Below are 55,859 nucleotides of genomic sequence, written 5' to 3'. Positions count from 1 at the left end.
TTTTCTCCCTTCAAGATTAGATGCTTTTCCGAAAGAGAGAGGGGCGAGGGGACCTCGAATTTGAAAGAGAGAATCTATCTATCTCTTACGCGTAGTGGTAAATGAATATGGAAACTTTTCCATGCTGCTTACTGAAATTTATAGGCATTTGTGGTCGCCAAATTTACACCAATCTCTGTAGCCACCCATTGATTCTTCAAAACTATCACGCACAAAAAAAAAATTCAAAGAGAAAAAAAATAGAACCTCCTACTTAATAGCATCTTGCTCTCGACTTTTTTAGATCAAGCTATTCTCGTGACCCTTTTATTTTTTTCGCCCCTTTTGTCTCCTCCTCTCAACAATCTTTGCTGTCTTTGCTCTCGTCTCTTAGAAAAGTAAAAACAGAGCAAAGGCCATGGCTTCCGGCACGAGCCTGCATCGCATATTTGAAAACCCGTTGCCTGAAAACCCAACGCTTATGCAATCCCTTTCGTTGAACCAAATTAGAACCATCAGACCCACTGACGATTCCTCCTTTACGGAGTTATTTGGTGAACTCCATTTCAAGGAGAGTCCTCAACCCTCCTCTTCATCTCCCTTTCTTCCAACTTCACCATCATTAGACCTTGGCTCTGACATAAACCAAACCTCTGTTGCAAGCACCCCAGAGGATCTTGATTTCGAGAATCCATTGCCACAAAGCCCAACTCTGCTTGAATCCCTCTCGTTCAATAAAATTAGATCCGCCAGACCCGTTGACGGATCTTCGATTACTGAATTATTTGGTGAACTCCATTTCAATGAAAGTCCTACACAATCCCCTTCTTCCTCTGACCCTGTTTCTACTTCACCATCAACAGGCCTTCAAAAGCCTGATCATAAAGATGTTCTCAACTCAAAACAGAGCACACCGGAATCAAAACATATCATACGTCACAAGAGTAGCGATAGTTTTTCATCTTTTAATTCTGATAGTCTGCATTTTTGCACAGAGGGCCTCGGTTTTGAGAGCTCAGACGATACGGAAGAGTTGAAAGCAGGAATGGATGAGTGTTGTTGGGAAACTCAAAGCGAGAAAGTGGGTATCAAGAAGAATAATTTCGCTCCAGAAGATTCATATGGAGAGTGCAGAAAGTCAAGGATCAGGGGGCTGGAGTTCCCTCCTCCTATTTCATGCATAGGGAGCACTGGGAAGCCTTGGGTTTGGTTCAAGTCTTACAGGGACAAAGGTAGATTTGTTTTGAAAGAAATAAGAATACCCACACGGGAGTTTCTTTACGCTAATAGAGAAGATGGAAGGCTGAAGCTGCGCTTTGTGCTGCCGGATGATGAGTTTCTGGAAGAACAGAATGAGGAAGAGAGGATGATGATGATGCAGAAAGTAGAGACGAGGAAGAAAAAGATGATGATATAGCAAGTATAGATGAGGATGAAGAGAACACGGAAAAAGAAAAACTTTGATTGTGTAGGAGATCAGGGTAACGAAGTATGAGGGATTGATGCGGGAGCCAATTCATGAAACGTAGGAAGGCTAAAATAAAATCTACTATGCTACGGTTCTACGTTTTCTCAGTTTTGAATCCCATGATTACGAGGCTTTATTTTTGGCTCAACTTTGAATTTAAGAGTGCGTAATTAACAACGTGAAACTAACAAGTACTAAATTCTGTTGGATCAATTGCCTTCGGAACTACTCCCTCAATGGTTTACACATACTAAGAACATAGCCATTTCAAAAATGTAGGAAATAATCATAACGCTTGACCAAGTTTTCTTGCTTTTCCTTCTGCTTTGGGGGAAAAACGAAGAAGAGAAAATAAAGGCAGCGCGCGCGCACAGCCCCCAAGATTCTCCACCGCCAAAGCATGATTGACAACTTCACATTGGTTCTAAACTCTAAACTGGAGTCTTTAATATTTGATGACTCAAGTCGCAATTTTTTTAATCAAATGATTAGAGAGAATATGACATTAGCTGAAATTCGAAGGGTTAAACTGTTCGGGGAACAAGGTAAAAGAACAGAATTTCTTCTATGACAGAGCAGAATTAAAACAAAAGATGGGGGCATTCCGAGAATTGAACTCGGGACCTCTCGCACCCTAAGCGAGAATCATACCACTAGACCAAATGCCCTCGTTGTGAGCCCGTTACTGTTAAGTAGAGTAAGTTAAAGATTCACGTAACCCTGCAAACTTTATTGCACAAGAACTAGAAGGATGAAGCGCGGAAAAGAAGCGGCGTGGTCGAGAAATAAAATCTTAAGCCAGAATCATAGTGATGACGATAAGATTGTGAAAGAGACGCCAACTCATGGAGATAAGAGCATTTAATACAGGATCTGACCTGGGACCATAAATGCCGCGTTAACATATGGACATCGTGATGTGAATCCAGCACCGACTGTGATTTTGAATGGAGCATCCGATTTTCTTCTGATCCCCAATCCATGGATTGTTATTTCACCTACATGATCTGCCTCCCGAGAATTCGGAGACCACAGAAAAGGGGTTCTTTTTTTCTTTTCCCTCCTAAATTAACCGAATCAAATCAATTTATAATTTTTTTCTGAGCAAAAGAGGACGCTATAATTAGGAGGAACAAGAATAATAGCCTTTCAAAAAAGAAAAGAAAAGAAGCACCGTCTTTGCGCGCAGGGATGTCTCGCTTCGCGTGTTTCTTGGATCAAATACCAACGGTGCAAGTGGAAGGCGGATTAATTTGCGCGAGCCACGTAGCAAAACAAGTCCCCGATTTTGGATTGCAGGACTACAAAGAGTGTTTATCTTCTTCAGCCGGCAGATGTATTGACGCCAACAAATCGTTCGAATATAGCCTTCCCATTTTTAATACAAAACTTATTTTTGTAGTATAATTCATATTATTATAAAAAAAAAAACAGCACTATAAAATGGGGAGAATAAAAATATCCTTCTCAATAGCTAAGCCCGATGGTCAGAACAAATTGCATTAGTAGTGATCACTGATCAATGTCAGAAGTCTAGGAAGTAAGAACAAGTTGTGGACACGGGGTTTCAATATCTAGGATGCCAACGAAGCCCACAAATGCCCAGATGTTTAATTTCCAAACTTCAGGTCCAATAAAAACAAAAAGTGGAATTAAATATTGAGCATCCACATCAATATAGATTCAAAATGTTCAATTTTTACCATTTAAATAATTTTTATTTTTAAGCAAATAAAAATTGAAAATCATTATTTTAAATTTTGCATGTCCCAAAGTAAAAATATTATAACAATGAAATCTGAACTCTCTAAATTCATGACGAGAAACATATGCAGCATTTAAAAAATAAATTGTACTCATTTACATTATAAGTTATAATTGCTATTTCCATAAATTTGCATTAATATATTGATTCCAGATGTTTTATACACTGATTTGTAAACACTGTTTCCCCTTCGCGAGTAAAAATTTAAAATACTTTCTGAACTGTTTCTTTAGGTATCCTACGCACAACTTCTATCATTATGACCAAAAAGAGCAACAAAATGAATAATCTCACGCCATTAGAACAATTTCAATCAAAACAAATTCGATGTGACTCAGTCCTCACGCAAAGTGCGTAGAATCCAGAGAATATAGATCATCTGCAAACTGCAAATTATTGAGAAACATAAAAGAAGCCAATCATATTGATAGTATGTTGGAACGTAGAACACAGGTATTGTGTGGTCATTTATTTGTCTAGCTGCTACAACCATTACCAAACTATGGCAACATGCATCAAGGCAGTGCAACTATCGAAGCAAGCCTCAATCCTGCGCTTCTGGCTTCTTCGCAGTGCCTTTAAGGTACCATCCCAAAGCACCAAGAATTGTAATGGTCCCAGCAACAACTGCATAGTTCCGGTACTGGTCAGTAGAAACTTTCTCGGCAGATGATGTTCCTGTAGAATCCAAGCTGGGTTTGGCGTCAGTTACTGAACCCCCCGAGCCTGCCGCTGCCTTACTGTCTGGTTGAGGACCCTGATTTAGAATAAATGTTGACTGATAAGTTTAAAGCATAATATTATGCATGCGCACAATAAAAACTACTAATCCAAAGGTGACTCGCTGATATAAATCATTTTAACCTGTTAGTAGAGTGACTCCATGGGAATAAATCAGGAAAATGTCACGAAAAATCAACACCATAGAAATAATTTACCCTCTAGTTAAAATGTTGTACATGGGGTCATGATCAAGAATCTGTAATGTTTAAAAAGCATAATTACACTACCAAAAGAAATAAAAACAAGTTTCCAGCCTCATGTTTACAGTTAATTTCAGCCAAAAGTTATCTGACGATAAGTCCATTCCCTTGTGTACCCTTGACTTACCACGCATCCACCACTCTTTTCATCTTGCCTAACTCACTCGTCATTTTTCTCATTTATCACCCCATGCCAGCAGGTATTAACAAGAAATATTTCTGAACCAAGCACCAAAAGAAATAAAAACCAGTTCCCAGCCTCATGTTTACAGTTAATTTCAGCAAAGTTATTTGACAATAGGTCTGTTCCCTTGTGTTCCCTTGGCTTACCACGCATGCTCCACCCTTCTTATCTTACCTAACTCACTGATCATTTTTCTCATTTACCACTCCAGTCACCAAGCATTAGCAAGAAATATTTAATTATCACATCAATTGAAGCAATGAAATCAACAAGTAAAAATCAATAATATCTCAAGTCAGACAATACCTTGCGAGCAAGCTTCTCTAATTTCTCTTGCTCAGTTTTCTGCACTATCCAAAAACAATAAACACATAAGGCAGGAGGAATTGAGAAAGCAAAATCCTCTGGTGATGTTCATAATAGACAAATAAAGTCAACTGGCAAAGAACAGTATCTTCATTTCAATACACCTAAAATTCAAATTCAGACATTGCTATGTTGCCAGTACGAACCACTAAGGCGATTTTTCGTTACCAATGCATGTTAATAATTTTTCACAAGCATTGGTGTTATACGCACGCCAAGCAGTTTTGCTCAGCTCGTTGGAAACCTCCCAACCTTTGGAACACCATGTCAAATCCTAACCATACAAAGATACTTGTGAATCTACAAACAAAATGAATGCTAAAATGCGGGGAAAAAAGAAACACGGCGATGCTGCACCATATGCCAGAGAAAAGCGCCAAGGATAGAATCAATAAAAATAACTTATGGATGCCCTATTATCTGTTAAAATTTGTTCGATAACCGATCGAAAGCTTGCAATGAAGACACTACACTAACACTCCGAAGTTCCTGGCAATGTCATCAACTTACAAAAGTTCATATCAGGATAAAAAGAACATATAGAACCAAGATTACGCTAGGAGATTTCAAGATTACCTTAATGTAAACATTTTCTGCAGCTTTTTCCTCCTCACTAAGTACTCTGCCATTGCCACTGCTATACAGTCTTCTGGACACAAATCTCGCAGCCATCCGCGTCGCCATCACACTCAAATTTGTTCTGTGTAAATGAGACGATGAATGCTAAATCTACTCGTCATGTCAAAATTTAAGATGATTGGAGGAACAAACATAAGAAAGGCGAAATCCCCTATCTATTGCCATTTGAAATAAAATGAAAACTAAGTAAACTCTCAGAAGAAAATCGATTGAATAAATGAAATCAGAAAGTTGATGTAGAGAAAGCATAGCAAATTCAAGGTGGTCCTTAAAACAAAATGACAAGATTTTTCGGAATAGAAGAAATAGATACCAGAATCAGTGCACAGGGCGAGAGGCTCAGAGAAAGAAATGCGAGAGTTCTTGTTGCGTAGGGGAAGAGGCGCACAAGGGTTTAAGGACAACCCCTTTAGATGCGGGCGAAGGGGCAGGTTCAAGCAACGAATGGCTTCGGCGCGAAGAGCCGGTTTCGTTTGTTCTATTTCAGGCCTTTTCTGGACCAAAAGCCTAATGGCATCAGATTCAGAAGGTTGCAGATTTTTTTTGAAGAGGGGAAAAAAAAAAAAAAGAATAGGCGGTTGTAGAATTTTCTTGCTATTTCTCCGAAGCCTTACGAAATTAAGCAAGCAAAATAACCACAATAAAAAGATCACTGATTTCAATTTTTGATAATGATATTTTTCTTTAAATTTGAGTGATAAATATTTACATCCATATGTCTTCACTTGTATCTTGTTTGGCGGAAAATATATTTGCTGTTCTTATTGCAAGTGTCCTAACTGGACAATGATTTGAAAGAGTTGAAATTAAAATTTACAAATAAAAGCTGGTCTAAATTTGTGTAAATATAGTAACATTTAATTTATTAACTAAATTTTGACATAGCATCCATTACAAAATTTGTGTTATTTGCACAGTATCGCGATTAATAATTGATGGTCAGTAAGAGAATATTTTAAGCACATTTTTAATTGTGTCTTCACTTATCTTCGTGTATTCATTTTTAGTTTATTTACAAAACTTATCATCCACAGCTTATTTTAACTTTTAAAAAATTGTTTTAAAATAATGTGGTTGGTCATTCACGAAGTTTTGGCATTACTATGGCTAGGCTAGACCCAAATTGCCCCCTTCTCCCGAACTAGCTACTCACAATCACAAAATTTTGTTTTGGGGAAGAAAACAAAGGAAAAAACTCAGAAATCAAACCCTATTTGGCAGTTAAAAGACGGCAGAACTCATGCTTCTGGTCAACTCCCACGGTTTCCCCTGCTTTATCTGCATTCTTTTGAACCGAATGGTGAGGCCAAACCTCTGTGCTTACGTAATTCTCTCGAGATTTTTGCTCATATTTTTGTGTTCTTTAGGCATCCAAGAAAGATAGTAAAGCTCCTCCTCCATCCTCGAAGCCCGCCAAGTTTGGAGGAGGGAAGCAAAAGAACAAGGTAAGGGTCTTCAAATCTCTTAATTGAGAAGTCGCTCAGAAGTCAGAATGTAATCCTTTTGAAGAATCAGACCATTGTTTTCCCCAATGGCCTTTTGTAGTTTGCCTTGAACTTGACGAAGCTAATTGAATGTGCATCTGACTGCCGTCACTCTTCAGAAGTGGAGCAAGGGAAAGCAAAAGGAGAAGGTGAACACCATGGTATTGTTTGATCAAGCAACCTATGGTAAGCTCCTTTCGGAAGTTCCAAAGTACAACTTAATTACGCCATCCATCATGTTTGACAGATTGAGGGTACGTTCTTAGCTTCTCTGCACGCTCCGTACTTTTTTATGCAATGAGATTGAAAAAGGAATGTTACTGAGTGGTATTCCCTGATTTGAAAACCGTTAGCTATTTGAAGAAGCATAGTTTCTCCGTGGACAACAATGTTTTGATCTGTACGTGGCGGAATAACAAGTATCCAGTGGAATCCTATTATTTGTATGCAAAGGCATCCTTGTTTCTTGGTCATTTGTAAAGTAGGGGTTCTTTGTGTGTCCCTTCCAAGAATATGACATTGGAAAGTATTATTGTTGGCGTGCGCAACACGCATATTTTAGACTTGAGAAAAGATCTTAGTTTGCTTTCCTCATGAAGAAGGAAAGTTGATTGGCTGATTGCTTGCACGTAATTTTTATTATAACTTTGTTCTTCTCTTCATCATTTACAGATCAACGGATCCTTGGCTCGTCGGGCGATTAAGGACTTGATGGCAAGAGGATCAGTTACGCTAATAGCTGCTCATGCCAGCCAGCAAATCTACACTAGATCCAGCAGCACTTAAGCTTAAAGATATTTCTTTCTCCGTCAGTGCCAAAGTAGCCTGCATACATTTGTTAGAGAACTAATACTCCTACCATCCCCATGAGGACGGCATTTTGTTAGACCCTCACTTCTTCACTCTGATCATGGCTTGCACTCTTACTTCTGATTTGGTCCTAGACAATGGTTAGTTTTTTCCCTCAAGTCGGTGACAATTTTGTTTCGTTGCAACTTTTTTCACTGCCAGATGATTAAGAAACGGGAATATCTACAATGCGTTACGCTGAACTTGGTAATCTTTGTTCTTGTGCTTTGAAACGAAAAGCGTTTGGGTTTTGCAATCGCCCCCTGATTTACGAATGAGACTGTTTTGCCTCCCCAAATAAATAATGGTAACGAATAATTGAAAAATAGGCCTTCAAATGTCAAATTAGATTACATCGGGCGTTCGATAGAGATTGAAGGCCTATGCTGCAAGCACTTCCAACTCAGAGTTGTTTTCCTGATCAATAACATCAAGGAACAATGGATCAACGGTGACATGGCTATCCACGTGCACCTTGAACTTATGTTCCCACCAAAGAACCTTGGCCGTACCACTGATATCCACGGCGGCGTCGAGCACCATCTCACGCTTGGCGACATCAGCCACAAATTGAGCGGCGTGATGGGCCAGTTCCAGGCCGTTAAGCCGGGCCGGAATGTGGAGCAGCTGGCAGGAGCGGGGCGGCTGCGAGCCGGCCTGCACCTCGGCCGAGCCCAGAAGCGAACCCTGGTAATAGATGGACATGGAGGTAGAGGAGTAGTGGATTGGAGCAACGTTGGGGTTGGTGACGTGTACGGTGAGGATGAGCTCGGCGTCGAGGACAGGAAGGTGGAGCTTCAAAGAGGTGAAGCTGATTGATATGAGATGGAAGGTTGGGTCCTTGGGCTTCGCCGATACAAGCGCCGTTGCAGCCACCGCCGACGCAGCTCCGACAATCGCCGAACTCCAGCTCCATTTTACCTTCTGGTCCATGCCTGCTCCGCATCACCTCCAGGATCAGATTCCCAATCTGAAACCTGCAGTGCAGGAAGGAGCTAAGGGTAGTTATTTAGATGACGGAAATGCCCTCAAATTTAGCCCCGCGAATTTTGTGGATGAAGAGGACAGGTTCGTCATTGAGTCAAAAGTGGAAGCAGGAAGACGCCGAAGAGCACATGGACAATGACGGAGGAAGAGCACATGGGCACATGGCCCAAATATCGTCTCATCTCCACTTCCTGCTTCAGGGGGACATGTATAAGCCCATCTCTCGAAGTTGGGAGCCCAGGTACCGCATTGTGTTATAACGTTTTCGCTTTTTTTTTTTTTTGACCGATTTTTAATATAAAAACTTATTCATTTTTAATTTAGTTTAAATATAAAATTTAATCCATTTTCTCTCTTATGTTTATTTATTTTTTTTCAAGATAGTCCTTATAATAGTTACATATGTTAAATATTTTATCAAATAGTAATTCTAACTAATACACATGATTAGTGAGATTTTTTTAATGTTATTTATTACAAATAACGAATTTAACAAATTTTCTTAATCTACAACTAATTCTTATAATAAGAATCAAAGGTGGCATTAGAGACAATGAGAAAGCCTATAAAGTTGCCATTTTACGGTCCCTTTTGTTTAACTAGTGGGGATAGGATGTCATATACCACACAATTCATCTTTAATTTATTATTTTATAGATTTTTATTTTTTAAATATATATAATACCTCCAGTTTTTAATACTCCTCCGGTCCTAATTATAAGACCCAATTGACTTATTTGAGGAGATTAAGGAAGTAAGTTAAGTTGGTTATTTATAATAAATAAGTGTTGTTATTCCTAAAATATCCTTGCTAATTAAGTATATTGGCTAAAACTATCATTATTAGAAGGATTATCTTGGAAAAAATGCATAAATATAAGAGAGAAAATGGATTGGGTCTTATAATTAGGACCAAAAAAAGTCAAATTGGGTCTTATAATAAGGACCGGAAGAGTACTACTTTCAATTGTAATTATAAAATCTCGTTTATAGTTTACAAACGATGTCTTATAATTAAGACAAGAAACAGTATAAAATTTAATTAACTAATTCAGAAAGATCAAAAAAATTATCAAATTACTTAATTATAACATATATTACATTATCTCTATGAGATATATATATATATATATAATTAGATTAAATATCAATTCATAAGTAAAGCAAATTTATTTTTTAAACATTTAGCTTTCTCAGTTTTTTTAAATCAATTAACTGACTTTTATATTAAAAATTTGAAATAATACTAAATAGGAATAAAATTAAAAAGATCATTAATTAAAAATAAAACTAATTAAATTTAAAATTTTTCTTCATTTTAATAAAGTAAATTAGAAGTGCCTTACACATTAGCGAAAAAAATGATAGCATGACTTTCACTACTTTTTCCTTCAAATTTGCACATAGTTTTCTAAGATGTTGTGACAATAAAAGTAGTTAAATTAATGTTAAGTTCTACATTATTCTGATTTATTTTTAAATGAAAATAAATATAAATAAATGATTAAACCAAATAAAATCATATTATTAAGTTGAAATATGCTTCCCAAGATTCCCAGATAAAATAAAAAGACTTACTTTTAATTCTTTTATTTGATTTTAAAAGTTATGTCTTGTTTGTTACACAACCATAAAGAATTAGGTGTATTTAAATTAGTTTTTTTAAAATGATTTAAATAAATATACAGAAAAAAGTTGTGTCATTGCATGAAAGCTTTTTTTTTAGATGTTTTTGAGTTTGTCAAACTCCCCCTGACATTTTGACAATAGCTCATGTATGTATATCCTTCATGATACTTATTTTTCATGCTTGTTTTTTGATTTATTTTATAAATCATTTTAGAGTTAAAAATAACACTTACCGAATTAAGAATGTTATTAATATTTGAATTTGTGTTTTTTTTACTGAGTAACACTTTATACTATTTCAATAACAACTTATTGGTTATATACTGTCATTTGATTATAATATAAATTGCTGCTTTAAAAATATAAATTTTAATTACAAGGATGTGGGATGTCCTGCTTGCTCAGATGTCTTTTTTTTTTTTGAGCTGATGCTGCTCAGATAGTCAGATTAAATAAATATGAGGGTAATTTACCCAAAAAAGAAAAAGAGGGTAAATTCACTCAAATAAATATGAGGGTAAACGTCACACGTCCAGCACTCCACACCGGCCTCAGCCTGTAAGATGCGGAAACCTGCCCGGTTCCTACTGTCCAGCGTTCTGTATCTGAGATTCCCAACTCATTCCAACTCAGGCCATCATCACCTCGTACGCTAATTTTATTTCGGCTACGCCCCCAACTGCTACTATGGATCTTTACGATTCTAATCGCTCCCGCCACCGCAGCCCATCTCCTCCGAGCGCTTCCTTGGCGTTTCAACCCATGCGCCGCTCCTTGAAACCCTAGCTCCTCCAGAAGGATCAATGGTGGTGACGAGCTCACCGAAGACGTCGTTGTTTTCATGAGCGAAGACTATGCTGAGCCTAACCATTCATCCACCCCTTCATCTTCCTCCGCCTCATCCACCCCACGCCACCACCTTCATCAGAGCCATAAGGGTTTTGGGCCGCTCGATACATTTGGCATTCTCGCTGCTCTGCCTGAAGACGAGCCGTCCCCGAACGCGCGAAACACTTCGCATCTGTTCCATAAGGCATCTGTGTCTTCCACCTCTTCCTCGTCCTCCCGTTCGATTCCTGCCATTCCGAAGCCACCGCAGGAACGAATTCCTTCCTATACTTCATCGTCCTCTGTGAAGTACCCCCAGTCTGCGCCGGTGAATGTGCCGGTCATGTCGCCAGCAATGATGATGGCGAGGAGTAGACGCCGGGAATTTGATGAGGACTTTGACGAGGAAGGTGATGAAAGTGAGGAAATGCTCCCCCCGCATCAGGCTGTGGCAAGAAATTCTGCGCAGTCCCCGATGCTTGCTAGCTCGGTTCTTGAAGGAGCCGGGAGGACGTTGAAAGGGAGGGATTTACGCCAGGTCAGGAATGCGGTTTGGCGGCAAACAGGTTTTCTTGACTGAAGGATTTGGATACTCGTAATTCTTGGATGCCTTATCTCACAATTTTCTTCTTTTGACTACATTTGAGATTATCATACTGAATTTGTTCTGAACTAGTGTATCTTAGTGGCCAATTGCCGCTCCATTGTAAGCATGAAGCAAGTTACTATTTTAAATTTTCTTTCTGACGTCTTTTTATCAATTAAAACCTGCTCTACAAGATCTAGGCATGGCGGATCATTCAGTCCAAAGAGATTCGGTCATTTATGAGCTCGTTAATGTTTTATTTCCCTCCTTCTACGGGAGTGATTTTGTATGTCCCGTCGTTTTCACTGGACACATTCTGGTTTTGATCATTTGTTGGACAGGGATATACTCTTAAGATTAGGATTAGGACTGAGAAAACAGTGTTTAGTACGAGATATTACTTATGATATGGGATTAGATAAACGCATATATATGGGATTGGAGAATACAAAGGAGAAATGGTATTCTCCAATCCTACTTTTATGATTTGTTTAATCCCATGTAACAAGCAATTACTTATGCTAAAGGTTTTTTTAATGATTTTTTTTTTCAATTATAATCCTAATGCCTATTTTCAATATTTCGTACCAAATGGCACCTTATAATGCAATTCACAAAATTAATTCATCGGATGTGCTGAGTTTTTGATGTACTTTCCATCTGAGTCAAAATATATATGAACTATGCGTCGCCAAATAAGGCTTACTGAGATCAGTTTATTTCTTTATTTGAAACACTCGAGATTAGAGAACTCATATACGTATATAAAAAATATGGTATAGCTCTAGCCACTCTATCATACTCTATTGTGGTTTAATTACTGCTTTTCCCTTCTTTATTGCGATTAAAAATTAAGGACTTTATGAAATGAGAAGTCTGTGTGCTCCCTTCACCACTGCCTGGCTTCTCTCCATTTTTGCCAGTATCATGCTATTAAATTGATAGCGTGCCTCTGAAAGAATCTTCTTTTAAAAGGTCTGTGGATGATTGTTCCTGATCTGTTTTACTTTCCTTTCATGAACGATCTTGTGTTCTGGCCTTGCGGGTAACCAACCATTGGGACTTTACTGTTAATCGAAGTTGCTGTTATTTTGCTCCTGACTTGTTTTTTCCCTGAGTTTTCTCTAACTTTGCTTCCTGGGTTCTGGGGATGCTGCTGTAATTTGCTCCTGAGACTGCTGTTAGTTGAAGTTGCAGCCTGTCGCAGTTGCAAACTGCATCAGCAAACAATAAAGCAAGAAACAATATTTATGACTTTTGGCTACCTGGAACGGCACACGAATGATGAATTCAAGAAGCGCAGCACTCAGCCGCCTCTGGAATTCCCAACTGGTTCGGTCGCTGTGTGTTTGATAACTGCCCTGAAACACAGCGCTGATTGTGGGATGAGGAAGCCGTGTGTCAAGATCCTACTGGAAGGAGCAACGTAAAGATCAGTGTAGTAGGAGGATGAATTGGAGAGAGAGGATGGCGCCAAAATGATGGCATGATTTTGGCGCCAATAATGGAGCGAAGCAGCATGATTGCAGAGTTTCCACGACTGAAATTGGCTTATGATGATGCATTGTTGGGGGTGGGCGATGTATGTTTATTTTCAGACAATATTGGCTATTGGATTCTTTTCCTTAAACCAGTCATTGGATGCCCATTGAAGGTATTAAATTATAAAACAAAACATTGAAGTTATCAAAATATATTTAATTACGAGAAAGCTCAATCTTAAGCTCTCACCCGTGAATGAATTAGGAAGTTACAACAAACCCAAGCCTTTTGGACAATCAGGAATGAGTGCTTGGTAGGAAACTTCCAAGTTGCAACTGACATTTTATGTTTTCTCCCTCATGTTTACGTTTTCTTTTTTCCCAAACTGTTTCATCCGTTCCCTTACATGTGAGATACTGGAGATCATTCCACCTTCTGTTTCATTTTCTAGGCCTGTATTGTATCAAAAGCCTCCGATATAGGGCGTTGACGTGCGGCTGTTTTGGAATGAAGACTAGCATTCCGTTTGTTTCTTCCCTTTCATTGTTTTACAACCCTCCTACCTCTTCTTGGAAGGCCTTGACGTGCGCCTTTATGGTATCCTTGATGGCATAATAATAAGCGCTATTACTTACGATTCCAAAGAGGTTGTCGGCGTGACTAAGGGGATGACTTTTGATTTTACCCAAACACTGTTCACGCTTCATGTCACATTCTTCTGGGCAAAATGTGGTCCCTGTTTGGGTGAGCCCAGGCTTCTACCAGAAAGAACGCCATCTTTATTTAAGTGCTTCCGCGAGAAGTAGGTTGCGGGGGCGATTTTCATAACTGCATCTTTACTTTTATGTGCCCTTGCATGTCCTATCCCAAAACACACCATCATAAGGTTGGTAGAGGTGTAAATGAATCCAATTGCTTGTAGCTTACTTGGATTTCGCTTGTTCCAAAATTTGGTTGCATTCAATTTTACTTATTAAATGAACATGTTTGCATAATATGCTATTAAATTTGTTGAGTTAGATAAGCCAAGCTGACTCTGCAAACAACTTATTTTATAATATTATTTTCGATCCTTAATATAAGAGCTAATTGACTAATTTGAGTAAATCAAGAAAGCTTGTTAAATTAGTTATTTATAATAAATATGTGTTATCTTTTCTAGAATATTCTTGCTAATTATGTGTATTAACTAAAACTACTATTTGATGGAATCTTTAACATGTGCAATTACTATAAGGATTACTTTAAAAATTATGGATAAATACAAGAGATAAAATTAATTAGAGTCTTGTGTTTATAAATAAATTAAAAATCAAACTAATTTTTATATTAGGTAGTGTAAGAAATGCTCATAGTTTGTGGACTCTAACGTTGATTTTTTTTTTTTTGGGTACACTCTAACGTTGATATTACTACTACGAATTGGTGTTGCACGGCCATGACGGTTTAATTGGTCTAACTCAACTCAGCATTTTGAAGCCCATTTATGATCTGAGGCTGTTAGCATCTCTCCCTTTAGTGCTTTTTTAAGGAGGGGGAAAAAAAAGAAAAAGGTTATGAATGAGTGATTTTGGATGGATAGTATTTCATGGGGCTGGAAGACGGAGGCACTGGCAGAGTGCATTAGTTATGGAAAGATGACCACAGTGAAGGGTCTTTGCTCGGAAATTAAACCACGAAATGAATTCAACGGAATTTGAATTCTGGTTGCACATTTATCAAACCATGACGGGTAGAACACGACCCTTGTGGGGCTGCTACTTTGTAGAGCCAAGACTTAGACTTGATCGGTGATCCTCAGAATCGCATTTAAGTGACTTAGTTGACATGTTGGGTATCTCTGTTTCATCCATCCCACCAGTGGGAGACAGCAAAGATTTGCTTTTTATCACTAAATATTTTCTCCTCTTAGCTTTTCCGTCTCACACTAAGTTGACTGCTTTCTTTTCAAAGTTTTCATTTTTCTTTAAACTTCTTGATTTCAACTCGTCTTATTCTTGATTAATCATTAGTTACATTCATTATGGTCTTTTAGATGATTTCAAAACATCTCTGAAAAAGGTCCGAGCCGGTCGTAGTTAATAACAAAGTTTCACCGCGAGAGTTAAATTCACGGGAGATCAGTGAGACCAACCAGGTTCATAAATCTCATGTTTTATGGGATTTCCTTTTCAACCATGTACTACTATAGACGCTAACTTTATTATAAGATTTCATATTAAATATGGCATGCATCTTTTGAAATATCCCTGTCAAATGTCGGGGCCTGGGGGGTTAGCACAGTCATCACTCATGATCTCTCACTTACGCTTCATTAATACTCTCTGACCTCAGCAACTCAGTGCCAAAAACTCCACAAGGACGATCACTGAACTAAAAATCTGGCTCCTCTTACGACCCATGACTTGTTTGAGATGAGAATTTCCAGCTTCTCGGCACAGCACCAAAAATCTATATACTCTTCCGGTTTTTAACATAGGATCTAATTATTAAGTTAATTTTGATTCTAAATATAAAATCTATTTCTTATATTTATCAATTTTTTTAAATTATCTCTTTAGATACTCTCTTAATCATGATCAAATAAGTGAAGGAGGAAGGATATTAATAATAATGATTATGATATTTTAGGAAAAACATGTCATATTTGTTATAATTAACTAACTTACCTAATTTTCTTAATCTAATCAAATTAATTAAAAAGATCTTATATTAAAGATCCTATTATATTCTGCACACTTTCCTGGTACCTGTTTCATGCTTTCTTTTCAACTCTAGTCTTCACTTTTGAATTTTTTAACCAAAAACTTTCTAATGATCTTCCTCTTGCTGTGGACTTTGGCATGCTTCAGTTTCGAACTCTAATCAGAAAAAGCAAGGCCGACGTGCTCAAGGATTCACGTCAAAGCTGCTGATCTGTGAATAAATTAGATATTTGTTTTTTGTGCACTGATAACATCTTCTTTACACGTTATTGTAACATGATGATAAAATGTGTGATTGAGTTTCTCACTGAGCGTGTTTTATGTCCACATAAAAGATGAAATTACAGTATAAAAAATTTTCATATATTTCTGACATTTGACAAGTTTCGCTGAGCAGTACTTAATTGCAATCTATGAAGACCAACTACTAATGTCAGCTTTAGGCCCCATCATTTATTACGCTCACATTATAAGCTGCAAGCTTGTCCTCCTTCTCTACAGACTTCAAACTTGGAACTCTTCTGTCAGCCATTTCTTGTTGCTTCTTTCTGCAGAAGCTAGTCTCATGGCGTTTCCTCAGCTTATCACAGCTCTACTTTTTGCATTAGCCCTAGCCACAATTGACCCCTCCACATGCAAAGAAGTAAAAGCTAAAGTCTCTTGCCTTGACTGCCCCAACAATTTCGACTTCTCTGGTTTGTCTCATAATCTTCTAACGTACTAATTCATCCATTAGTGACTCACTAGCTTTCACTCTATTCTTATGCCATGTGGTTTCAACTTTTCAGGGATTAGGGTTTCAGTAAAGTGTGATAAAGTGAATAAGTTGGGAGTGGCAACTGCAGAACATGATGGCTCCTTCAACCTTAAACTTCCTAAAGACTCAGGGAAGTGTCTTGCACAACTTGTGGGAGGACCAGAGCAGCTTTATGCTTCAAGGAAGAACATGTTCTCTCGAATTGTGAAGGCTAGAGAGCCCAACACGTTCACCATATCTACTCCTCTGAGCTTCAGCACAAAGTCTGAGCTAGGCTCGTCCAAAACTGTCGATCTTCCTCTGCCTCCTGAGTGGGGTTTGGCACCCTCTAGCTACTATATCCCTTTCTTCCCCATCATTGGAATACCCTGATTATGTATTCCTTTAACGTTAAAGCTCTTGTGTAATATTATCAAAAGCACACCTATATGTATATGCGACATGAGTAAATGTGGCAGTGTGGTAAGATCTGTGTTTATGCTTTACTCTTGTTAAGTAAGCTTGTGAAGAAGGAAGTTACTTTTTCTATGTTTGAAAGCAGGCATGTATATGATGTGTTCTGCCTTGTCTATGTATTTGTGTCTCATGTTAATGATAGTCCTGGTTCATAAAGCACCAGTTTCAGATTATACTTTTCTCTTGCTCAGATTTGTTGGGTTTATGATTCTTTGTTGGTTTAAAACTATTAGAAATGTTGCTAGCGAACATTTATTTCATGAAATCGGATAAACGTTAGATCATGTGCATGTACAGAGGATACTGAAGAAAATGAAACGAAGGATGCAACTTCTAATTAATGACTAGAAGGTGGCCTGCATAAAACAAGCGATGGAAAGCAATAGGACCCAGGAAAACGAAACCTAACATGTGGTTGAAATGTGATGAGACAATAAAGAAGTTGAAAAAGACAGGATTCTCAAATTGCTTGTGAGAGTTGTTGTGTAATACTAATTTCATTACTTAATATAACAATTAGCTTGACATTCAATTTGGTTAGGATCTCAATTTATTTTGTCTTTTATGTTTATCTATTTTTTTCGTAAACATTATAGTAATTACAGATGTTAAAAGTTTTATCAAATAATAGTTTTAGCCAATACATATAGTTGGCAATGATATTTTAAGAAAAACAATACTTATTTATTATAAATAACTATCTTAACAAATTTTCTTAATCTACTCAAATTAGTTAACTAGTGTTTATAGCAATATTAATGATAAGAGGAAGTATAACATTACAGGAAAATGAGTATCTAGAAGCAGTCAAAACTGCTAGTAAAAGTACTAAAAACTGCTGGTATAACGTTCTCAGTTGCCACTGTTATAACCAAGAGCTCTGCTATATCCTTATTGGGGTGAGCGATCCAGCAGATTTGAATCTTCACGTTTGTTTTTGGTAATTAAACATTATATTTACTACCTTATTTTAGATTTGAATCTCTAAAGTAAACTTCATGTAAGGCGTCAAGAAATGAAAAGGAAATGGCAGGCCCCATATTTGATATCCGTGACTGTGTCTCTTTATACTTTACCTGAAGTAAGCCTAAGAGACATTTTTTTTATTGTTATTTTCCTTTATTATTATTGCAACTATAAGTGATGCTGTGAAGTAAGAGGGAAAATAAAACTGCTACTAAGCCATACTTTAGTGACATTCATAAATACCGCTAGCGAATGAAAAGAAATACTGTCAGTGAATTCTGTTTTTGTAAACAATCACAAGTGCTGTCACACTATAAATATCTGCAAGTATAAAATAAAAATAAGGACAGCTTTTAAAATGCATTTGCTAACTGCAAGAATCAATTTGCCCCCCACTTTTATGTATCAATTTCCCAGTTTCCTTAACTGAAACATACTTCAATTTCTTTCTTTTGTTTCTTTTTTCAAACTTAGAAAACCAAAAAGAACAGCCACTCCAATACTTACGCTGTCAAGTGCAATTTGTTTGAAGATAAGCTTCTCATAGCAGTCAAAGTAAAAAGTAGGAACAATTTCATAAAGATTGCATTTGTTCATTAGTGGAGTAAAGGAGAGATGAAGGCAAACTGATGAAAATTTTAAGTGCTGAAAACAACTGATATTTGACAGTCACATTTCACCTTAGCTAATTCATTCATACCTGGTCTGGACATTGCCTTTTTTATCAGAAATAACCACCTAGCTCAAAGCTACTTGACATGACTTTGTAGGCAAAAATTGAATCTATGACCACCTTAGACAAGACTCAAACCTGTAACCTTGTCTTAACATTGGCAGTTTGTTTATTAACCATCCCAAGCTGCTAATTTTGAGAAAGATTATTGACTCGTTTAGAATTAATAATGATTTACAAAATACAAGGTAAGTATGTGAAAGAAATTTTATCTCAGCTTACATAAAATGTACTTATAGGAAATTTTCACCATGATCCTAAATAGGCACTGCATGCCACCCTGCTGTACAACCGGCCCATTCTCATGTCACACCTATAAGGAGGGACAGATTTGCAGATCATTGTAGGTGTTTAGATAGAATCAAAATTATGATTTTAAAAGTGTTTTTACGATATACAAAATAAATATGTGGAGGAGTTTATCTCAGAAAAGTATTTTCAAAAAGTATTTTTTGATGGTTCTAAACGCTTTTTAAACCTTTTAGATCAATTTATTATTTTAGTTTGCAATTATAAAATTAACAATATGCCGTTCTGTTACGTCAAGTAGATGGCATCTGACAGAGTGCGCGTGTGAAGATTGAGATTTGACCCTTTTTGCAAATTTTGTGACTTTACCAGTCAATGCAGGGGCCAGCAAAAGCCACAGGGGGGCATTTTCTGTCTTTGATTTGGATGGAGATTTCACCATCTGAAGTACTACTAATATAAAAAAGAAGCTAATTTTACGTCATAAACGTGTCATATGGAGATTAGCAGTGGATTTGGAGGAGAGGAGGAGGAAAGTGGATGCACCAGGGAAAAAAAAGAAAGAAGGAAGAGTCTTTTGGGTATTCAATAACTTGGGAGGTGCATTATGAAAGCAGTTGAATTTTGTGCCATAGCTCTCAACTCTCTCACTTGATTACCGGCTCATATTTCAAGATACAATGAACGTACGCTTCCAATACCATCTCTAAAATGTCAAATTACCTCCCAAATATCTTATCTTTATGTTTGGGGCGGGGGAGACCATCGTGTAAATCAAGTCTTTGTTACTTTTTCGGTCTTAATTAATTTCGATATATTAAATTTAAATAAATTATTTAAATTTAAGAAAATTGGCATGGTCTTCGCAAAATATAATTTAGTTTCAAGTATCAGTTTATAAGGTATGCAATTTAGTTTTAAAAAAACCGATAAACATACTATATGAAATGGATTAAAATTTTATATTTATAGTTAAAACAAATTCTCTAACTAGTTTTTAGTTTAGAATGTAAGGAATGTCTTTTAAAATTGAAATAGCAAAGCATAAATGGTATCTTAGAATATTGGCTTGTATAATTCTATAAACACAGAGCTTTTAATGTTCATAAACCACTCGTTTCATTTAAAACTTCATAATGATTGATTATTGATCATAGAATGCTACAATTTTTTCATGAGTATTAAAACTTAATTATGAATCTGCAATAAAGCTTATGGTTGTCACACACTCGCATATATTTGGAAAGGAAGGACGAAGTCTGGTCCGGTCGGTACGATTTTGGGCATGCTTTGACTAATGGGTCATTTTGCCTTCCTCAATTGGTCATCCCCTATAAAATTGATTAAATCAGCATTCATTGGAAATAATCTTAGGGTCCACTAAAGAATTTGTCAAAGTTAATCGTCAATCTATGGCCCAAAAAATTTAAAAAGGAAAAATAAATCAATCACCCAATATAGCACGTATGGCGAGAGATATCATGGCGCAAAATGAAATTGACTGTTAAATTAATCAAAATTAGTAAACTTTTCAAGACAAACATGACCTTTTTTTAATTCAAGTACCCGTTTTTTTTCCTTTGACTTACTTAATCAGTTCACATTTCACACCATAATTAGATAAAGCTGCTTTCTTTTCATTTTTAATTGGCAGAATTGCCCAAAAAATCTCTTTATTAGATATCTTGGAACTTTTCTACCTTCTATCAATTTTAAACTTCACCTCAGCTTTACTATCAAAAAAAAAAAAAAAAAACTTCACCTCAGCTTAGTTGGCGTGAATATGACCTTGTTTTTGTTGGGACGAAAGTCTATGCGCATGTATGACCATTCAAGTCCTAAACTTGGCCCAAGACAGGCAATTTTATGATTCGAAAATATCCCATCAGTCGACCGACCCCCAGTAAATTGACACCATGCAGCCTCTGATGAATTTAATTGATGGTCAGCAGAAATATTTTCTTACCTATTTGGATTTTTACCATAACATAAAACCACCATTTCAAACATTTGTTCCGCTGAATATGACCGTACATTTTCATGATCATCCCAGAGAAAGAAGTTAAATATCAATTGTCAAGCCGATTGACCTGAGAAGTCTAATGTTATATAATTCATCTTCTGCCCCTTTTTCCTTCTCCTTTCAAGTACTTGACGTTATCATCATGTTTAAAATATATATCAATATGAATAGTGGAGTACGATATCAAAACACAAGCAGATTATTTAATTAAAAAGGTGCAGGGCATAGAAACGCACAAGCCCCTAAGATTAAATTAAAGAGAGGAGGACTGATTCAAAGGCGAGATTTTGTGGGGATAATCATAATAAAGACAAATGAATGAAGGGCATGAAGACGCTTTCTTGCCCCCCTAACCGCGTGGAAGTTTCCCACCAATCCAAACTCGCCATTTCTTCCTTCTCATTTTCCTCTTGCCAATATCTTCCAGCCACAGCTCAGAGCCCATTCCCTTTATTTACCTGTGGCCTCTCCTCTCTGCTCATTGTCAATGCCCACACTACACAATATCAATGGAAAATCAGCCTCCTGGTTTTCGCTTCTACCCAACAGAGGAAGAACTAGTGGCTTTCTACCTCCATAACAAGCTTCAGGGGGGAAGCGACCACCTCAGCAGAGTCATCCCTGACATTGGCATTTATGACTTCGAGCCCTCCCAGCTTCCCAGTACTTTTCTACTCTTAAATTCTTCGACTTCTCATCGTATATTATCACTTGGCGGTTGGCTAAATTGGTTTGTTTTGGTTTGGTGTAATGTGTTGCAGAGCTTGCGGGAGAGAGATGTCGTGCAGACACAGAGCAATGGTTCTTCTTCTCGCCGAGACAGGAGAGGGAAGCCAGAGGAGGCAGACCCAACAGGACCACGGCTTGTGGGTATTGGAAAGCCACAGGTTCTCCAGGGTACGTTTACTCTTCTGATAACAAAGTCATTGGGTTGAAGAAAACCATGGTTTATTACAGAGGCAAAGCTCCTTCCGGAAGGAAAACCAAGTGGAAGATGAACGAATACAGAGCTATTGAATTCTCTCACCAATCCTCTGTTCCTACTCCTAAGGTACAATCAAAGACCCAACCTTTCAATCTTTCTCATCATGCTCCTTCACTATCGCAGGCCTAGCATTTATTTATTTTCCTTTTTTCCCTTTCCGTTTACTTAGTTGAGGCACGAATTCAGCTTGTGCCGAGTTTACGTGGTATCGGGAAGCTTTCGAGCATTTGATCGTCGCCCTTTAGCTTGTTCAACATGTGGGCAGGATCAGGATATAAGGGTGGATGAATCAAGCTCGCGTGGAACCTCCCATCCACTCCCTGATGCAAACCCGAATGTAAATAACGAGGAAGAAGAATCTCTGTGGGACTGGGGACACTTTACTTGCGATGCTTCTGTTAATTATGACTCGATTCCTTGAATTATACTATATCTTGTTGACATCTGCTTTTTGAACTTCTTGTTCATAAGGCTTTGACCTCTGGTCGTCGTCTAGCCTCTCTGGTCTGGGTAAGCGTTTGAAGCAGCTGTATGGTTCTGATTTCTTCACTTGATGGGTGCTGGAAGACAGAGATGCGTTAATTCATTGTATTTGTTCATGACTTTATAAAGAACCGAAACCATTTCTCTTCTGAATTAGGCAAGTATTATTGCGATCTGCACTGATGCTTGTTATTTAGTTACAATTTGATCAAAGATGCCTTGTTATTCAATTTGAATTGTCTCAGTTTCTTTCTACTCTTTCAACCGATCAATCTCAATTAACGGATTGCATATATACCCATGAGATTTCCTAAATAATTATGCTTAACCAAAAAAATTTATTAAATTAAAATGAGGGGAGTTCACAGACGTCCCTAAAATAATAAAGAACAAATCACTTTTGATCTCTGGGTATTAGTTTAATATTTTATCATAATTTATTTCTGCATTTTGCTATTTTAGTGGAAGACCAAGAAGGCTATATCGATGGCTAGTGACTCAGTGACAACGATAGCTAATGTGTTTGGATAAAGTCTCAGTTTTAAAGCTAAAATTTATATCTTGCTGATATGAACTCTTTGCTGGACCCGAAGCTCCTAGTTGCGCCATACTTGGAAACTAGCTTGCTACGACAATACGTTACCATTCCAAATAAATTTTGGAAGTTTTTAGACATAATCAAAAGGAAAAATTGCAAATAAAGGCCCCTCAATATATAAAATAGCAATCAGGGACCCTGAATTTGAAAAATTGCTCACAAGAACCCGGTTCCAATTTGCAATTATGAAATCATGGTCAAATTACCAAAATACCCCTCTTTAATTTTTTTTTCCCAAAAAAAAACACCAATGTCTCGCCGGCCGCCGGCCGCCGGAGCTCCGCCACCTCGGCCGCCGGCCACCAGAGCTCCGGCGCCGGCGGCCGGATTCCGGCAGCCTTCCTTTATGTTTTTTTTTTAACTGTTTTTTTTTTAAAAATTGGGGGGAAGTGAGGTTGGGGGGGGATTTGATCCCTCAACCTCATGCTTCCTAAAATTAGGAATGACCATTGAGCCAACAAATTTTTGCTAACATTATAATACAAAAAAAAATATAAGTTAACTCATTTACTCTTATTCCAGTTGATAACAAGAATACATTTGAAAATAACAAGTTCTGATTATAAAATAACAAGTCTGGGATTAAAATTTAACAATACGTTTTTTTTTATAACAACACACTCTGTTGCAGGTGATAACAACAATACATTTGAAAATAACAAGTTCTGATTATAAAATAACAAGTCTGGGATTAAAATTTAACAACACGTTTTTTTTTATAACAACACACTCTGTTTCAGGTGATAACAACAATACATTTGGAAATAACAAGTTCTGATTATAAAATAACAAGTCTGGGATTAAAATTTAACAACACGTTTTTTTAATAACAACACACTCTGTTGCAGGTGATAACAACAATACATTTGAAAATAACAAGTTCTGATTATAAAATAACAAGTCTGGGATTAAAATTTAACAACACGTTTTTTTTATAACAACACACTCTTTTTCAGGTGATAACAACAATACATTTGGAAATAACAAGTTCTGATTATAAAATAACAAATCTGGAATTAAAATTTAAGAGCACCTTTTTTTTTATATAACAACACATTTTATTCCAAGTGATAACAACAATACATTTGAAAATAACAAATTCTGATTATAAAATAAGAAATCTAAAATTAAAATTTAACAACACATTTTTTTATAACAATTAATTATTTTATACTTTTGAAAAATAAATTATTTATAACTTATAAAAAGTATTTTAAATCTATTTAATTTGCTAAAAAAATAATTTTTATCTCCAATTTATAATCAAAACTTGAAGTGTAATTTATTATAGATTAAAAATAATTTTTTATTGTTCAAATTTATAAATAAAATTTAGGGAAAATGACAACACACTTTTTTAATTTTTTTAAATTTTTAATCTATATATCTATACAACTCATTATAAATCAAACTACTTCTTATAAATTATAAATAGTACAATTTATTGCAGATTAAAAATACCTTTTGATTACTTAAATTTATAAATGAAATTTATCTCTAATTTATAATTAAAAATACTATTTTTTTCTTTAAATATAAAAACTATTTTTAATATTTAAAGAATGAAATAATAAATTATACTATAATATTTAAATACTTAATAATAAATTTTAATATTTAAAGAATGAAATAATATAAAAATATTATAATGAGTTGTGTAGATATATAGATTAAAAAAATTTTTAAAAAAATTTAAAAAGTGTGTTGTCATTTTCCCTAAATTTTATTTATAAATATGAACAATAAAAAAATATTTTTAATCTATAATAAATTACACTTCAAGTTTTGATTATAAATTGGAGATAAAAATTATTTTTTTAGCAAATTAAATAGATTTAAAATACTTTTTATAAGTTATAAATAATTTATTTTTCAAATGTATAAAATAATTAATTGTTATAAAAAAATGTGTTGTTAAATTTTAATTTTAGATTTCTTATTTTATAATCAGAACTTGTTATTTTCAAATGTATTGTTGTTATCACTTAGAATAAAATGTGTTGTTATATAAAAAAAGGTGCTCTTAAATTTTAATTCTAGACTTGTTATTTTATAATCAGAACCTGTTATTTTCAAATGTATTGTTGTTATCATCTGAAAAAGAGTGTGTTGTTATAAAAAAAACGTGTTGTTAAATTTTAATCCCAGACTTGTTATTTTATAATCAGAACTTGTTATTTTCAAATGTATTGTTGTTATCACCTGCAACAGAGTGTGTTGTTATAAAAAAAAACGTGTTGTTAAATTTTAATCCCAGACTTGTTATTTTATAATCAGAACTTGTTATTTCCAAATGTATTGTTGTTATCACCTGAAACAGAGTGTGTTGTTATAAAAAAAACGTGTTGTTAAATTTTAATCCCAGACTTGTTATTTTATAATCAGAACTTGTTATTTTCAAATGTATTGTTGTTATCACCTGCAACAGAGTGTGTTGTTATAAAAAAAAAACGTGTTGTTAAATTTTAATCCCAGACTTGTTATTTTATAATCAGAACTTGTTATTTTCAAATGTATTCTTGTTATCACCTGGAACAAGAGTAAATGAGTTAACTTATATTTTTTTTTGTATTATAATGTTAGCAAAAATTTGTTGGCTCAATGGTCATTCCTAATTTTGGGAAGCATGAGGTTGGGGATCAAATCCCCCCAACCTCACTTCCCCCCAATTTAAAACGAAAAACAGTTTCAAAAAAAAAATAAAGGAAGGCCGCCGGCGCCAGAGCTCCGGTGGTCGGTGGCCGAGGTGGCGGAGCTCCGGCGGTCGGCGGTCGGATTCCGGCGAGGCAGTGGTGTTTTTTTTTGAAAAAAAAAATTAAAGAGGGGTATTTTGGTAATTTGACCATGATTTCATAATTACAAATTGGGACCGGGTCCTTGTGAGCAATTTTTCAAATTCAGGGTCCCTGATTGCTATTTTATATATTGAGGGGTCTTTATTTGCAATTTTCCCTTAATCAAAATTATAATTATAAAAAGATTTTTATGATATACGAAATAAATATGCGAATGAGTTACTTTTATAATATACAAAATAAATATGTAAAGGAATTTACTTTAATTTACATAAAAGTGATTTTTTAAAAACACTTTTTAAATTATCTAAGCACGGACACATTTAGCATTCTCGCATCATGTGATTCAAGTTTTATTATTATTATTTTTTTTAACATGATAGTTTCAAGTTCAAAGCTACGTACATACTTGGTGTCAGGAGATTCTATCTGGACAACAGCTAACAAAAATTGAAGGAAACAAGCCATATTTCTTTTGAGAATTATTTTGATTTAAAAATAATATAAAGGATTAAAATAACAGATTTTATCCTTAAAAAATTAAAAAAATCAAAGCTAAGATACGAAAGTGAAGCTGATTATAGCCAGTTAAATTCGAGGCCATAGAAATGATTGAGTGAATCCCAGGTCAACTGAGTATTGGTTTATCTGATCACACTTTCCTTTGTGTCCGATCTGCAAGCTTGTGATTTTCATACTCCTCCTTTTCCAAAACGAGAAGTTGAATCGCATCTCGATCTAATATCGGAGGCATGGAAGCAGCTCCGGTAATCTGGGATGCATCGAAGAGCTTGTGTAGAAGCACTGCCAAACATACTGCTTTCATGTGCTGTTTGGAAGACAACCTGGGATCACTGAGGGGCCAATGGGCAGAGCTCCGAAGCCTAAGCCAAGATGTGAATGCAAGAATCCAAGAAGCTGAGAGTTTGGCTCATATGCGAAGGACCAGAGAAGTCGATGGATGGCTGCAAAGTGTAAACGCTTTAGAACAAGTAATCTTAACCTACATCAGCCATATTATATGTTCAAGTCAAGTTGAAATTGCTCATATATTAACGGAGCGAATGCTTATTTTATGGATTTGGATTTCATTTGATATCTTAACGATATAAAATGGAGAAATTCTGATGCGTAATAGTCTATTGAATTGAACACTCTCAAGTTCTGACATTTCAATGAAATAAACGAACAAACAATATTATATGAAATAAAGATAGCTTGGGCTGAAACACTTATTATACGTTTCTGCAGGTAACGGAGGATATTATGCAACGAGCTGCTAAGGTTATCCAGTTCAAGTGTTTGGGTAGGCTTTGTCCAAAGAATTGTTTCTCAAGCTACTTCACGGGAAAAGAGGTTGTTAAAACACTGGATCGTGCCAGAGAATTGACGGCTAGGGGACAAAAATTCAATAATGATGCTAATATTGCTTATCAGCTGCCATGTGAACCTGTGAATGAGATGCCGGTCGCCACCACTGTGGGCATGGATTCGATGTTAAAGAAGGTTTGGGATAGCATTGAAGACGAAAATGTGAGTGTGATTGGTCTATATGGGATGGGTGGTTCAGGAAAGACAACCCTTATGAGGAAACTCAATAATGAGTTAGCGAATAGAAGTCATGATTTTGCGCTAGCGATATGGTTAGTTGTTTCTAAGGACTGTAATATTGATCAAATTATGGAAGACATCCGACAAAAGTGTGGGATAGATGACATGAAATGGAAGAACAAAAGTAAAGATGAGAAAGCCATAGAAATCTACAGGGTCATGAAGCAGAAAAAGTTCATTTTGTTGTTGGATGATATATGGGAGGAACCAGACTTACAGAGTATTGGAGTTCCACTACCAAAAGAGGTCAATCAATCAAAAATTTTGTTCACAACTCGTCTTGAAAATGTATGTGACCAAATGCAAGCGAAGAAGTTCAAAGTGGAATGTTTGACAGAGAAAGAAGCATTGGATTTGTTTTTTATGAAAGTGGGTGCAGAAACTCTAAATTCACATCCAAGTATCAATGGGCTATCACAAGAGCTTGTGCAAGAATGCAAAGGATTACCACTTGCGCTGATAACAGTAGGACGAGCTATGGCTGGCCGGAAAAGTCCACAGGCATGGAAACATGCTATAAGGGAGCTGCAAAGTTTCCCTTCAGGGGTTTCTGGCATGGAGAAAGTAGTATTCAACACTCTCAAGTTCAGCTATGATAGCCTTCCTACTGACATAGACAAAAAGTGTTTCTTATATTGTGCATTATTCCCGGAGGATCGAACAGTTTATGTCCCTCGTCTAATTCGCCTTTGGATTGGGGAAGGATTTCTCAAGGAGCATGGTAGCATACACGATGCCTATAATCATGGGGAAGATATAGTGGAAAGATTAAAGCTAGCATGTTTATTGGAAGGAGAGGAATTTCTTTGGGTTAAGATGCATGATGTGGTCCGTGACATGGCACTGTGGATAGCTCGTAACCAAGATCAAGAGAAAAACAAAGTTCTAGTGCAAGGTGAAGCAATAGCATCTTCACAAATTGGTAATCCTGAAAGATCACTGATGATAGAAAGGATTTCAATGATGTATACGAAAAGGGATGACTGGTGTGTTCCAAAATGTCCAAATCTTTTGACCCTAATTGTGTGGGGCAATGACAGCAAAATAGATTTTGCAAATGTTCGGTTCTTAAGTAATTTGAAAGTCTTAAGTCTAAGGATGGAGATGATTTCGACAATCCCGACTGAAATAGGTCAACTAATTTACTTGGAATATCTGGAGCTATCTGAAATGCACATTAAAGAAAAATTACCGCTTCAGATGAAAAATTTAAAGAGCTTGAGGGTATTCCTCCTAGAGTATGTTCATTTCAGTCTTGAAATCATTCCTTTGGAGGTAATATCAAATCTTGAGGGATTAAGAGTGTTCTCATTTATTGAAAGTAGATTCAAAGAAAAGATAAAGTCCTCCTTCCTTGCCGCCATTGACTTCACCCATAATATGGAGAAATCATTTCTGGAGCAGCTAGAGTTATTACCATTTTTGGAGGATCTTAGCATCACCTTGGAGACTGCCACAGGTATCAAGAAACTGCTTAGCTCAACCAAATTGAAACCTTGTGTGAGATTAATGGGACTTTATCAATACAAGATGGCTGCAAGTACCGCACCATTATTACCATCTGTGACTAGCATGCAACATCTGGAGCGCATGACTTTAGTTGGATTACAAGACAATATGACAGAGTCCTCTGTTAATCATTCATCCCCTTTTTGCAAGCTCCGTTGGGTCACAATTTTGGATTGTCATGACATGACTCATTTGACATGGCTCAAGTATGCCCTAGTCCTCGATTATCTTATTGTGGAAAACTGTAACCTGATGGAAGAAGTGATAAAAGAGGCTCAAGATGACCAAGGCAACAGAAATATGGATGACCTATTCTCAAATCTCAGGTACATTAGCTTGAGAAATTTGCCCATGCTGAAGAGTATCTACAAGAAAGCCCTGCCTTTTCCTATGCTGCAGTACATAAATATAATGGAATGTCCTAACTTGAAGAAGCTTCCTTTAGATTCCAACTCTGCAAGAAATAAGTTAAGGGCAATCTGGGGAGAAAAACTGTGGTGGGACAATTTAGAGTGGGATGACCAAACCATTAAGGGACAATTCTGTTCAAAATTTAAAGACTAGCTGGTGACGAAGGTATTTCATCTTTAACTTCTATGTTAACTAATGCTGCTTTCAGACACATCACCATTAGGGGTGAGCAACAAACCCATTACCCGCTAGCCCGCCCATGACCCATGAAATTTTTGCCCATTTAAGCCCGCCCAATTAGCCCAAATAAGATATTATAAACGGGCGGGCTTAAATGGGCGGGGTAGCCCATTAAACGGGTTGGGCTATGGGCAAGGTATTGGGCTGCCCATACCCGCCCGTTTAAGTTTTAAGTTTTTAAAAATATTTTTATTCTTCATTTAATTGATGATATTGTTTCTCATTCATCTTTTATCAAACATTCATGCTTGTCTAAGCTTTTATTTTATCCTTTAGGTAAAAGTTGGAATTTTCAAAGTTTATGAGACTTTATGATTGGTGACTACTTTTATGATTTTATCAGACTTTAATTGTTTGCGAATCTAAGTGAGGTTGTGTGATTGAATATGGTTGATGTTATTTCATATTTGATTTGCTATTTGGCATGTAAAATTTATTGACAACTTCATAAGGTTATATATACAAAATAACTATACTGAAAAAAAATTAAAAAAATAAATGGGTTACCCCGTAACCCGGTCAGCCCAAACGGGCTGCCCCGTAGCCCATTTAATACGGGCTAAATGGGCTACTACCGGGTTATGGGTTAGCCCATGCCCATTTATGAATAAATGGGCGGGCTATGGGCTAACCTTTGGGTTAGCCCACCCCGCCCATTGCTCAGCCCTAATCACCATATTGTTTTTCTGTGGTTCATGATTTTATTGGTTATCCCATTATACACACAAGCATATCCTAGTAAAAGTATTTTTGTGATGAATATTCCATTTTCAACCCGTTTCCTTCCCTTCTTATTTACTTCCATTCAATAGTTTACTTCATTTGATTGTCTGCATATGAATGTGAGCCTCTGGAGGGATTTATGCATCCTGACTTTTTCCAAGTTATTCTCATCAACAACGGATGACCTTTTCTCTGAAGTTTCAGATTGGTTGCGTTGGTGCCTTTTAAAAACCAGAACCAACCCCATTAACTAGCATCGCTTCTTTGTTTTTAAAAAAATAATATTAATATTAATAATCATATTCTGTTTCAATTTTGTGAGTTGTTTCAACATTTTAATCAAGCATGTTATCAATTTCTTTTGGACGATTGAAAAATAATTAAATTAAAAATCAATTTTAAAAACTAGAATTAGAATTAAAATTAAAACATGTGTCTAATCCCTCAATTTAATATTTATGTTGTTATTTAAATATATTTTGTTAAATCTTTAATTTACTTTTTCATTGCATCCAGTTTTCATTGTCAATCTTATTATGTAAACTTTTTTCAGGTCGCATTTTATTCCTTAATTTGACTATTACTATCTCAAGATTTAATTTTCGATATTTATTTCGTCTTTGATATATTATTTTTATCCCTCAAATCACGCTAAATAAGGATTAAGTAATTAAATAAAGTTAAGAGAAAAAATGAAGGTAACCGTTTAAATGAAACGAAATGAACTGATCATATTTGGAAGCTGATGGCGGCCTCTTTGATCGTATTGATCAGTAATGAATACAAGACCAAGATGCATGAGGTAGGCTACGACATAACTAAACAATCATATCCATAGATCACAAGTTCAGCTGGTACAAGGAATCTGAAGACGTAGTAGTGCCATGGTGGAGCTGGTCAGGTGTTATCAGTTTTCGAACAACTCCTCAGTTCTTAGCACTTTGAGAAACCAACAACCCCATTATCTAAATGACACTCTTTATGGCTCTATATAAGCACAAAGCCTCGACACTGTCTGTATCATCAAGCTTCCCCATATCCATATATATCCATTCTTCAAAGTAAAAGACTAGCTGGGCAAATATCTGATATGGAAGCTTCTGCAGAATCCAAGTCCAAAGGCAAGGCCGTTTCATTTGCAGCGTCTCCACCTCGTTCCGAAGCTGTCCCTCTCCCGTTAGCTAAATATAAAAAGGGCCTTGCCATCGGAGATTTCGTCCTCAGACTCGGCACGATCGGAGCCTCCATGGGCGCCGCCGCCCTCATGGGGACCAACGAGCAGATTCTTCCATTTTTCACTCAGTTCCTCCAGTTCCACGCTCAGTGGGACCAGTTTCGCATGTTCCAGTAGTTACTTGCATCTTTCTTTCATCCTCCACCCACTTCTTTCAATTTTCATCTTTGGCTTGGGGAATATTTCAATTTCATCATCCCATGCATAATGCAGGTTTTTTGTGGTAGCAAATGCAGCAGCAGCTGGATACCTTATACTCTCCCTGGCATTCTCGATCGTGTGCATTGTTCGACCCCTCGTCGTAGCACCCAGGCTTCTACTTGTAATCTTGGACTCAGTAAGCTCCATAATTTTGTTCAACGCACGGTGCTCTCTTCTCATTACTATCCTCTCCATTACCTCATGTTGCTGACATTTCATACACCAGAGTTATCAGCACTTGAGACAATATCTCTCATCAGTAAACAATATCTGTGATGACTGAAAAGAAAAGGCAATGCGTGGGTGCAGGTGATGATGGCGTTGGTGACGGCGGGTGCTTCGTCGGCGGCGGCCATAACATACTTGATACATAATGGGAGCCAAGATGCAAATTGGATGGAGGTATGTTCGCAATTCACAGACTTCTGCGCGGGTGCGAGCCAGGCGGTGGTGGTTTCTTTCATTGCCGTCCTTTCCTTCCTCTGCCTCATCCTCGTCTCCTCTTTGGCTCTCAAGAGATACTGATAATTATATTCCCGTTCTGTGTAATTGGACCTTCGTCATCATGGTGTTGTCATTTGTAATTTCAGTGTGGATTGTTCACTTTATAATTAAGGCCTGATTTTCTTGTGTGTGTCAGCGCATGTTTGAGGTTATAATCAATGATTAAGGCGTGGATCCTGTATATAGTATCTATTCTTAAGTTCAACGACCGAGAGCCGGAAATGCTGCATGTGGGCTATGAAGTTTTATAATCAGTGATTAAGACTGTTTCACCCATTTTTTTGTAATCCTATTTTAAAACGACAGCAATCATTAATAGCTTACAGACCATATAAGAATGATGATATGCTTGTTTGCTGTCTAAAATGATACAATAGATTAATAAATTTCATTTGCTATCATAATTGGGCATTTAGTTTTTAACTTTTATTATTAATGTGCTAATATCTAGTGCAGATCGATTCGTTATCTTCAAAAGGAATTGATATTAATAACTATAAATATTATTTTATCAAAACCAAACAAAACATCGAGCCCAACAAAAACCTGATTTATCATCATTCCTGCTTCCCTGTTTATAAGCAGGAGGGTTCAAGAAAGACGATATAAATATCCAAAGATAGTATAAAACTAAATTTTCATATATAACTAGGAAAAAAAACACTACTATCACATTCCTATAAGAAAATGTTTAAAAAATAAAACAAATTTTAGAAACCAATGTACTCACCGGTTGCCAGTGATGTGGGATACGGCGGCGGAGGAGAAGAGAAGAGAAGCCTCTTCGTGACGCGATGGTTCGGATGAGGAGAACGGTGGAATGCCGCCACGTAGCGGTTGTGTAGTGTTGTGAGAAGGCCAGGCCGAGCCCAACGCTGCATGTGACTCCGAACCTCGCACGTGCAACCAACCATGCTCCCTTCGCCACCTGTAAGTTCATCGTCATGTCGCCAGGCCAACCTCATTCCCATTGCTCCATCTCACGTGGCCTTCTCTCTCTTCCCTCACCGTTAAATTCTAGCCTCCCCCCCCCTCCCCCCCTCCCCCGCTCCCACCTTTCTTCCTTTCTGTTCTCTTTCTCTCCCTATAATTCTATCCTTACCCTCCAAGTTTCTCATTTTCCCTCTGCCCCTTCCCTTCTGCCTAAACCCTAATTATCCCATTTCCTGCTCTTACTCTTCTTCCAAACCTTTCATCACGTCTTCCTCACGCATTTCCTGCTTCCTCCGTCTTCCCTTTCTCTCTCAGGTGAGTTGTCTTTTTCCATGCTGAGTCAATCATAGAGGTTCCCACTTCATGTTTGCTTCTTTTCCTTTTTCTTGTTCTGGATTGTGTTCTTTTTGTCCTTTCGTCGATTGTCTGAGATTCATTATTATCGGGTCCGTTTCTTTTTTCCTTTCTTCATCTGATTTCTTGTGCTTTCTCCGTGTTTAATTTGTTTGGTTACTGCGATTAGAAGGATACGAGTCCGGGCTTCTTTGTTTATTTCCTCTTTTTGCAGGCTGTTTTCCAAGAATTCTCTTTTAAGCTTTTCTCATCCTCCGTGTTATTCTTTAAAATCGACTAATATATGTGATTTGATGGAAAAATGTTCTTCTATCTTGATTTCTTGGGAAATTGGTGGTGTTTATGCAGATAAGTCTCGTGAAGCTTATTGTTTCTTGTCGCTATTTTTGGGTAATTTCGACTACTTAAGAAGGTTTTATTGTTTAAAGTTCGAGGTCTGGGTCTCATGAGAATTGTTAGGGGAATGCAGAGATCGCTTTGGGAGGAGCTGAACGCACTGGGCTGGAAGAAGTCATTCAGCCGAGGGATTGGTATCACTGCGCCCAAGGCGAGAACACGCGACAAACTGATGTGTAGGGGTTTGAGTCTTTAAATTCGTGAGTAGATTGGGCTCAGGTTTGTTGGAGACAAGAAGAATTAATTGCAATGACTCGCATTTTGGTTCAGCGGGGTTCCTCGGGCAGTTCTTCTTCAAGCTCAAGTCGTTCTTCTTCCTCGCCTGGGTCTTCATCTGTTCGAGCAGAGCCACAGGTTGCTGTTCCTCCCGTTTCTTCAGTTGGGAAAGATGAGAATAGTGGAGAAGAGGTAAAGGACCTAGTTGTTGGTGACGAGGTTTCGGATTGTCCTGGGACTGACGATAGTAAGCCGCAAAGTGATAACTTTTCAACAGAAAGTCTCCATAATGATCAGACCGACACCTTAAGTGATGAAATAACTGATGACAAGACTGTTAAAGAGGAGGTTAGTGGTCTCGGAGAAATAATGAAAGGGTTGAGTGGACTGAGAAATTTAAGAGAAAACGAGATCTCAAAGGAGGATTCTTCGCTTACTGCAAGCGGTAGTTCATATCCGCCACCTCCTCCGGTTCCACCCCCAAGACCTTCTGCTGCTAACTTGAATTCAAGGAGAAATGCGTCTGGAAATTCAAATGCTGTCCATATAGGATCACCTAGAAGAGGATCTGCACGACCTGTTGTTTCAGCTAGGACTTCACCCGCTGGATCCCGTCCATCTTCTCCCAGGTCTCATAATGAAAATGAGGGGTACAATAGTGCTGACGAACAGAGTTCCTGCTTTGTATCGTCATATGATAATTTAGTAAGTTCATTATAATCCTTCTTGAGAAGTAAATAAATCTTCACCGTTCCATAATTATCAACTCGTTGTTTGACAGATTTCACCGAAAAAATTATTTGATATTGAAATGATATCGTCATCTATTCAGGAAAGAGAGCGACAGTTTGAAATTGATATCAGAAGGGCAAAAGGTTATGAAGTAAAAAGAATGGCGGGGGATGGAAATTGTCTTTTCCGTGCAGTTGCAGATCAGGTGTATGGGGACCCTGAATTGTATGATTTGACCAGACAGATGTGCATGGATTACATGGTATGATGCCTTTGTAATACACATGCACATTTATGAATATGAGCTACCTTCAATTTGTTCATTCTAGGGTTCCAAGGTTATAGTATTATGGTATGTAATTTAAGGTTTGTTGTGGGGTTTACTGACCACTCATCCGGTCATAGAGGGTTAGGCTTTCAGGTTTCAGTTTGTGCAATGTGTGTGCTTGGCTTTCTAGACATTACAAAAATTAATTATTTCATTCTTTTTGGGGGCAAAGCAATAAGATTTGAAGAAAATCGAATGCATAAGAGAGGATGGAAGCTCATATTTTTTGGGCTGTAGAAGGCAAGGTCAGAGCTGAGACTGCTTTTATATCTGTATAAAGTAGTGTGATAAATGGTAACAATATGATGAACAATGGTGGGTAAACTTGGGACAGTTTTATAGTGCAACGTCCTTTAGTGCAGGTTGGACGGGATACAAAACTAATTCAAGAAACCTAGTGTAAAATTTTTTTGTTCAGATTTTAATGGAGAGATTTTCTCATTCTCACTTAACTCCCTTCGATTGTTACACTAGACCATATTTGCGCCGCATGAATTACACTTATCCGTGTTTCTAACCCATATTGATTGCAGCTTTATTGAACTTAATTATTTCTGGTTCTGTATCAGGAGCGTGAAAGAGATCACTTTTCCCAATTTATCACCGAAGGCTTTACGTCTTACTGCAAAAGGAAGAGAAGAGATAAGGTATATATATGTTTCATATACTAGCAGTAATCTTAATTTTTGCGTTTAGGTCTGTTTGATTTAGCTTCTCCCTTCTATTCTTCGCTATGTATCATGTGCAATGTTTGCTGCTGATTCTACTGCTGTTTAGGAGGAAATTTCTATCATGAGTTTTAAATTGGAAGATTGGTTTCGTTAATGAATGGAAGAATCCTATTTGTACGAACAGAAGAAGCAGATATATTCTAGACCTATAAGTAACAATATGCAGAGGTGGAGGGCATATTTTGATAGATACAATATGATTTGTTTAGTTTTAGAAGAGTTAACCTTTCTAAAAATTATATTGACGATGGTTTATCATTTCTGAAGATGAACCTGTACAGTCATTACTTTGACGACCTAGTTGAAGTATCTTCAACATGCGGATTTCAAAACAGTGTTTTTTATCTGCATTTGGACCACACAACTTGTGGGCAAACTAGAAATTTCTCCCATTTGATTAGATTTGAAATTGGACAATACTTATATTTAATTTAATACATTTAAACCCGAAATTAATTATTACTTTTTCCTGTGAAGTCTCTAATTGAAATCTTATTTAATTATAATGCTTCCTATTTAATTCAATATATTCAAATTTTAATCAAAATATTATTCAAATTTCATTAATTGAATATATTCAGATTTCATTGTTATACCCTACTCATTTTAAATGAATCGGGTAATACGAGATTTTAAAAATATAGTTGATAATTGATTAATGACTTAATTGGTTTAGCATTGTTGCAAAAACGAGTATTTTAGTAGTAGGTTTCCGTTGTTATTTTTTAGTTGGTGGAACCATTCGTTTTTGGTTCTTCTCCACATTCTTACAGGAAGCTCAAATTGTAGGTGGCTTCTTTATGCGTAGTTTATACAACTAAAACCTTAAAGAAAATCAACCAATCTAATGTAAGAAGAAAATTTATTCTGTTTTCTGGACACGTCTGCATGGTCTTTTAGGACGGTGGCTCTCGTCACAGTTATTTGACAGATGAGTATTGTTAATTCTTAAAGTTGTTTAACTTGTTTATTCCTTGATGTTATGGTATCTTAACTAATCCTGTCTAGAATTGACATTTAGTTGTTTCTTCTGTACAAGTCAGGCTGTGTCCAAGCCTTGTTGCTTTAGTTTTAAAGACATTAGGGCACCCCATTCAGACTATTGGCTTATTTATTTATTTATTTATTTTTCTGGAATGCCAACGTTATCTTTTGTAGGATGACCGTTAATTTTAGTGTTTAGTTGTCCCTGTGGGGGGTAATTATCCATGCTTTTAGCCTTTTCTGATAAAGGAAAATCTTGAATCTTCATTGTTATTGACACACGTTGAGGGAAGTAATGGGGATTCTGTCAAGTACCCCTGGTATTCAGTCTAGAGCCTAGCAGTATGCAATTCTGCTTACTCTTGTGAACATGCCCCCCCGAAGTATGTCTGAATGCGGATGCACTTGGTAAAAAATCAAATGCATGGCGCATAGGGGATATCTATTCCCTTTCCAACAAGTAGTTGTAAGTGCCTTCTTTTATGGTTGAATAGTTCGTATGGCCTGAAAGATAAGTTGCATGCAGATTGACCATGTCTTGTGTTAATGTTTTCTTTAAATGATAATGCTGATGCTACATAATTACAAGCAACACTTGAGTGCTGGAAGATGAAATGCTATCTTCCTTTATCTAAAATCAGTCATCCATATTTTTAATCTGTTAAAATATCCGGTTTTGTAGCTAGTTTTATGTGCTGAGTGATAAATAGTTGAATATTCTGAGCTTGCATATAATGATGTGTTCACCCTACTTGCCAGGTCTATGGAAACAACGTTGAGATTCAAGCCATGTGTGAAATGTATAATCGGCCCATTCATATATATTCCTACAGTACTGGTAAAGCTTGTGTCTGAGTAATATTACATTACAAAATGGATCTTATGTTTAGAACCGGAAGACTAGTTTTTTTTTTTTTTCCTTTCTATGTCATTGTTGTTGGTGAGTTATGTACTATATCATGACATCAACCGTTTGGTGCAGAACCTCTTAATATCTTCCAAGGAAGCTATAACACTGACACGCCACCAATACGATTGAGTTATCATCAAGGGAATCATTACAACTCCCTTGTTGACCCACGACGCTTGACAATTGGCTCAGGACTTGGATTCAGCTGTCTGAGAGGGGTGTGTATAATTTCTCTCGATAAAACTATAATATGACTAGTTATGGTCACTCTTTGGTATTCTTTTTTTCCTACATTATATCCTGATCAAACATGAAGAATTTAGGTTCCTCAGCCTATTGGAAAATTATATTCTGCGTTAAATTTAATTCTATAAAAACCTCATGGAACTGACCCTATTTACAATGCAGATTAATGTTGACAAAGATAAAATCAAGGCTGCTATTAAAGCTCAACAGGACCAGCAGATCGATAACGTAAGCACTTCAAATTTTAAGGGGGTGAACTAGGGGTTGCGTAATTTGATTTTGATGACATGATTTTCTTGGGTGTGTTATTTCTCTCAACAGGCGCTTATTGCTGAGGGACGGTTTTACTCTGATCTGGAGCTCACGGAGAAGGAAATGGAGCGTACGGTGATGGAAGTTTCTCGGGCTGAGTATCTTGCAAATGAACAGCTAGGCCGCAGAGGATCCTCTACATCAAAAGCAGAGCCGTCATCTTCTGGCGCGAGTTAGTATCTTTATCATCCTGATGATACATTCCTCTGAGAGAGCTATTCTAAGTTTCTAACTATGAAAAATGGGAATGGGCAGGATCATGTGGGAGTGAGAGCAAGATGGAAGGCGGGAAAGAGGAAGACGGTGATATGAGCGGCAGTATGCGGATGGTGCTATCGATGGGATTCAGCTATGTGCAGGCGATTAAGGCATTTAGCATATTTGGGGATGATGTTGATTCTGTGGTTTGTTACCTCTTGGAAACTGGCAGCGGCAGCAGACGAAAAGGCAAGGCCACCCAATAATTCTATTGTATTTGTAGCGAAACTCAACCTATGCCCCTCTCATCTCCTTATGACTCCAATAAATCTCCTTGTAGCATACTACTCGTAGTTCATTTGGCGTTTGTTACCATCTTAGTAGTTAATTTTAATTAATATATATATCACCAACTACCAAGATACGAGTAATCAACTATCCCAAGGCTTTCCGGTCAAAAAAAAAAAAAACTATCCCAAGGCTTGGCGATATTTTTTAAAAAATAAAAATAAAATGAACTGTGATTGTACAGAAAGCTCGGATTGATGTAATTTGCTCGTTTGATATCAATGGCGAAGTCATTTACAAAAAACTTTTACTTTTTGTTTTTTAATATAAGATTTAGTTGATTAATTTAGAGAAATAAAAAAAAAATTACTCCTTCAATTCTTAATATAATACTCCCTCCGTTCCTTATTATAAGAGACATTTGATGCTTATAGCATGTTCTTATATATAAGAGACACTTACAAGTTGTTTCTACTTTTTTGTGTTGATTTACTATTTTACCCATATTTATTATCTCCAACTCACACTCTCTCTCCCTCCCACTTCTCTTTCTTTTAATAATTTAATTGTTCTCTCTCATGCTCTCTTTCCTTATTAATGAGGGCATTTTTGGAAAAAAATTATACTTTTTACACATTAATTGTTCTTAACTAATTTAAACTGTTTTTTTTATCAACGTACTTCGGTTATTTGTCTCTTATAATAAGGAACAGAGGGAGTATCTAATTAACTAATGAGTTGATTATGTTAGTTAAATTAGTTAATATAATTTTTTTTAAATATTGTAATCATTTTTTTATATGAACTAATTTGAGTAAATTAAGTAAGTTAAATTAGTTAATATGATGTGTTTTTTTTAAAAATATCTTAATTATCTTTTTTAATTTTTTTCCTTTCCTTTTTTCGGTGCCAACTCTTCTTTCCATATCCTTCTGAATTATTATTAAAAAAAAATTAATTGGAATAATTTGAGAAAAGTTAATAAATATGTAAACTAAGTCTTACACATAAAACTAATATTTAATTCTCAAATTATACATTAAGCACCAGAGGAGTATTTTAAAATATTATATTTATTATTTTTTCAAAATTAATTTACCTTACTTAGAGAAATCATGTTATAATTAGATAATCTTTTAGCTTTCTTAATTTTTTTAAATTAATCACTTGGGTCTTATATAATTTTTTTTAACCTTAACTGTTACTGCTATTATTATACCTATTTTAATATAACTACTTTCATTTTAAGACTGATAATCTAAAAATTGGATTAATCGATCCGAAATATAGGTGTTCGAAAACCGTATACATGGTTACTTGAAAACAAAAATCTTACACCACCTTTAGTCCTGAACATAATTGTTTTGAAAGTTGTGTCCCCAGAATATCAATCATTAAATGCTGTTGGTGGAAAAAAAAAAAAAAACATATCAGATGCTTATTTTTTTAATAAATAATCCTAATTAATCTTGCTTTGACAAAAATTGAGCAAGGTATTCATTTAATGAGTAGGGCACCTCTTTATTCAGTCTTTATATTTCAATTAAACTAGCATAACTTGATTCATGAAACTTAATTCATTTAACTCAATTTTTTAAAATTTTACTTATTTATTTTAATGGCCACACATTTTCATTCAAAAGGAAAAATCACAAAAAATAGATATTAAAAATTTTTAAATTGTATACAGGGCACCCGTTCATGAAAATTATTATCATTTACTTATTAATTATTGTCAAAACCAATACTATTAATGTTGTAACGTGTTTCTATATGTAATTTTTTTTAAGATCTTATTTTGCAATTTTTTATTTTCAGAAAAAATAATTAATAGAGATATTGATTTATAATCTCCTTATTGTGTAACTAATAGATAATAGATAGATAATAACTCTGACAAAAAAAAAAGAAGATAGATAATAGGTTTCTTTCGGGCACCAAATTAAATTTTAGAAATTAAATGATTATTTTTTGTGAGAATAATGACTTTTCCAAGAAAATAACTTACAGAAAGAATGACAGAAAAAAAAATGAAAATTGCAAATCCCAGGTTTGATAATATAATTTTATTTAGTATTAACAAATCTAAACTTATAAATGAAAATAAATTTTTATTAATATTGCTTGACATTTACAAAATATAGGTTCATTTTTTTGTCATTGTTCCAAACTTGAAACTTATAATTATCGTCATTGACTATGCAGCGCGCTAGCGCCTCGACGGCAAGCCGAGCCCGCTCGTCTCAAATCGTTCACCTGCATCGCTCCGCTCTGTCTCGGTTTTGCTCTGGCTTCGACGTCTATGAACTCCCAATTCTAGGGTTTGTGTACTAGAGATATACGAAAATGTCTCAGAACGGCAAGCTGATGCCGAATCTGGATCAGCAGAGTACCAAGCTTCTCAATCTCACTGTTCTGCAAAGGATCGACCCCTTCGTCGACGAAATTCTCATCACCGCTGCGCATGTCACCTTCTATGAGTTTAACATCGATCTTAGCCGATGGGTTCGCTAACTTCACATCTTCTAAAGTCTGCATTTCTTGAATTTTGTTCTGGCACTCCCTTTGATTCTTTTCTTAATTTTTTTTCCCTCCAAATTCTGTTTGATTGGTTTGCAGAGCCGCAAGGACGTTGAAGGATCTCTCTTCGTTGTTAAGAGGTCAGTTGATTTATATTTCATTATTATGGTCCGCTTATCCAACGTTCATGAGCTTATTAAAAAGTTATATGAAAAGCTGAGTTCTGTGTTATGTTGGCTTTACCTTGTGTTGCGCATTTCTCTATGGCTTATTTATTACTTATGCCTTTCATTGTAAATTTTGTCTTATTTCAGGAACACACAACCTCGATTTCAATTTATTGTGATGAATCGTCTTAATACCGGTTAGGGACTCGATATGCATTTGTTTGTACTCGTCAATTAGCTTTCTTTCCCTGCTTAGTAGGTATGGCTCCTGCATTGCTTCTATTGGATTCAGTTTATAAACTAACCTATAGGCCATTAAATAATATACTTGTAATATTTGTTCTATGACTGTGTGTGCTTCAATTTGATGCTAAATCTATAGTGCGCGCTCGGGTGTAAAATGCAATATCTCTCATTCACCGGCAAAAGTTCAACTTGTTGCATTAGTCGTCAGAAAGTTAGAGTTCTTATTGTCATATACCGGCCCTATTCTTGTCTTGATTGAACTTTCGGGTTGTTGCTCTATTTTTGCCTGTGTAAGGTATGATATTTGTGTAATCGGATTTTTCTTTGGGCCTAAATTTTAGGAATAGGGCTAGGATTTGCTATTAGAAATCCAGAATTTGCTTCGCATACCCAATGTTATGGGTATAGTAAAACATGAAGTGTGTGGTTTGTAAAAATGTCTATTTTGTTTCAATGGGAAAATATATTATGCTTGTGCTACTTCTCTCTATATGCGACTTGGATTTAAGCCTAGTATAATGCTTGAATAAGAGATTCGTGTTGTCATAAGCAGAAAACTTGGTGGAGAATCTTTTGGGAGATTTTGAGTACGAAGTTCAGGTTCCATATCTGCTATATAGAAATGCTAATCAAGAAGTGAATGGTGTATGGTTCTACAATGCTCAGGAATGTGAAGAGGTGGCAAATCTTTTTAACAGGTATTGTTCGTACTCGGATGCAGTCACTTGCCCAATCTCCATTGGTCGGGTCCTCGTGGATTGAATTTCTGCCTTCTTGTTGTGACAAGGGCATGCCTTTTACCCCTTCTCTATTACTCTTGAAAGTCAGACACTGATGTAATTACTTCTGGTCTGTGCCATTCCTAATAAAAAATGTGGTTCAACTAAGATTTTATTGACCAATGGGGTGTTTATATTACATTCAATCTCATTTTTCTGACTCAATTAATGGGGTTGAAAATTATTGATATCGTTCTGTTTAGTAATTTGATACGTGGTGTCTGTTCTTTTTCTTTCGCTCCTCTTGGTGGATTATAGATTTATGCTGACATAAGAGTTATATTTTCTATTGGACAATGCATAATGAGACTGGAGCAGTGTCAGTTACTTGAAGTGCAGAAGATCTAGCTTATAACAATATCAGCAATATATATGGACAACGTTAGCCTTAAGATAATTTCTGGAAATGATAACAATGTTATACACCTGTGAATGATGAAAATCAATTTTTGCTAGCAACCAGTAACCTCATCCATGGCAGCAATGACCTGTGCTACCTGACATTTTGTCTAAGAAACAGAAGTTACTAGTTTGATCAAAGGATATTGGTGAATGGCAGGGGGGAGATAATATGAAGAATGAGTTTTCATAGTTGTTAATAATAGCATTAGTTGGTTATGTATCAAGAATATTTGTTGATTTGTACCTGGTCAAATTTTTATTAACTATTCTACTGACCTTTAATTCTCATGTAACATGGATATTCTCTTATATTTTGGATATTTTTCAGGATCCTTAGTGCCTATTCCAAAGTTCCTCAAAAGTCGAAGGTCTCTTCTACGAAGAGGTAGTAATATGCGTTTTCCTATTCAGATGAACCTCTGCCACTACTCAATGCCTCCCCCAAGGTGTGGGGTAGGTGGTCTAGTTCATGTTTAGAAAAAGAAAACTGAAAAAAACTTCAAGTCATCCCTTACAACAGACTAATGTCTATGCGCTAGATAATATGACGTGATGTGATAAAAGGTGTTGCTTGGTTTGACCATTTGACAAAGTATGCAATCAGAGGATCTACTAGTACATTATTAATGAAAGTTTCCTTAATTCTATTGAAGGTAGAGAATGGTCTTGCCCAGAGCCATGATTTATGATATTATTCACCTTCCACCCCCCCTCCCTACTTCCTAGCCTTCAAAGCAGATTTATTAAATTTAACCTCCATCCAAATGTATCTTTTCCAAACATCAATATGCCCACCTTCCTTCGCTGTGGTTGCTAAATATACATGCCTATCTTGTCCCTATAGATTGTCAATTTCTGCCAGTTTACTTTTTTCTCATATTTTTAATTGGAGAATTTTACAGCAAATACCTGAGGTCTAAATTTTTCCCTCATTGTTGTCGTCATCATTATCATTGTTGATGATATTGTTGTAGTGTACACTAATCATCAATTCACCCATATCTTGGACTGGAAACTTGACAATGTGTGGTATTTGGGCATCTTCTTGCAGTGAATTTGAGGAGCTGGAAGCAGTGCCAACTATCGCAGTCATGGATGGTCCTCTTGAGCCATCGCCATCAACCACTTTGAATGCAGCTGATGTATCGGATGATCTTTCCTTTGTAAATTTCTTCAGTGTACGTATCATAGAAAACTTTCCTTTCAGTATGTATTTAAGGGTAACAGTGGTCCAGGTTAACCTAAACAACTTCATAGGATATCAATATTAGTTAGACATACTACGTTGGAAACTGACCAGACATTTTCGTGAATTTCTTTCCTGTATAGGCTACTCATATGAATTGTTCGACCCTCAAGTATTGTTGACAGTTTGTAGTTAGACGTTGAACATCTAGTACTCAGTTCGATTAGGATATGTTTTTCTGCTTCACTGTTACAGGCTGCTATGACCATTGGGAATACTGCAAATGCTCCAATTACAACACGATCTTGCCAGTCGTCTGCTACAATTCCTTCTACCTCTCTGCCGATCAGTGAAGCTACTCCAGTTGCTCCTTCCTTGCAGCTGCCCTCTCATTCATCATCTGCATCTCTAATCTCTCACCATGACACTCCTGGTTCCAGCAGCAGCAGCAACCAAACCACCAATCTTGTGAAGCCTTCATTTTTTGTCCCTACACCTTCTTCAACAGTGATGACCCCTCCTGTGTCTTTGTCCACGGCAGCTGTCCCTCCACCTCATACCGTTCTCAGCATGCAGCGCCCATATGGTGCTCCACTGCTACAGCCATTCCCACCACCAACTCCCCCCCTGTCCCTTACTCCTACTTCTGTTCCTCATACAAACCATGGTCCAGTTATTACCAGAGAAAAGGTCCGAGATGCTCTTCTTGTGCTTGTTCAGGTCAGTTCACTTGCTTGTAGTAAGCGTATGATATCCTGAATTTCTGACTACTATTATATCAAATGAGAATATTTGAATGTAGATAATGTGGAATGAGCTTGTCATGTTTTCTTGCATCCTGTTTATGTACCCATATCCGTTTGTCCCTCTTATTGTCTCCTTTTTAAGTGAATTTTTTCTTGCTGTATTTTAGGACAATCAATTCATTGACATGGTCTACAAAGCGCTGCTCAATGCTCACCAATCGTGACTGTCAGGAGGTTTTATCATTCTAGAGATTTTTTTTTCCCCCGGGGGGGGGGGTTGTTTTACATACATTTACTATAGATAGGCCAGGCTTCACTCGTCCTAAGGCTTTCAGATGCATCAGTTAGGCACTTTAATTTGCAAGTTTGGTTGAGTGCTGAACGCTGTGGCTGATGATTATTTGGGTCCCGCTAATATCTGAATGTCACCATGTTTTTACAAGGCGGATGCTAGTTAGAAGCAGCAGCAGCATCCCGGAGGACGAATTTTATTGCAAAAGGCCGCCTTATCAGCAGTGACATATAACTCGCCACGAAATACTGGAACCCTGACGGTAAGAGCATATTACTGCACTGACTTCGCAAATTATGGTGCTTCACTGGAACAATTCTCTAATCTACAGATGTCAATTGTCTAGTGTCCTTGAGCTTTTCTTTATTTTTTTTCCGGGCCCCGGCGCCCGTGGGGTGGGGGGATGTTGGGGTTTGTTCAAGATTGTGTATAGAGCTACCAGATCCAAAGAAAACGATGCTGCACAATGCAAGTATAATGGATAATCAATCTCATTTTTTTTGTTTCCGCTAAGAAACGGACATCGGTGGCAAATCAGCACGTGTTGGGCTTTTGGCCTCGTTTGTTGCAGCTTGGTTTTTTGGCCAGATTCGCTGATCGCAGTTAACTATGAAATTTTAATGCCGCTTTTGTCCTCAGAAACGTCTACCTCGTGAGTATTGCATGGGGGGTGGACCGTTTTGAAAATGAGTGGACTAACAAGTTAAATGAATTTCGCATTATTCCTGATGATTTTATCGTGCGATGTTTCAAAAACGACCACCCTTCAAAAATGATGTCTGGTTTTGCCGTTTTGGGGAACGTGGTCATTCCGAAACACTTTTTTTATTAACAAAAATGTGTTCGGGGTTCAAATTTAGTAGTGGCTGTCAAAATGTTTATCCATCAAAACAGCATGTTCTTTTACTAAAAAGGAAAAGATGTATTAAATATTAACACAGTTCACCGAAAAAAAAAAGATTTATTATAATAAATCATTAGAATATCTAGAATATGTATTATAAAAGAAATAATTATAATTAGATTTATTTTAGCGAAAGAACATTCATATAATTATTTGCAAGCGTAACCAGATCTTTTAATCAAAATTAGATAAAGTTCTTGGTTGGCAAAATAATATAAATTATCAAATAAATAGGTTGGTGTAATTTGAGTAACAAATTTATTAGCATATTCCTGAAGAATTTTGGGGGAAGAAAAAAGAAGGCAAATATGCCTTTGTTTTCGTTTGTCAATAGTTTTAAATATTATCCGTGTAAAATACTATTCCGGTCCTTAATATAAAACTTATTTAACTAATCTGATTAGATTAAAAAAGTTACTTAAGTTAGTTAATTACAAAAAATGCAACATATTTTTCTTAAAATACCATAATCATTTTTTTTAATAGCTCCTTTTCCGCTTTTACTTGATTATGATTAAGAGAATATCTATAGGGATCATTTAGAAAAAATTGATTAATATAAGAAATAAATCTTGTATTTAGAACCAAAACCAACTGAACAATTGGATCCAAAGAGTATCAGTTATATATTTATAACTAAATTTATAAATTTTTTGGCTGCATCAAGTTGATGAATATCCATGATTCCTCAACAAATCAGGTGATACAACGTTACTGTTGGCCAAAAAACAATTTATCAGCCGAGTTGGAACCAAAGATGTGGAAGATACCAAAACACCACGACTAAACCTTCTCAATGTTGCTAAAAATAATATAAGACCATGAACACCAAAAATTAGCAAGTATTTCATCGAATGAAACGATCATCCAAATACAAAGTATTTCTTCAAAAAAAAAACTAAAATTCAAATACTCGTCCCTCTGTTGGCTTAAACTAGATAATTAAAAAAATCTTGACCGCCACAGCGGCCTCCCAAAATCCAAGCCCTCAGAAGACACGGTATGATTTTCCCATGGTGCTCTTCAGATACAAGCACCGAACCTGAAATCCACGTAAATTCAACTCATTAGATGACGGATCCAAGCACATGTTCAAGTTCATGTACAAGCTCAAAACGTCCTAGAGATCTGCCAAGTAACCTTTGACTTTCAAGTAATCTTATGATAAAACACAGATGCGTCACGTTGCAAATTGCAAATAAGTTATCATAGCAGACCGCAATTCCAGAGTTCTACGCTTATGCTTAGATAACATGCAGATAATAAAGGGAAACAAGTAATAGGTCAATTCAATGCAGCAGTAATCTAGTTCGTGCAAAGAAGGCAAGATAGCTCACATTCTGCCAATTCTTTTTCAACAAGGAGACAAGGAAGTTAACGCTGAGTTGCACATTTTGGAAGACTTGCTTTTCCTCCATGCTAACATTACCCACAGCAACTCCCATACACAAAACCTTCTTTAGCTGAAATTTTACCATGGCCTTGGTTTCATTAACCTTTGACTCAAGGGATTCTTGGTGAGTAACAAGTGTGGGGAATTTCCCTACATTGTCATACGAATAATACACATAATTAGTGATATGAAGTAAAAAGAGTCTATCTATGCAAGCCAAAAAAAAAAAAACTTGAGCTTTAACAAGATAGTACAGATTTTTATGCCCTCAGAGATCATGAGATTTATGCTTGTGAGTCCAGATAAATGACTTGCCTGCCTTGTTAAGGCCTGGACCCAAAAGACGAGGAATCTGCTTAATGACTGCTTCAGATGCTAAAAAGGCGTGATATTTTTGGCTAGTTTTTTAACCAATTTCTTGTTCTTGTTTAGCTTCTTCAAACTTTCCACATCCATCCAGTCCAAACCAATCTTCTCAGCCTACATAATTACATTGGTTATATATCATACATATAGAGTACAAAATTCACTACTATGCTCAAAAGAAAAGCCGGTAGCAAAAAAAAAAAAAAAAAAAGATACCAACTATACAAATTAGAACAGCCTGAAACAAGCAGAAGTGCCAGATGCTAGTGCACCAGCATCCAACTGTACAACAAAGATCTAGTTGAGTTGCAACAGCATTAAACACGCATCCCAAGTATCATCCTTCTCAAACAATGTGGTGAGAAAAATTAGGAATAAAAAGCACTGATTCAATAGTTTGTCTAGTGAACGAAATTAATACCTCTTCAACGTGTTGGGCATCTCCGAGCATGCATATTTTCATCTTAGGGCGAGGGATGTGGGGCAACTTCACAGAACCACTGAATCGCTTATCCTTTTGTGGATCATAGTTCTTCAGACCAATCTGGAGTTCAATGGTCTCGACAAATTTGCGGTTTGCATTCTTGGAATCATTCATAATTTGTGAGATAGCTTCCCTCAGGGCATCGCTCTGAAGCTTACTGCACGGTCAACCCAAAAATTGAAACTGAGATATTTCCGTATAGCGTAAAAGGAAACCGAATAGTCAAGCGCAACAATCCACACCGAAAAATTCTCAGTCCAATTATGCTTCTCATGTTAAAACGCATGACCTAAGACGTAAATGGATGCCAAAACAAGTGTTTGGAACCAGCAGTGCAAATAGTGAACCTACAGAGTGCTCACAAAAACGAAAGACAGTCGAATATTCCAACAATGCAAATTTGAGAAGTTATCAAACAGTGACATTCTAAACAGACGGTGAACGTGATGTTTCAACCAAGAGATACTAGGACAACGCGTGTTTGAAGACTGCCAAGACAAACTAGAAAAATGAAAATAGGAATGTCACGAGTGGAGAATGAAGTTCCAAATACCTCATCTTCTAAGCTGTGCCTTTTCAGCGCAGAAGCTCCAGATCTCACTCCTGTAAATATAATTGCAACGAATTAGATCAAAAATAAAAACCAAACATTCATATATCAACGCCACGATTGTGGCACAAACAAATTGCCCAATGTTACATAACAATCGGGAAAAAAACAAACAAAAAAACAATGGTTAGAGACACCCATATTTGAGGTTGGACGAACAGAAATGATCAGATATAAATTGAAAGGGATTTTCCAAGTGTTTTTATGCCACACGAGAGGTTTCACGACCACAATGTTTACAATGTCTCAGCTTGGAGAGAAACAGAGTAGAGAAGTACCAGAGAGGCAAAACAGCAGAGCTAGGGTTTCGCAGGTTGGCGCCGCAATTTATACAGAACGGAATCGATAGTCAGTGAGAAATGGATATGGGCCGGAACTCGTATTATTCAGGCCCTGACCCAGAGCCCAGATGTGATTTTTAGGCCCTATCATATATTTCGTCCCCATAATAAGCCCAATTAGTGATATTTCGTTTGGAATTTTGGATAGAGGCAAGTTGTCATTTTCCGCCCAAAATAATACACTGATTGCCAAATATCTTTTAAAAAGAAAACTTAACCAGGCCCAAAAATTAAAAAGCCAGCGGTTGACGGAAGACGAATTCAAATGGGCATGGTTGACGGAGTTTTCTGAAGTGTCGCTAAGCTCATCCAGTCTGTGTTGGGGAATAGTCCCTTCTGACTGGTCGGGCCATGATAATTGGACCATTCGCCCAATGCCAGAATAAGGGAATTAATCGTTGAATAAATGTGAGAAAATGACAATAGAATTAACGTAACGACATTTTAGTCAAGTGAGGTAATAATTTGCTATATCATATGTTATTTAATAGCTTACTTAATGAGAATAGTAGTAACAAGCCTGCCGTTATTTGAATTTCGAAGCAAAACAATGGGGTATTGAAGGCTTCAACTGTGGGGGCCAAATTGAAAGAAAATTGAGAAGGTGATGATCAGAGAGAGTGGGGAGAACTTAAGCAGCAATTACTACGGATGACGAAAGGGGTTGAATTGGCTATTCCGTTGAGGCGGCCATTGGAATTAAAATATTAAGTGAGTTCTTTTTTTTCCTTGCCAACATTAATTGAGTCTATGCATGCACAAAGAAAATAAAAGAGAGGAAGAAAGAATGAGTAACAGAGAATAAGGGCTATTTAGAATAAATTGTAACCAGTTTTTTAATCGTGATTTGCAGAATATGAGATAAGTATGTGAGGGGAGTTTTGTCTTAATTTATATAAAACATACTTGTTAGTAATTTTAGATATGATGGCAAACGATGCGATAATATGCCATTTTGCGTAGGAAAAGTCAAATCAAAATGTCAACAAATGTGGAGCCTTACTTTTAACACATGATGAGTATGATCGCGCCAACTTGGCACCGGGAGTTGGTCAACACATTTTTTTGCGGGGGGGACAAAGTCAGCATAAACGTGGTCAGCTCTTTAATTTCTCCCTTCTAAATAATTATTTTTTCAATATTACACACGCCAAGCTAAAATATCACCTAAGTTGTACCAAGACCTTAATCAAATTCGTTGAGATGGGGGGGGACATGCCTGTACAGAATTATTTTTTTTATATAAGTAATGGTTTTCCATCCAAAAAAAAGTGGGAGTTTGCAATATTACAGGTGAAGTTAAATTCAAAGTTTGAAACGAGGATACAAGTGTGATCTGACTTTGTGCATGGCAAGTGAAGAGTAGAGATAAAGGAGACAGACAGGACGAGGTGTGAAGTGTGAAGGGAACAAACTGGATGACAGGCGTGGAGTTAAAGCGGAAAGTGATTAGGTTAAGCAACAAGGAAGTTGTCTCAACTGGACTTGGAACCAACTTGGCCCCGACGGCTTACCGGCCACAGCCGAGCTTCCTCTGCCCCTCACTTACCTGGCCACTTGTTGTGCCGCTTTCATGCTAAAACACACAACTAAACTTCAGATATCCAGTTGGCCAAAATAATAATAATAATAACCACAGCCTCTCGTCTGCAGCCCCCGTGGATTTATCCACAACGACACGTGATTAAACCTTGGCTGTGAGCCACCAAAAGTAGGCATGTGTTTGTGATGACGAAATAAGAGGAAAAGAGTGAAAAACGCTAACAGGGTTGTGATCAGTGTCTGGTATGGGGGCATTCATTAGAGGACAGGAGCAAGGTACAAAGATACATGTACAAGACTCGCCCGTAAGTTGACACGACAGCATTAGTGTTATTACAGGGTAGGTGAAATCACCGGCCGGCGCCGGAAAGCCCCACAGCCACTAATGTCTCAAACACTGATGTGTGCCCAGTATGTGTCCGTTTCGGACAGAACAAACACTCGCCGTCGACCCCCATTCATCACCCGCGCCTCATCTGTACCAGGAATCTGCACTCTAGTTACTCCACTGTCTACGCTACCCTACCGTCTATACTTGCTTTTAGGCTTTCTTCTGCACAATTTCTATCACGTACTCTTCCATACTCCCTTCAATTCCGCACGTTACCCTATGCTGGCCTTGCGTAGATAACCCATAGATTTTAAAGGTCATGCATCTAATGTTATTCTACAGCATATGTTAGTTGACATCAATAATAATAGTTAGCAAATTAAACCCTGAAATTTTCCAAAATAATAGTTTGGCCCAGAGATAAAAAAGAAACGAGCTTATGCAGAATAATGATGCCCATCTAACACAAATAATTGTCATTTTCAATAATAATTAAAGAAGAAAGAATAGTCATCCCCGTGAAACGGCAGAGCATAGCGTAGCGCGTACAATAGGTGTTATCCACTTATCCGAAACGATTTTTCCTCTGCCGCCAGCCGAAGCGGACGAGCCCTCTATAAAAGCCCCTCCATCAGATTTTTCCCTCTCATCCCACAGTTATGGCTTCTTCTTCAGACGCACCGCTCGCAACTCTCCATCCCGACCTCTTTCACGCTCACATCCTCAGTCGTCTGACGGTCCGTCTCTCTCGCCTCTCGCCTCCTCTCTGTTCCGCCGCCTGTGCCTCCACGACTCTCTCTGGCGTCAAATCTGCACTGCCACGTGGCCCTCCCTCCGTGACCCCAGTCTCCGTTCCGTCATCTCCGACTTCCCCGCCGGCCACCGTTCCCTTTTCCTCGACTCCTTCCCCACCCTCCATCGTTATTCCCGGCCCGATCATCTCGATCCTTCATTTACCCCCACAAAGGAATGGATTTCGGCCGTGGATATTTATTATCATGACAGGCCCATGTTCTCCAAGTCCATCGGACCCAGACTCACACGGGTTGGTTCGAGTGCTCCCCTCTGTGGATCGACCTGCTTGGCGCGAAAGAATCTGTTCCGACGCCGCTTAAATACGCCAGCAAGGACGAGGATTGGATGAAGCACCTGGAGGAAAACTTGAGCCTCAGCTGGATCCTGATCGATACATCCCGGAATCGTGCGGCGAATCTGTCGAGCCGCAGGCCGGTGTCGGCGCAGCGTCACTGGTTGACCGGAGAGCTGGAGCTCGTTTACGCGGTGGTGATCGCGTGCGATGAAAGGCCGTCGGAGTGGGTCCAATGCAACATAAAGGTGACGTGCACGTGCGGCGAGGAGGTTGGAGGGGAGATGCGAGTGAAAGAGGTGAGCTTGACGGTGGAAGACACCGACGGAAGGAGTGTGAGCGGGAAGCAGAGCATGGCGATTCTGCAGAGCGCGGTTGAAAGCGGGAAGAGGAGAAAGGTGAATGAGGAAGAAGCAAAGGCGAGGTTCGAGGAGTTCTTATCCGTCAAGAGAGACAGGAGGGAGAAACAAGAGAGGAGGGATCAGGCACTGGACATGGTTTTGATTGTCGTTGTCGTCACCATGTTCGCTTTCTTGTGCTGGTTCTTCTTCTTCTGACACGAACTGGGTCTCGTCAATCATCCTTAGCTGCTTGATGCATCCAGATTCAAACGCAGCAAAAACAAATAGCAAAACCTTGGTTATAATCATTTTTACTCTGTAAATTTATGTCCAGAGTGCTCCCAAGTCCCAAGTTCATCGTAATTATTATTATTTTTGGTTAATCATCCATCATGATTAATATTACTTGAAACACGTTATTTTTGGCGTGCTGCACTGCTAACAAAAATTCTTCGTCCTTTTTGGGGAAAAATCTCCGGCCCGGTATTGATCACAGTTTGTCAAAACCAATAAGACTTTACTCCATGCATTAGCGACTGTATTAATTCAGCTAGCACGTTTGTTAGGACATACTACGTTACTACCTTCCAAATAGAATAAAATAATTAGCCAGTTGATTTAATTAGTAAGGAATCGGCTTATAACTTATAAGGTAGTGAATTCGAATCCTTATGAGGATTTTATTGGTGGGCGATCTGTGAGAACCTTTATAAGTATTCTCTGAGTTTGGAAGTATGTCCTGGCTCTGGTGAACCTCCGGGACTGAACTCCCTTAAATTTTTGTGTATAAAAAAATAAAATAATTAAACTGAAATACTAGTTACACTTTTATTTTAATCCTAAATATAAGATTTTTTTTCATGTAATCTTTATACTAACAGTAGTTTCAGTTAATATACTTAATTAACAAAAATATTTTATGAAAAAGAATACTTATTTATCACAAATAATTAATTTAATTAATTTTTTAATATATTTAAATTAGTTAATTAACTTAGTACAAGTCCTAGCGTAAGACTGAGAAAGTGTCGAGACACGAAGAAAGACAAATTCACCTGAGTTTGTTATTCATTGTTTTGACGGGGAAAGGTGTGGATAGATTTCTTTTGCGCAACTAGTCAGCATTAATCAATAAGTGACTAAGTCAGATCTAGCATCTCAAATTAAAAGACAGTTTTTCTCCCTCGCCCCAAATAAAAATGTAGTTTTTTTCAAAAAAAAAATTATCGGGCAGCACAGATTAGCTTCAGTGCTTTGCTCCTGGATAGTATAAGAGTTATCTTACTAATTTAAATAGATTAAAAAAATTAGTTAACTATAACCAATATAATTTGATTCATTTAAAATATTCATAAGTTATATTAAATTATATATTAATTTATTAGTTAGGTAAATTTAATATAACTTATATTTAGAATCAAAACTACCCTCCAAACTAATGACTAGATGACCAGTAATTTATAAGGAAGGGGATATTGTAGTGTTTTTTCCTCCAACGGATGCTAAAGCTTTTCTTACCTTGTACTGAGATCAAGGGCACCTTTATTTAAACAAGTGGTTAAGAATTTGATTGTTAACTTCCCGTCTCCTTTAGTATAAAATATTAAAAATAAAATATAAAGATTAAGATTGTAATTGAAAAAATTATTAAAATAATATTTTATAAGAATAATTGTTTGTCATATGGAATTAAACAAACCTATAGAAGTGGGACTGACTTTTATGTTTAGAATAAGATGGGAGGGATTGACTCTTTTTTTTTTTTACCTGAAAAAAAATCTCTAATCCGTTGGTATTATTACCGTACATGTTTCGGACTGAAGACAGAATTTTACTGTACAATAGTAAATCGGCCTTGAATTGAAAATGGGGAGTGTTAAATTAAATGGTCATATTCTTGGAATCGCACGTCGCATTCAGCAACGGGGGTCGTTGTTTAGTGATGTGATCAGAAGTAAGAATTAGTTTGCCAACCAAAAGACAGAACTCGCAAAACGCCAAAGCTTTCTCGTCAGTCGTCGCTAACACTGTGGGATTAGGAGTGTGTCGCCATCAGGGGCTAGGATTCCAAGCTCACTCCCAATGGCCCACTTTGATAACGGAATGGAATTAAATATAGAGAAATAAACTCAGTTAAGAAGTTGTTTCCATCTTTGTTTGTTTGATATAAGATGTAATTGTTTAGACCATTAGATGAAAAAAAAATGCACTATCATCTAATTATAACATTTTATTTATAATTTATAAATAAAGTCTTGTAATTAGAAACACGACGTAACATAAAAAAGCCAAGTACTATTAAACAATGATATTATTTCAATTTTTAATATAAGAGTTAATTTAATTTTTATTTTAATCCTAAATATAAAATCCTAATTCATTTTGTCTTTTTATTTTTTAATTTTTAATGTAGTTTTTATAATAATAGTAATTATAACTAATATACTTGATTAGTAAAAATATTTTAAGAAAGACAACATATATTTATTAGAAATAACTAATTTAACTAGTTTATTAATCTATTTAAATTAATTGACTAGCTCTTATATGAAGAATAAAAAATAAAACCTGGATATGATAAAATGGTGTGCATACCAGCAATATGATTGAATCTAGCAAGAGAGACTAATTACTAACAATGCACGGATTAAAATTTGAATCTTATTCACATTTAAATTCAATGCATGAGAATGTTTCAAATAAGATTTCCTCAAAACGAGGCGTCCTTCGCATATGAGTCGTAAACGGAGCATCGTAAAACTTTTCGCATATTTATTCCCCATTGCAGAGCTACTCCAAAGAGCAGCCTCTTCTTTGCGCGCTATGGGGTCAATGGGCACGATAACACAACTATTACAGGGGATGTGACAACCCAGGACGCAGTTTGAAGCAGTCAAACTGTGGCACTCACACCGTGTTCTCCAGTTACTTCCATCATATGACCTAATATATATATTTATATATATTCATATATTTAGAGTGTCCTCGCAATTCCTACCGACTACCGGCTCATCTCCTTGTTCTCTTGTTTGCAGTAGTTGGTGGTGGTCACTGGTGGATCATTAATTATTGGCTTTGCGTC

At 36.8% G+C, this 55,859-nt stretch overlaps 10 protein-coding genes, 1 long non-coding RNA gene, 1 other non-coding gene and 1 pseudogene across 20 annotated transcripts; 9 read left to right on the top strand and 4 right to left on the bottom strand.

Moving 5' to 3' along the window:
• The first annotated feature begins 397 nt into the window (after window positions 1–397).
• On the top strand, window positions 398–1,529 carry LOC114716040 (uncharacterized). Its single transcript, XM_028900974.1, has one exon. The coding sequence runs from the start codon at window positions 398–400 to the stop codon at window positions 1,394–1,396; it is 999 nt and encodes a 332-aa protein (XP_028756807.1). The 3' UTR covers window positions 1,397–1,529.
• A 514-nt stretch (window positions 1,530–2,043) lies between these two features.
• Window positions 2,044–2,115, bottom strand: TRNAP-AGG (transfer RNA proline (anticodon AGG)). The gene has a single exon. It is a non-coding gene; the product is annotated as a tRNA-Pro (tRNA).
• Window positions 2,116–3,373: 1,258 nt separating this feature from the next.
• On the top strand, window positions 3,374–13,384 carry LOC114716038 (uncharacterized). Its single transcript, XR_003737583.1, has 3 exons — window positions 3,374–3,384; window positions 9,464–9,471; window positions 13,180–13,384. It is a non-coding gene; the product is annotated as an uncharacterized LOC114716038 (long non-coding RNA).
• LOC114716037 (uncharacterized protein At2g27730, mitochondrial-like) lies at window positions 3,496–6,611 on the bottom strand. Of its 3 annotated transcripts, none has more exons than XM_028900971.1 (4): window positions 6,594–6,611; window positions 5,322–5,445; window positions 4,686–4,724; window positions 3,496–3,969 (listed from the first exon to the last, which is right to left on the bottom strand). In XM_028900971.1, the coding sequence occupies exons 2-4, from the start codon at window positions 5,427–5,429 to the stop codon at window positions 3,757–3,759; spliced, it is 360 nt and encodes a 119-aa protein (XP_028756804.1). In that variant the 5' UTR covers window positions 5,430–5,445; window positions 6,594–6,611; the 3' UTR covers window positions 3,496–3,756. The 3 variants fall into 3 exon arrangements, with proteins under 3 accessions (XP_028756804.1, XP_028756803.1, XP_028756802.1); XM_028900970.1 differs by lacking the exon at window positions 6,594–6,611 and adding an exon at window positions 5,657–5,842; XM_028900969.1 differs by lacking the exon at window positions 6,594–6,611 and adding an exon at window positions 5,698–5,841.
• LOC114716034 (uncharacterized) lies at window positions 7,985–8,650 on the bottom strand. The gene has a single exon (XM_028900967.1). The coding sequence runs from the start codon at window positions 8,648–8,650 to the stop codon at window positions 8,099–8,101; it is 552 nt and encodes a 183-aa protein (XP_028756800.1). The 3' UTR covers window positions 7,985–8,098.
• A 3,055-nt stretch (window positions 13,385–16,439) lies between the features above and the next one.
• LOC114716036 (uncharacterized) lies at window positions 16,440–17,322 on the top strand. The gene is made up of 2 exons (XM_028900968.1): window positions 16,440–16,629; window positions 16,723–17,322. The coding sequence occupies exons 1-2, from the start codon at window positions 16,500–16,502 to the stop codon at window positions 17,061–17,063; spliced, it is 471 nt and encodes a 156-aa protein (XP_028756801.1). The 5' UTR covers window positions 16,440–16,499; the 3' UTR covers window positions 17,064–17,322.
• A 4,289-nt stretch (window positions 17,323–21,611) lies between these two features.
• LOC114716032 (NAC domain-containing protein 90-like) lies at window positions 21,612–22,728 on the top strand. The gene is made up of 3 exons (XM_028900965.1): window positions 21,612–21,781; window positions 21,880–22,169; window positions 22,273–22,728. The coding sequence occupies exons 1-3, from the start codon at window positions 21,628–21,630 to the stop codon at window positions 22,522–22,524; spliced, it is 696 nt and encodes a 231-aa protein (XP_028756798.1). The 5' UTR covers window positions 21,612–21,627; the 3' UTR covers window positions 22,525–22,728.
• A 3,893-nt stretch (window positions 22,729–26,621) lies between these two features.
• Window positions 26,622–32,211, top strand: LOC114716029 (probable disease resistance protein At1g61300). 3 transcript variants are annotated; one of them, XM_028900955.1, is made up of 3 exons: window positions 26,622–26,971; window positions 27,231–29,675; window positions 31,921–32,211. In XM_028900955.1, the coding sequence occupies exons 1-2, from the start codon at window positions 26,732–26,734 to the stop codon at window positions 29,661–29,663; spliced, it is 2,673 nt and encodes an 890-aa protein (XP_028756788.1). In that variant the 5' UTR covers window positions 26,622–26,731; the 3' UTR covers window positions 29,664–29,675; window positions 31,921–32,211. The 3 variants fall into 3 exon arrangements, with proteins under 3 accessions (XP_028756788.1, XP_028756790.1, XP_028756789.1); XM_028900957.1 differs by lacking the exon at window positions 31,921–32,211 and adding an exon at window positions 31,580–31,603; XM_028900956.1 differs by lacking the exon at window positions 31,921–32,211 and adding an exon at window positions 31,248–31,558.
• Window positions 31,564–32,433, top strand: LOC114716039 (casparian strip membrane protein 4). Its single transcript, XM_028900973.1, has 3 exons — window positions 31,564–31,820; window positions 31,921–32,044; window positions 32,218–32,433. Exons 1-3 carry the CDS (start codon window positions 31,564–31,566, stop codon window positions 32,431–32,433), a joined length of 597 nt encoding a protein of 198 aa, XP_028756806.1.
• Window positions 32,434–33,198: 765 nt separating this feature from the next.
• Window positions 33,199–39,165, top strand: LOC114716030 (OTU domain-containing protein 5-B). 2 transcript variants are annotated; one of them, XM_028900960.1, is made up of 9 exons: window positions 33,199–33,660; window positions 34,169–35,016; window positions 35,144–35,305; window positions 35,941–36,018; window positions 37,846–37,924; window positions 38,069–38,214; window positions 38,405–38,470; window positions 38,564–38,726; window positions 38,810–39,018. In XM_028900960.1, exons 2-9 carry the CDS (start codon window positions 34,345–34,347, stop codon window positions 39,016–39,018), a joined length of 1,575 nt encoding a protein of 524 aa, XP_028756793.1. In that variant the 5' UTR covers window positions 33,199–33,660; window positions 34,169–34,344. The 2 variants fall into 2 exon arrangements, with proteins under 2 accessions (XP_028756793.1, XP_028756791.1); XM_028900958.1 differs by lacking the exon at window positions 33,199–33,660 and having other exon boundaries at window positions 34,096–35,016; window positions 38,810–39,165.
• A 2,095-nt stretch (window positions 39,166–41,260) lies between these two features.
• LOC114716031 (mRNA-decapping enzyme-like protein) lies at window positions 41,261–45,478 on the top strand. 4 transcript variants are annotated; one of them, XM_028900963.1, is made up of 9 exons: window positions 41,261–41,545; window positions 41,660–41,700; window positions 41,875–41,924; window positions 42,527–42,671; window positions 43,483–43,539; window positions 44,206–44,332; window positions 44,596–45,060; window positions 45,254–45,337; window positions 45,366–45,478. In XM_028900963.1, exons 1-8 carry the CDS (start codon window positions 41,387–41,389, stop codon window positions 45,308–45,310), a joined length of 1,101 nt encoding a protein of 366 aa, XP_028756796.1. In that variant the 5' UTR covers window positions 41,261–41,386; the 3' UTR covers window positions 45,311–45,337; window positions 45,366–45,478. The 4 variants fall into 4 exon arrangements, with proteins under 4 accessions (XP_028756796.1, XP_028756795.1, XP_028756797.1 ...); XM_028900962.1 differs by having other exon boundaries at window positions 45,254–45,342; window positions 45,371–45,478; XM_028900964.1 differs by having other exon boundaries at window positions 45,254–45,312; window positions 45,392–45,427.
• A 1,588-nt stretch (window positions 45,479–47,066) lies between these two features.
• On the bottom strand, window positions 47,067–49,248 carry LOC114716027 (60S ribosomal protein L10a-like; annotated as a pseudogene).
• A 2,760-nt stretch (window positions 49,249–52,008) lies between these two features.
• On the top strand, window positions 52,009–52,993 carry LOC114716033 (probable F-box protein At2g36090). Its single transcript, XM_028900966.1, has 2 exons — window positions 52,009–52,269; window positions 52,355–52,993. The coding sequence occupies exons 1-2, from the start codon at window positions 52,009–52,011 to the stop codon at window positions 52,991–52,993; spliced, it is 900 nt and encodes a 299-aa protein (XP_028756799.1).
• The last annotated feature ends 2,866 nt before the right edge of the window (window positions 52,994–55,859 follow it).

This window comes from Neltuma alba, unplaced genomic scaffold (genome assembly GCF_004799145.2).
Source record: "Neltuma alba isolate B1F8T4 unplaced genomic scaffold, ASM479914v2 tig00011641_pilon, whole genome shotgun sequence".
Lineage (NCBI taxonomy): Eukaryota > Viridiplantae > Streptophyta > Magnoliopsida > Fabales > Fabaceae > Neltuma > Neltuma alba.
This window is presented reverse-complemented; position numbering and strand designations above follow the sequence as displayed.

Excerpts from the sequence above, each read along its gene's own strand:
- LOC114716029 (XM_028900955.1), top strand. The coding sequence starts at position 26,732 with ATGGAAGCAGCTCCGGTAATCTGGGATGCATCGAAGAGCTTGTGTAGA. Across the intron at positions 26,972-27,230 it reads GTGTAAACGCTTTAGAACAA|GTAACGGAGGATATTATGCA; the intron begins GTAATCTTAACC and ends ACGTTTCTGCAG.
- LOC114716031 (XM_028900963.1), top strand. The coding sequence starts at position 41,387 with ATGTCTCAGAACGGCAAGCTGATGCCGAATCTGGATCAGCAGAGTACC. Across the intron at positions 41,546-41,659 it reads ACATCGATCTTAGCCGATGG|AGCCGCAAGGACGTTGAAGG; the intron begins GTTCGCTAACTT and ends ATTGGTTTGCAG. Across the intron at positions 41,701-41,874 it reads TCTCTCTTCGTTGTTAAGAG|GAACACACAACCTCGATTTC; the intron begins GTCAGTTGATTT and ends GTCTTATTTCAG.
- LOC114716039 (XM_028900973.1), top strand. The coding sequence starts at position 31,564 with ATGGAAGCTTCTGCAGAATCCAAGTCCAAAGGCAAGGCCGTTTCATTT. Across the intron at positions 31,821-31,920 it reads GACCAGTTTCGCATGTTCCA|GTTTTTTGTGGTAGCAAATG; the intron begins GTAGTTACTTGC and ends TGCATAATGCAG. Across the intron at positions 32,045-32,217 it reads TACTTGTAATCTTGGACTCA|GTGATGATGGCGTTGGTGAC; the intron begins GTAAGCTCCATA and ends GCGTGGGTGCAG.
- LOC114716033 (XM_028900966.1), top strand. The coding sequence starts at position 52,009 with ATGGCTTCTTCTTCAGACGCACCGCTCGCAACTCTCCATCCCGACCTC. Across the intron at positions 52,270-52,354 it reads CTCCTTCCCCACCCTCCATC|GCCCATGTTCTCCAAGTCCA; the intron begins GTTATTCCCGGC and ends TTATCATGACAG.
- LOC114716034 (XM_028900967.1), bottom strand. The coding sequence starts at position 8,650 with ATGGACCAGAAGGTAAAATGGAGCTGGAGTTCGGCGATTGTCGGAGCT.
- LOC114716030 (XM_028900958.1), top strand. The coding sequence starts at position 34,345 with ATGACTCGCATTTTGGTTCAGCGGGGTTCCTCGGGCAGTTCTTCTTCA. Across the intron at positions 38,215-38,404 it reads GATTCAGCTGTCTGAGAGGG|ATTAATGTTGACAAAGATAA; the intron begins GTGTGTATAATT and ends TTTACAATGCAG. Across the intron at positions 38,727-38,809 it reads GCCGTCATCTTCTGGCGCGA|GATCATGTGGGAGTGAGAGC; the intron begins GTTAGTATCTTT and ends GGGAATGGGCAG.
- LOC114716032 (XM_028900965.1), top strand. The coding sequence starts at position 21,628 with ATGGAAAATCAGCCTCCTGGTTTTCGCTTCTACCCAACAGAGGAAGAA. Across the intron at positions 21,782-21,879 it reads CGAGCCCTCCCAGCTTCCCA|AGCTTGCGGGAGAGAGATGT; the intron begins GTACTTTTCTAC and ends AATGTGTTGCAG. Across the intron at positions 22,170-22,272 it reads CCTCTGTTCCTACTCCTAAG|TTGAGGCACGAATTCAGCTT; the intron begins GTACAATCAAAG and ends CCGTTTACTTAG.
- LOC114716040 (XM_028900974.1), top strand. The coding sequence starts at position 398 with ATGGCTTCCGGCACGAGCCTGCATCGCATATTTGAAAACCCGTTGCCT.
- LOC114716037 (XM_028900971.1), bottom strand. The coding sequence starts at position 5,429 with ATGGCGACGCGGATGGCTGCGAGATTTGTGTCCAGAAGACTGTATAGC. Across the intron at positions 4,725-5,321 it reads CAGAAAATGTTTACATTAAG|AAAACTGAGCAAGAGAAATT; the intron begins GTAATCTTGAAA and ends TGGATAGTGCAG. Across the intron at positions 3,970-4,685 it reads TAGAGAAGCTTGCTCGCAAG|GGTCCTCAACCAGACAGTAA; the intron begins GTATTGTCTGAC and ends ATTCTAAATCAG.
- LOC114716036 (XM_028900968.1), top strand. The coding sequence starts at position 16,500 with ATGGCGTTTCCTCAGCTTATCACAGCTCTACTTTTTGCATTAGCCCTA. Across the intron at positions 16,630-16,722 it reads CAACAATTTCGACTTCTCTG|GGATTAGGGTTTCAGTAAAG; the intron begins GTTTGTCTCATA and ends TCAACTTTTCAG.